This window comes from Pinus tabuliformis, chromosome J, assembly GCF_031772625.1.
Source record: "Pinus tabuliformis cultivar Carrire ecotype Pingquan chromosome J, CPIR1, whole genome shotgun sequence".
NCBI lineage: Eukaryota > Viridiplantae > Streptophyta > Pinopsida > Pinales > Pinaceae > Pinus > Pinus tabuliformis.
Window position 1 is genome coordinate 1,398,092,167 of NC_142295.1, and position 72,089 is coordinate 1,398,164,255.

The 72,089-nt window shown below is 38.0% G+C and overlaps 1 pseudogene across 1 annotated transcript; it reads left to right on the forward strand.

Moving 5' to 3' along the window:
* The first annotated feature begins 27,676 nt into the window (after positions 1–27,676).
* Positions 27,677–51,806, forward strand: LOC149232593 (flavonoid 3'-monooxygenase CYP75B137-like; annotated as a pseudogene). Its single transcript, XR_016248172.1, has 2 exons — positions 27,677–28,623; positions 50,888–51,806. The product of XR_016248172.1 is annotated as a flavonoid 3'-monooxygenase CYP75B137-like (transcript).
* The last annotated feature ends 20,283 nt before the right edge of the window (positions 51,807–72,089 follow it).

Genomic DNA, 72,089 nt, shown 5'->3' on the forward strand with positions numbered 1-72,089 from the left:
AGTTGATAGATTGTTGGAGGAAGTGAGAGAGAATGTGGGAGCACCATCTTCTGAGCACAGATAGAGGAGGTCACCTGAGAGGTACACTGGATACATGGTCCTTGCTGGGGAATGTGTTGAGACTGAGCCATCTTCCTTTGAGGAAGCAGTGCAACAATCGATTTGGGTTGATGCTATGGTGGAGGAGTATGACTCCATAGTTCGTAACAATGTTTGGGACGTGGTTCCAAGACCGGAGAACAAGTCAGTTGTGAGTTCTCATTGGCTTTACAAGGTAAAGCAAGCTGCTGATGGTAGTGTGGAGAAGTATAAGGCAAGATTTGTTGCCCGTGGCTTTTGACACGTTGAGAGGATCATGTTGTTGGAGTATATTTTGACAAAGGAGCAAGATGCTGACATTTTGACAAAGGCATTGTCAAAGTGTAAATTCGAGTTCCATAGAGACACGATCGGGGTGGCAGATAATCTCTTTCTTGTTGAGAGGGAGTGTTGAAATATGGCAACAAGAATATTCCAATTTAATTTTTCCTTGAATTAAATTGTGAATTAAAATCAAATTTAGTCTTAACAACTACTTGGAAATAATTAATTAATTTATTTTAAATTAATTAGTTGGAGAAATTCAAGTTAGAAGTCTTTCTGAAGTCATGCAAGAGTTATCTCTTAAATTAGGGAGATAAGATTGAGTTATATTTGAGTTGTGATTAGTTAACTCAGTTTACTGAGTTAATTCTAGTTAATAGTTCCAAACGGTTTGAGGAACTAATAGTGAGTTAACAGTCGGTTGATGCATTAATATACTCAACTAGTGCTACTCCAATTAACTGAATATTCCCTCATCATAAACTCATGCATGTCTATTCTGAGAAAGACCCAGTTGAGATTATTGTTCAAGGACAATGTACTATCAGTTGCATGTGTTTTCTCATGGAGAAAACGCATGCATGTAGTCAAGGATTCATCCTTGAGGATTGCGTAGTTTTGATGGTTTGGTTTTCCACTTGGTAATAGGTAAATCATCCACAAGGAATAACGCAAGGAAATAGGAGCTTGGAGGGCAAAGAGGAAGGCTAGAGAGAAGCCAAGATTGCCTGTGAGCATCTGTGAGGATTGTACTGAGAGCTAAGGCTTTGTATAATTCCTGTGTATTTCCACCATGTACGATAGTACAATAGTGTGGGGTTTTTAGTTGAGGCTTTCCCCAAAGTATTTTCATGTGTATTGTTCCATTGATTCTTCTTCATCTGGTTATATTGTTCAGCTTGATCTTTAAGCTTCCGCAAATTGATAGTAGAAGCAGGTTATAGTATTCTGCTTTGATTTATATTGCATTATTGGGTTAACCTATGACAAATTTTCTACAGTCCTATATGTCCAGGTATACTTAAAACTTAAGAGAAGAGATTTGGAGGGATATTTTGTAAAGCTATAGTTTGAATGAACATAGTCAACTTCTGTCTTAATATGAAAAATTCGTCTGTGAAAATTTGATTTGTTACCTGAGCATATTTCTATTTGATTGTTAATACTTTATAGGACAGTTTTCCTTTGGTTATTTCTTCTTCTACTTTCTTTTCATGTTGGGAGGATGTTAAATCTCATTTTCTTTCTGTTTTCTTAAATTATTATATTCAGGAAAACCTGGAAGCAGAAGTTGAGGTCTTGCTTGACCCTAACAATCTGAGTGAAGATGGAACAATAGCATTAAGAATTTCTAAATCAGATTCCTCCTAGAAGTCTCTGCTCCCCTGCTCTTTACTCTCGCCTTTCTCTCAACAAATCCAATCTTGAAACTGAACAGATCACACCTTAAGAAACCCTGGTTACTTAAGGAGGAAAAAGTCTCTGTTTTTCTGTTGCAGAACTTCAGAAGAAATCTCTATTTTTTAAAGAGTCTAAACCTTCCAAATCGCACTTGAAGAGATCTTTAAAGAGTCTAAACCTTCCAAATCGCACTTGAAGAAATCTCTATTTTAGAAAAGGGGAAAAGTCTATGTTTTGCTATTATAGCCCTTCAGAAGCTCAGTAGTCTCAAAGTTGCAGCAAACATCCAGACTTGAGAAGCTCCTTTTGACTTTAAATCTGAAAATGTATCTTATTTTATTTCAATGAAAGAAATTTCTTTTTTTCTCCCTGAAAAAAAGCAATTTAATTTGATCTTGGAATTTGATAAACTATTAAATCAAAATAGATTCCAAAATATTTCCAGAATTTATGATCCAAAGAATTACCAGTGCATAGACGATTTGAGGATTAGTTGTCGAACCCCTTCGAGCATTGGGCTTTGGTTTAACATTATGTGCTGGGGCAGTTTTTCTCAATGCACTCCCATCTAAATTTGGCTCACTGCTGCCAACATATAAAGGCTGCTCAGTTGGAGAATTGTTGACAGCCATTTCTCCAGCAATGATGCCTCCTGATCTTTCCCCTGTGGACAATATTTTTCTAAGACAATGGAACTCCTGATTTATATCTTGATCAACCGTCTTTCTCTTCTGCCAATTTCTTTCGATCCCCTACATTGTTCCCCTTTCTGACAACTGCTTCTCATAGCTCAAGTAGTGCTCAGAAATCACATCACAATTCTCATTCATTACCATGTTTTTAGTAGGGAAGCTTTGACTTGCAACAAGCTTAAGCAAGCTAGTACTATTTGATGTACTCATAGGAAGACTTTCCGATCTAAGATTTCTGCTCAAAGGCAATGGCATTAAACTGCTTGTAGAATGACATTCTTTGATGAATGAATGTGCAGCAGATATTTGTAAATCATCGTCAGATGAGTAGGATTCTGAGGAATAGTTAATGTGATTGCTAAAGGGGCCGAAAATGCCAATGTCAGGGGCTCCAATACAGTAGTCAGAGTAAGTGGCATCTTGTGAGTTTGAATTAGGCAAATCTACAACCAGCCAGCCATCGCATTCATCTCCTCCAAATTCAACTGAATTTCTTAGTGCCATCTCATTTTCTTCCTGCAATCCTTCGTGAGATATTCCTATTTCCACCACAATCTGAGTGAAGATGGAAAAGTAGCATTAAGAATTTCTAAAGTGAGTGAAAATTCAGAATTCTTAGTTGTTTCCTTAAGTACCAATGGTAGCGACTAGGTGACATCAAGGTTATGAGGGTGGCAGATAAAAGTACAGAACCTGATTCTCTTTCATGGGTAAGTTTTTTGACCTTTTGTTAAACATCATATCGTTCCTTCCACGAGTAGGCATTGGTAAAGACTCAACCAGCAAAGTATTTTTTGAATAAGACATCCAAGTTGGTACCGATGAAAGTTCTAGTAGACAGATAACATCTGATAAGTTACAATACGAGTCTCAAATAATGTTAGGTGGCAAGCCACAAAATTTATTTTTAAAACCAAGTTTTTATTATTGGTGGCAAAAATTTCTCAACTTCAATATTGTAATTAACAACCGACACAGAAAATGATTTGTCATTTATCTTCTAGTAGAGAGAAATGGGATAATAGGACTATTTTTTGATTATATTTTCTTTAACCCAGCTTCTGTATATCATGTGGCTATAAGTGTTTTGAACCATTAATTATTGATTATATAGAATTGTTTTCAAGTTTTGCAATTGGAAAACATGTGAAATTTTCATCCATTACTTGGACTCATGATAACAAAGGTTTATTTTAAAGTCGTTATTCAATGCCCGAGTCTATAATATTCTTCGGAATATAGTCTTGGTTATGTACTTTATAGCAGTTTCTTATTTACTTTCTTCGATTGACTTATTTACTTTATCACAACTGTTGGTTATAAATTTTTTGAACCATTAATTATTGATTATATAGAACTATTTTCAAATTTGGTTATAAGTTTTTTGAACCTTAATTATTGATTATATAGAACTGTTTTCAAATTTGGTTATAAGTTTTTTAAACCATTAATTATTGATTATACAAAACTGTTTTCAAATTTTGCAATTGGCAAAATGGTGAAATTTTCAGTCATCACTTGGACTCATGACAACAACGGTTTCTTTTACAATCATTATTCAGCACACAAGTCTGTACTATTCTATGGAATATATTGTTGGTTATGTACTTTATAGTAATTTCTTATTTACTTTTTCAATTGAATTATTTACTTTTTCACCACTGATTAGTTACTTATGTTTTTACCTGACAAAGAAGGAGAAAGGCTAGATGTAGAAACATAAACAAATATCAATATTGATCATCAAGTGTTTTACCATTTCTTGGGCACTAATAAATTTGAAGATATTCTCTGTTGGAAAGATTCAGAACATCCCAAGTGGCTATTTCTCTCTCAAATAACTGAAGATGGAAAGGTTGGTAGAATATCTTGTGTTGTGTTTCAGATAAAATATGGCATCTTAGGTACTCTTTTAGATGGCTATTTCAATTTTCAAAACATCCCAAGTGGCTATTCCTCTCTCAAATAACTGAAGATGGAAAGGTTGGTAGAATATATTGTGTTGTGTGTCAGATAAAATATGGCATCTTAGGTACTCTTTCAGATGGATATTTCAATTTTATGGTTGTACAATATCATGTCTTTTTTTCCTTACACTCGTGCATTCTTGTGCATATTTTTTTATAATTTGTGTTCTTGCATGCTTTTGTCTTTTTTGGCTATTGCCTTAAGTACCAGTGGCAGTGACTAGGTGAACATCAAGGTTATCAGGGTGGCAGATAAAAGTACAGAACCGATTCTCTTTCATGGGTAAGATTTTTGACCTCTTGTCAAATATAGTGTTGGTTATGTACTTTATAGTAGTTTCTTATTTACCTTCTTCGATTGACTTATTTACTTTATCACAACTCCTTAGTTACTTATGTTTTTCCATGACATAGAAGGAGAAAGGCTAGATGGAGGGACAGAAACAAATATCAATATTGATCATCAAGTATTTTACCATTTCTTGGGCACTAATCAATCTGAAGATATTCTCTGTTGGAAAGATTCAGAACATCCCAAGTGGATATTTCTCTTGTCTCTCTCAAATAACTGAAGATGGAAAGGTTGGTAGAATATCTTGTGTTGTGTTTCAGATAAAATATGGCATTTTAGGTACTCTTTTAGATGGCTATTTCAATTTTATGGTTGTACAATATCGTGTCTTTTTTTTCTTGCACTTGTGCATTTTTGTGCATATCTTTTATAATTTGTATTCTTGCATGCTTTTGTCTTTTTTGGCTGTTGCCTTAAGTACCAGTGGTAGTGACTAGGTGAACATCAAGGTTATCAGGGTGGCAGATAAAAGTACAAAACCTGATTCTCTTTCATGGGTAGGTTTTTTGACCTCTTGTTAAACATCATGTCGTTCATTCCACGAGTAGGCATTAGTAAAGACTCAACCAACAAAGTATTTTTAGAATAAGACATCCAAGGTGTTACCGATGAAATTTCTATTAGACAGATAACATCTAATAACTTACAATACAAATCTCAGATAAGGTTAGGCTGCAAGCCAAAGAATTTATTTTTTTAAACCAAGTTTTTATTATTGGTGGAAAAATATTCTCAACTTATACGAGTCTTAGATAATGTTAGGCTGCAAGCCACAAAATTTATTTTTTAAAACCAAGTTTTTATTATTGGTGGAAAAAATTTCTCAACTTCAATATTGTAATTAACAATCGACACAGAAAATGATTTGTCATTTATCTTCTATTAGAGAGAAATGGGATATAAGGACTATTTTTTATTATATATTTCTTTAACCCAGCTTCTATATATCATGTGGTTATAAGTTTTTTGAACCATTAATTATTGATTATATAGAACTGTTTTCAAATTTCGCAATTGGAAAATAGGTGAAATTTTCAGCCATTACTTGAACTCATGACAACAAAGGTTTCTTTTACAGTGGTTATTCAGTGCCCAAGTCTATACTATTCTTCACAATATAGTGTTGGTTATGTACTTTATAATAGTTTCTTATTTACTTTCTTCGATTGACTTATTTATCATAGCTGCTTAGTTACTTATGGTATTCCGTGAAAGAGAAGGAGAAAGGCTAGATGCAGGGACAGAAGCAAATATCAGTATTGATCATCAAGTGTTTTACCATTTCTTGGGCACTAATCAATCTGAAGATATTCTCTTCTGGAAAGGTTCAGAACATCGCAAGTGCCTATTTCTCTCTCAAATAGCTGAAGATGGAAAGGTTGGTAGAATATCTTGTGTTGTGTTCCAGACAAAATATGGCATCTTAGGTACTCTTTTAGATGGCTATTTCAATTTTATGGTTGTAAAATATCGTGTCTTTTTTTCTTGGACTCGTGCATTCTTGTGCATATTTTTTAGAATTTGTATTATTGCATGCTTTTGTCTTTTTTTTCTTGCACGAATTCTTATGCATATTTTTTATAATTTGTATTCTTGCAAGCTTTTGTGGGTCGGTCACAACATATAATAATATTTCCCTCAGATCCAACTAGTTACTAAAAAGGCTTGTTCATAGGTAAGATCTGGGTCATGTTTCTTGGTAAGATTTTATTTGGCTTTGATGTTTTTCAAATATTAAAAAAAATGTGTAGCTTGTCAAAAAAAATTTAATCTCCAAAATGATCCTATTCTTCTACCATCAATGATCATATGTTTCTGAAATTTCACCTAATGCAAATTTCTTACAATCCCTCAATCTACGTTGTCTTTTTGTTGTTGTTGGTCCATCCACATTTTCGCCCTTCTGTATTTGATATCTTTCCTTAAGATTGCAAACTTTTAGCATTCTATTTGCTTGAATTTTTTGCACAATCTCTTTATTTTTCTTTTTTTCTCCAACACCCATATATTCTTTTTTCCTTTTTCCATGTAATTTGTTGTTGTTGGTACATCCACATTTTCGCCCTTCTGTATTTGATATCTTTCCTTAGGATTGCAAATTTTTAGCATTCTATTTGCTTGAACTTTTTGCACAATCTCTTTATTTTTCTTTTGTTCTCCAACACCCATATATTATTTTTTCTTTTTTCCATGTAAAAAATTTCATTTTTATTGCTGATCTTGAAACAAAAATGCATTCTTCATATGCAACCACCAGAGAAAAAATATTTTTCCTTTTTTCAGCCATATGTACCTGAATCCTCATACTAATTGTCAACTTATCATACTTGCAAAAATATTGTGACTATTCCAACCCATATCAGGAAAATTGACTCAAATAACAGAAAATTTGATTGATCATATCGATACATCTGCTCTACAAACTAAGTGACGTATACATAGGAGAAGATACTAACAAAGAAATCATATGGATAACCAAGTTTCAGTTGAAGTGTCCTCATCTGTCTCCAAGGAATGCAACTTGCTAGACACTAAGAGGAGACCCTCCTTAGAGAGTTTGTTGCCCAATGCGGGACTTTTATTAAAACCATGTTACAACAAGAAGTTCAAATTTAATTTAGTTGTATCAAGTTCAATTCATTTGCCTCTAACACCAATATGATGCATGTTCACTTAGGAGGATACTCAAAGACTTTGTTTGTACAAATTAGTCCCCATGAAAATGACAGGGGAGAAACTCTATGCTCACTGAACTTTTCCAGTAGAGTTCGAGGATTAGAGCTTGGTCCTACTCGGAGGCAGCAAGATGTAAGATTTCACTGTAGCATGGTCCTTGCCTTTTCTTGATATTTTTCTGCCTTTCAAAAATTGTCAAAGAAGCATTAATTAATGTTATATGCTATTGCCTTATGACGTTTCCATTGCAACATTTGGTGCAATTGCTAGTTAAGCACCAATTAGGATGGCTTAGGAAATATAGTAAAGCAAGGAGGAGGAAACCACACTTACATTTTTTTCTCTTTGGCTCTAAGAACAAGACACTAAGTACATTGATTGGACCATCATACCTCCTAAGATACATGTTTCAATTTCCAAGCTAATAGCAATAGTTAGCAACTATATGTTTAACCATTTGTTTGTTAAATATTATATATAGCTTAATTTTTTCCATGACCTTCATGGTTTATATATTGTACTCTATAACCACTTTATAAGAACTTTGAAGTTGTTTCACATAATTCTTGTGAGATTGAGTGCCTTATGTTCAATAAACATGAAAATAGCATATCACTTAACATGTTTCTAGCTTGCTACAACAAAATAATGTCCTTTTCAAAACTATCACAAGTTGGTACTTGGGTTAGTTATATGAACCATTTTTTAATGTTTTTTAATTTGAATTTTAGTGGTTGTAACATTTTACTTTGTTATAGTAAAATATATTGCATGTTTTTATTTGTCTATGTTATTATGTATTCTTAATTTTTAAATTGTTTTTAAGGAGACGATTAAGATCCTGTTTCACACAACCATATATTACAATCAACCACCTATTATTGATAGTCTATTACAAACAATCACCTATTATTAGTCTAGCTTCGTTGATAGTCTATTACTAGAAACCACTTGTTAGTGGGACATAATAGGTCACAACTCACTATTAAAAAAAGACACTCTACTTTCCTTATACAACATATACACCTTGTATTCCTTTTGGCATTTCCTTCCTCCACTTCGGGTTTTCAAAATTGGAACAAGGGTCTCTCAAACCATTGATGGTTTTGTTATTGGGCCCACATGTCCTTTAGCACCGTTTTCATTTCCAAGACTGCATATCCTTCTGCATGTATTTCAACTATATATATATATATATATATATATATATATTTATATATGTATGTATATGTATATGTATATGTATATGATATGTATATATGTATATGTATATGTATATGTATATGTATATATATATATATATTCAAAGGATCAAAAAACCCTAAAACACTATCAACATGCCCTTGCACCTTTTGGTGAAAATGCTAGTAACTTAATATTTGTTTAATGTTCTTTTTTCTCCCAATTCTAAAGATCCACTTACACAGTTACTATAAATGTAGTTTTCAGGATTTCCATAACTCTTCACGTAATTCTTTAAAGTGTGCTATCTCAATGCAACAGTGCCTGTCTTATAAGCAAGAGGTTGGTGGTTCGATTCCACTGTGCGCTAACATGAACTAATAAATGATTTTGTAGTTTATTTTTAATTAAATGTTTTTTATATCGATTTATTTCAATAGTGAGATATTTCTGGATTCATTGTTTTATATTGTCTCTAGAGAGACAAAAGTGATCTTTAAATAAAATATTTATTGTATCTAGAGAGACAATAGCTAGTATTAAAGACATATTGTCTCTAAATAGCTAGTAGTAAAGACATATTGTCTCTAATCAGTGTGTTTTCTCTAGAGAGACAAAAATGAAATTGTCTCCTAAGAGACAATAATGCTTATGTTATATATTGTCTTTATAGAGACAATTTCTTAAGACAATAATCTTTAAGACAATAAGTTTTGAGATACCCGCTTAAAGACAATATTTAAGACAATACACAAGTTTTTTTTTGTCCAAGTTAAGACAATTTACCCAAAAATTGTCTCCAATATTGTCTTAAAACCCCCCTTTATGTAGTATTGTGTGCCTCCCTTTTAGTAAAAATATACACATATGATCTTGACCATTATTTGTAAAGCTATGAACTTTACATAGAAAGTAAGTATTAGATATTATAAAATTGATTAAATATTATACAATTGACATCTCTACACAATAAGAAGCACCAAAAGAACAATGTATATTTTCGTATTAGTAAATAAAATATCTACTCATGCATAGGTTGTTTACAAAATACACACAAATTCCAATGACATGTGATTCTAGGTTACTATGCTACAAATTCATTTTGCTTTTTAAAACTGTGATTCGAGCTTTCAAAAATGAGTTTCTTATGAGTTGAGAAGGATCAAAATGTATATTTTTTTGGTTGGAAAAAATATAATTAGAATTATATTAGAATTAATATAAAAATTAATTTAATATATAATAAAAAAAAGATACATAAATATCTTGATATTTAAGAAATCAAATTCACATTGATCTTTGTATGTTTATATATAGAATAATGATCTAATTGGTACATTTTTTCTTTAATGTATTATATATATATATTATATATATATATATTTATATATGTATATATGTTTAGCTAATATTTTAATTTTTTTATAACAATAATAGTAATTTATAATAAAGTTACAATTTAGTTGATTTTTATAAATTTTTCTAATCTTAAGAATATGAGATGTATGATGAGGTAAGTGTTTTGATGCCTATTGGATTATGCTAGTCATATAAGTTAAATGATTAATAAATATTGATAGGCTCAAGAAGATAGTGATGATAGCAAGATTTGCAAGAATCCAAATTTTGAGGTTTTGAAGCCAATTAAGTGACTAAAAAAATCTTTTAATTATGTGGATAGATGTGTCTATTTTGAAATATGGTTTCCAAAATTTTAATTTAATTATCAATTATTATTAGGTGGATTGTAAGGATTTAAGCTCAATGGAATATTAGTTATACCCTTCTTACCCTTTTAATTTAATTGATTAATTAAAAAAATGTTATATGAACAAGTGACATATAAAGTGAGTTATGGTTTTTTGGGCATGTGGTATTGCTAAGCTATGGTATTGGCCCATAGTATTATAACAATTCGTATTTACATATTAAGAATCTTCACCATAGTGAAGTGAGATAAATCTTCATGGTTAATAATCATGTTTCATGTTTTTTTAAATATATATATGTTGAAATTATATTAATTTTTTTATAATTAATAATAATTTAAAGTAATGTTAAAATTTAGTTGTATTGGCCCATAATATTATAACAATGTGTATTTACATATTAAGAATCTCCACCATAGTGAAGTGAGATAAATCTCCATGGTTAAGAATCATGTTTCATGTTTTTTTAAATGTATATATGTTTAAATTATATTAATTTCTTTTATAATTAATAATAATTTAAAGTAATGTTAAAATTGAGTTTGTTTTTATGTTTTTTCTAATTTTATTAAGGTGAAATGTCTTATAAAATAACCATTTAATTTATATGATTGCACTAATACTACAAATAATTATAAATTATTATTTATAAAATACATATAACTTAATAAAATTAATCACAATTTAGAAAAGAAAAAAAAATATATTTTATTACATCTTTATTGCATCTTACTACATTTAAAATATATACAATATTTATAATCCTAAAATCTATCATCTTTTTAGAGACTTATCCACATTAATATTGATATATTTAATTATTTTAAAATATGATTTTTACATTAAATTTTATCCATTTATAAAATATCCATCACTACTCAAAACTTGGTTAATATGAAAACAAGTGGGAAAATTCCATAGCTGTGATGTCATTTACAACTTTACACTAAATCAAACTTTCAATGATTTAATGTTCTGTGATTGTACATCCATTTCGCGCAGTGATTATAATAGGATCTAATTGGCGGTAGAGAAATTGTTGTATAACGTAGTTACTTTTAATCATGGTAGAGAAATTTTTGTATAACTCAGTTACTTTCAATCATATTGATTGAAAAAATAATCTAAATATCATATTGATTGTTTATGTTTTGCAGGTTCAAAATTAAAAATATTTATGTCAAATCATTGATGGTTAATCATGTTGCACGTTTTACACAGAAATTTCCAATAACATGTCCAAATTTGAAACCAATGATATTAAACATAAATACCAAACAAATTTGAAAAAAAAAAATTAAATTATGTTTTGTAAATTTGTAAAATATTTTATATGTTTGACTAAACTAATACAGACAGCTCAATACCTATTCCATAATACCTGCTGGGGTAGGCATAAGAATTATTGTACCAAATGAAACTTCAAGTTTCACAATTTAATAAAAAAATCAAACAAAATTAAATTCATAAAACTATTTCTTCCCTTCCTTTCCATCCTCTATTTAGTTGTGCCGATAGGCACTCCAGAACCTATTGTAGAGGTAGATGCGTAAGCGAAAATGTTTAACATTTAACATTTATATATCGGGTCAATTAGAAAATTAATAATGGTTGATAATAAATTGCTATGTGAAGTGGATAAGTATTTTTTTTTATTTTGTTTAATCTGAGATGAACCCAGTAGCCAGCCACATATATAACTATTAGTAAATCTCTAGGGTCTATGGCCTGTCATCCTCTCCGTAAACTGGGTCACAACCGGTGGATGTCATCCTCTTCGTAAACTAGTTCATAATCAGTGGATTTAAACCTTGGATCTCCTACTTCCATCACCAATGAGTTGCCCCATGGGACAAATAAGTAAAGTGCTTGATCAAGCCGAAGGATTTGCATAAATTTTTGTGGGTAGTAACCACTAGTACGTCTACATATTTACAATTTCACTCCTACATAATTGTTGAAGAAAACATAAATAATGGTGGGAAGTCACTCATATAAGTAGATTTTTTACATCTTATTCCTATCTTATTTACATGAGTATAAGTTATTTTCAAGTATTTTATTTTTGGATCGTTTTCCTACAAAGATTAAAAATAAAAAATCACTACAAAAATATCTAAAAATAATGTATGAATATTGCAACCATATCCATATATTATGGCAATCATACAAATCAATATTGAAAGGAATAATAATGATTCCATAACCATTTTACAAAAAAAAGAAAAATACTTACAATAAACTTACAGTATAACAAGTTTCTTAACCATGGATATCCGTCCCCATTTTATTGTGGATATTATTAACTTGTCAATAGGTTTTGTTACAATACCACGGGCCAATAACATGGTTTGTCAATGCCACCTTTCGAAAACCCATAACTAATTTAAAACTTAAAATGTAAAATATTTTAGACATTATATATAACATTGATTACATAGAGTGAAAATTCTCCATCATATGGAGAGAGAGAGGGAGGGAGGGAGATAGAGACACAACTAGAGAACAAATAGAGAGAGAGATTTATGGGGAGGAGAAAGAGAGAGAGAGAGGAGGGGAGGGAGAGAGATGGAGTTGGTGGAGAGAGAGCCGGAGGGAAGAATACAAACATAAGTGATAGAGGTAGAGAGAGATGACGTGACAAGGGAGTGATGGAGAGAGAGGAAGAGTGGAGAGGAGTGAATACAAAGAGAACAAGATGAGAGAGAGAGGGAGAGAAAGGAAAGAGAGAGAGAGAGAGAAACATAGAGATGGGTGGGAGATAGGAGGAGAGAAAGGAGAGAGGAAGGAGATAGTGATAGCGTTGGACGGTAGAGAGAGTGATATGTGGGGGAGAGAGAGAGGGAGATGGGAGAGAGAGAGGGAGGGGAAGGAAGACAGAGATGACACAAGAGAGACAGGGAGGGAGAGAGTAGAGCTGTAGAGAAGAGAGAGAGAGAGAGAGAGGACAGAGAGGGAGAGATGGATCTAGCCTATATATCGTATGTGTGTATATAAAAATCAGCCTAAATCCATATTAAACTTGGATCAATCAAGCGTCGAGAGGGATCAAATATCTTTTCACTTTAAAAGAGGTTTCTGTCTCAAGAGATTTGATCTCTTTCAAACTTGATAGATCCAGCGACAATGACAAAGCTAGAGGAAAAGAGAGAGTGATGGAAAGGGAAGAGAAGGGGGGGGGTGGTAGGAGAAGAGAGGGAGAGAGGGAGTTGGAGGGAAGGGAGAGGGAGGGAAGAACAATGAAATAGAGAGATAGAGGTAGAGAGACAGAGAGAGTGACAAGGGAGAGGTGGAGAGAGAGGGAATGAGGAGAGGATGGAAGACAAAGAGAAGGAGAGGAGAGAGAGGCAGTGAGAGAGGGAGACATGGAGATGAAGGGGGTGAGATGATCCGAATTGGATCCACAAAGAACTGGCAAAGGAACCATGACTGTATTAGGTCAGGATGAACATCAAAGAAATCATAACAGCGATCAAAAACACCCTTGGACCAGTGGTAATGGCAGCCAGCGTGGAACAACGAGGACCTCGGTCAAAGCACGCTAATTGAGGCCCATGGAGACCGTGCGGGAGGCTGAATTAACCCCTGGGAGGGCCGGATCGAGAAACGGAGGTGGATTTTGATGCGCGAAAAAAGGCTCGAAATGGGGAAGCCCCGAGCCTCAGTTGCGTGGGGAGCCGGAGAACCGTAGGTCAAAAGGCAGAAAGGCTAAAGGACAAGGCGGGACTCGCGCTCCCAGAACCGACGGTATTGATCGGGGCACCCTCAAATGGTAAGCAGTTTTGGAGAAATTGAAGCGATCCCATTTAGCGATTGACTTGTGGCAAACGGAGGAGAGAGAAAACCGCTGCTCATCACGCGCTAATAGTCGAGCAAGTCAACCGCGCGAAATGAGCGAACGGCGTTGGATCTGGGGGATCTAGATCAAACAGTCAACATCGCACTCGATGGGGAAGCGAAATCAACGAGGGATTAAGCCACAGTTTGTAAAGAATTTGAGGTCCGTTTGACCGCCACGGTGGAGGAAGACTCATGCCACGACGTAACCGAAGAATTGAACCGACGAAGTAGGCTGGCGTGTTAGAGGAGGACATGTGGCCACTCCTTGTGAGCTTGGTGATGACACTGAATAGGGAACTCCAAGCGCAGCTACAAAAGGCGATCCGACGGGAAGTGGAAGAGGCATCAAATAGTCATGAGCTCGAATGGCTTTAAAGCCATGAACAGAAGATAGAGACACAAAGAACCCCGAGAGGAAGACGAAACACAAAGAGACAGACAACAGAGAAGCCAAGAAGACAGTGAAGCAAAAGCAGGAAAAAGACAGAGGGCTGAGTTGACCAAAGGCAGCATCAAGCACCAGAGATCAAGCACCAGAGAGCTTGAGAGATTCAAGCCATCCTAGAGAGGATCTGTCTGGACTGAGCACCACATTGGGCTCTCTCCATTATAGACCAAAAGGTCAAAAGTTGGTAGGCAATAGAGTCTGTGCACTCCAGTGGCTTGGGGAATCCAAGAACCACCCTACCAAGAAAATCTGCTCCAGGAGACTTATATTTAGCTCCTGCATTGTAATTCTCTGCTTAAGACATAATAAAATAAGGCCACCACTGAGAGCTGGACCGGAGATGTAGCCCTGGAGGATAGGGTGAACTCCTTATTAATTTCTTGTGTTCTTGTATTTGCTTACTGTATTTCTCTGTTGTCTTTCCATTTTAAGTGTCTGTGTATTTGCAATCTGATCGATCTGTTGCTTAAATAACATAGACACACACACCAGCACATGAGTCTATAATACCTTTATTCAATAAATCTTTAACTGAGGTCACTCATAGGGTGATTATCAGATCAAGTGGTATCAGAGATTTAGGCTGTAAGGTTAGACAAGCTTGTGTTGGTTTAGTTGTTGAATGCTCACTAGATCAAAGCTCAAATTAGGAGAAGGAGAGTTGGTGGAAACTAATCCTGAAATTGGGAGAGTCTATCCTCGGAAGACAATGTCAGAGGAAGGTTCTGTGGGGCCAGACCCTTAGTTCATAGAAAGTTTCCTAGCTATAAAGTCTAGGGTAGAAGAAATGTATAGGGACTTTAGAGAGCATAAGGTTGAAGACTCCTCAGGTTCTAAACAAGATAAAGAAAAAGATGAGTCTCACTTCCATGACCACTCCAAAGGAGAGGGGAAAGAGGAAAGCTTTCTCACACCTCCTAATAGCCCTATGTATAACAAGAAAGCATCTTTGATCAAGCTAGATGTTAAGTTTGATTTGCCTATATATGACGGAGAGCTAAATACTAAACAGTTGGACAATTGGATTAGACAAATTGATGTGTATTGTAGGGTACAAAACATAGACTTAGACAAGAGTAAGATTCAACTGGCAAGCCTACGCCTAGGCGGCACTGCCTTGGTTTGGTGGGAAGGCAGAACCCAAGATGATATGAAAAGACATGGTAAGACCATCTCTGTTTGGAGTGAATTTGTTTCTGCAATAAAAAATCAGTTCTATCCATTGGCCTACATGCAACAAGCCATGATGAGTTGGCAAACTCTTCGACAGTTGAAAGGGCAAAGTGTGTAAGGGTACACTCAAGAATTTAGAAAGAGAGCATTGATGTTGGGTATCTCATTAGACTCACCAGAGACTCTTTTGAAGTATATTGGTGGTTTACACAACTACGTGAGGCATACCATCCTCATGTTTAATCCCACTGGTATAGATGGGGTATCCGTACAAGCTACTCAACTAGAAGCTAGAGGAAAGAATGGAAATCCAAAAGTTGGGGGACCATCCCAACCCACTATAAGCAAGAGCAAGGAGAAAAGAAAGCAGAAGTGGAAAGCAAGGAAGGCTAACACTGCATAGAAAAGCAAAGCTTCATGCACTCACTGTAAAAAGGATGGGCATGATGATGAGCATTGTTGGATTCTGCATCCAGAGCTGAGGCCTAAGAAGTCCGAGGGCAAGAAGAAGAAGACTGTTGCAGCTATTCAGAAAGATTTGGGGTCAGACTCAAGAGATGAAACAACTATTGCAGCCACAGGTATAAAAGGTAAGAATTCTGAAGCATCTACTAGTAATTCTGCTCAATCTGTTATTGATGAAGAAAATGAGAGAAAAAGACATGAGCTTTTCCATATTCGAGTTATTTCCAAAAATCAAAAGATTGATACTTTGTTTGATAGTGGCTCACAAGTAAATCTATTTTCTGAAGCAATTGTAAGGAAATTGGGATTAGCAACTACACCTCACAAGAAACCATACCCATGAGGATGGTTGAATGATAAAGCACAACTACAAGTGACTAGACATTGCAAACTCAAGTTTTCTTTGGGTCAGCATTTGTAGATGAGGTTGAGTTAGACATAATTCCTTTGGATATATGTGAAATTGTTTTAGGAAGCCCTTACTTGTATGATAGAAAGGCTATCTTCTATAGAGCTAAGAACAAGTATCTACTTGTTAAAGATGGAATCGAATACTTTGTAAGAGCTCATAAGCTCATGAATAATTATACTCACATAAACTCAGGGCAGATGAAAAGAATTTTAAATTCATGCAAACAATTCCTACTGATGGTTGTAAAGGAAAAGAGACCTGATAAAACCAATGTATTTGAGGGCTGTAACGCTGAACAACAAGCTGATATAGAAAAGGTTGTTTCAGAGTATGATGTCTTATTTCAAGAACCTAAAGGTGTGCCACCCAAAAAAGGAATAGTACATGATATTATCTTGCAGCAAGATGTTCCATTGCCTAACATTGGGATGTATAGGTTGTCTACTTTAGAGAATGTTGAAATCAAGAAGCAGGTGCAAGAGTTGCTCGAGAAAGGGTTCATCAAGCCTAGCACATCACCATGTGGGTCACCAATCGTTTTGGTGAGAAAGAAAGATGGCTCGTGGAGAATGTGCATTGACTACCGAGGACTGAATAAGATAACAATCAAAAATCATTATCCCCTTCCCCGCATAGATGATCTTCTAGATCAATTGAAGGAAGCTATTTATTTCACCAAGCTGGATTTGCACAATGGATACCATCAGGTCAGGGTTGCAGAGCAAGATGCATGGAAGACTGCTTTCAAAAAAAAGAAGAGATTGTATGAATGGCTAGTTATGCCTTTTGGCTTGACCAATGCTCCTACTACTTTCATGAGATTAATGAATGATGTACTCAGACCTTCTCTTGATGATTTTGTTATTGTGTATCTGGATGACATTCGTATTTTTAGTAAAACGTGGGAAGAACATTTAAAGCATGTTAAGCAGACACTAGATGTTTTGAAAAGAGAAAAACTTTATGTTAAACTCTCAAAATGTGAATTTGGAAAAACATCTCTAAACTACTTGGGTTATATAGTAGGGGGAGGTGAATTGAAAATAGATCCCTCTAAAGTGGCAGTCATTGTAAACTGGCCTAAACCCAAGTCTGCTACAAAAGTGAGAAGCTTCTTAGGAGCACACAATATTGGAGGAAGTTCATTTCTAACTTTTCCTCAATTGCAGCTCCCTTACATGCTTTAACAGGATTGAATAAGGTGTTTTATTGGGGAGGCAAACATCAGAAAGCGTTCGACACCTTGAAAGAAAAGATTAGTACAACACCTGTACTAGCACTGTTAGATCTACAAAGACCATTTTATATCCAAACTGATGCCAGTGACTATGCCTTGGGAGCAGTGTTGACACAGCATGGTAAACCCATATGTTATCATTCTGAGACTTTTAATCCTGCAGTAGTCAACTATCGTACATATGATAAAGAATTGTATGCATTAGTTCAGAGTGTGAACAAGTGGAAACATTACTTAATGGGCAAAGAGACAGTAATACATATTGATCATCAACCACTTCAATATCTACACTCCCAAACTAAGTTGCAGTAATCAAGACATTACAAATGGATGGGTTTTCTACAACAGTTTCATTTAGTCATTAGAGATAAAAAGGGCATACATAACAAAGTTGCAGACATGTTATCTAGACCCATTATAAATGCATCTACCATACTTAAGCATAATTTTGTACTACATGAAAGCTACATTGAACAATATGCTCAGGATATGGACTTTAAAGATGTATATGCAACTTTAAGTCAAGGCAAAAGAATAGAAGAATTGGACTATCATGTAAAGGACCGAATCTTATACCATTGTGGGAAACTTTGCATTCCACAAACTGAGAGAGTAAAGATAATTATGAAGCACACACTTCTCTGATATCAGGTCACTATGGGGTGAGTAAAATAGTTGCACAGCTGGAAAGGTTTTGTTATTGCCCATAAATGAATGAGACAGTTTCTAGATATGTAAGAGGGTGTGCTATGTGTGCTAAAAGGAAGCCCAATAACAGAAAACTAGGCTTGTACACTCCATTGCCAGTTCCTTCTCACCCTTGGGAAAGTGTTTCCATGGATTTTGTTGGAGGAATCCTAAATCTAGGAAAGGTCATGATTATTTATATGTTGTTGTGGATAGGTTTAGAAAAATGTGTACTTTGATACCCCGTAAAAAATAGATTACAGCTGAGCAAACTGCAAAATTATTCTTTGAACATGTGTGGGTTCATTTTGGATTACCCACTTCTATTGTATCTGATCGAGACACCTGATTTGTGGGGAAGTTTTGGCCGAGTCTGTGGGAACTGATGGACACCAAACTGAAGAAAAGCACAGCTTTTCATCCACAGACAGATGGCCAGACAGAAGTAGTTAACAGGACATTGATCTAGTTACTAAGAGGATATTGTAGAAAACATCCTAAGCTTTGGGATGAACACTTGTGTTATGTGCAGCATGCTTACAATAGAGCAAAGCATTCTTCTACACAGAGATCTCCTTTTGAGACCTGTTTTGGTTTCATACCAAGGTCTCCTTTGGATTTTGTCTTTGGTAAAGATACGATGGTTGATGGACACAGTGATGTGGACAGGGCAATTAGGTGCATTGAACATATCCAGGAGATCCACCAGGCTGTACAAGAACAACTGGAAAAGAGCAGAGCCAAGTACAAGGCTAGGCATGACAAGCATCGGATGGAGTATAGTTTTCAAGTTGGTGACCAGGTCTGGTTGTATATCAGCAAGAACAGGATGCAAGGTGAAGGTAAAAAGCTAAAGCCTATCAGGTATGGACCCTTTAGGATACTTGAGAAGATTGATGAAAATGATTTTTGCCTTGATCTATCAGCTTACATGCACATCTACTCAGTCGTAAATTCAGATTTCTTGAGATTGTTTGAACCTTCAATGATTGAGGACCCTGAAGAGAAAAGTCAATTGCCTTCTATTGATGACTTGCTACCTGAGTATATTAATGAGTTGTAGGAAGACACAGTGCTAGATAGGAAGGTCGCAGGGGAGATGTGGAGTACCTCAGGATTGGGCTCAAAGGTTCAAAGCCAAGAAGTGCAAAGTGGATAGAGATTGGACAAGTGAGAAAGCTATACCCTCACTTAGTCGATGCTTGAAAACCAACTTTTGGTGGTCCAAAAGCTTTTCAGTGGGAAGGTCGTGATCCGAATTGGATCCATAAAGAACTGGCAAAGGAACCATGACTATATCAGGTCAGGACAAACATTAAAGAAATCAAAACAGTGATCAAAAATACCCTTGAACCAATGACAATGGCAACCAATGTGGAACGACGAGGACCTCGGTCAAAGCGCACTGACCGAGACCCATGGAGACTGCGCAGGAGGCCGAATTAGCCCCTGGGAGGCCCGGATTGGGAAATGGAGGTGGATTTTGAAGCGCGCGCTAATTGCGCATCGCTGGGCGAAAAGGCTTGAAATGGGGAAGCCCCGAGCACTCGGTCGCATGGGGAGCTGGAGAACCATAGGGAAAAAGGCAGAAAGGCTAAAGGACAAGGTAGGACCCGCACTCCACAAAACCAGTGGTATTGATCAGGGTGCCCTCAAATAGTAAGCAGTTTTGGAGAAATTGGAGTGATCCCATTCAGCGATTGACGCGTGGCAAGAAGAGGAGAGAGAAAACTGCCGCTCATCGCGCGTTAACGGTCTAGCAAGTCAACCGTGCAAAATGAGCGAATGGCATTGGATCTGGGGGATCCAGATCGGACGGTCGACATCGTGCCAGATGGGGAAGCAGAATCGACGAGGGATTAAGCTGCAATTTGTAAAGAATTTGAGGTTCATTTGACCGCCACGATGGAGGAAGACTCGTTCCACGATGTAACCGAAGAATTGAACTGATGAAGCAGGATGGCGCGTTACAGGAGGACATGTGGCCACTCCTGTGAAGGCGATCCAACAGGAAGTGTAAGAGGCATCGAACAGTCATGAGCTCGAATGGCTTTAAAGCCATGAACAAAAGACAAAGACACAGAGGACCCCGAGAGGAGGACGAAACATAGAGAGACAGAGAACAGAGAAGCCAAGAAGACAGTGAAGCAAAAGCAGGAAGAAGACAGAGGGCCGAGATGACCAAAGGCAGCATTGAACATAAGAGAGCTTGAGAGATTTGAGCCATCCCAGAGAGGATCTGTCTGGACTGAGCACCACATTGGCTCTCTCCATTGTAGACCAGAAGGTCAAAAAGCTGGTAGGCAACAGAGTCTGTGCACTCCAGTGGCTTGGGGAATCCAATAACCACCCTGCCAAGCAAATCTGCTCCAGGAGACTTATATTTAGCTCCTGCATTGTAATTCTCTGCTTAAGACACAATAAAATAAGGCCACCATTGAGAGCTGGAGCGGAGATGTAGCCCTGGAGGATAAGGTGAACTCCTTACTAATTTATTGTGTTCTTGTATTTTCTTACTATATTTCTCTGTTGTCTTTCCATTTTAAGTGCCTGTGTATTTGCAATTTGATCGATCTGTTGCTTAAATAACATAGACACACACACCAACACATGAGTCTGTAATACCTTTATTCAATAAATCTTTAACTGAGGTCACTCATAGGGTGATTATCAGATCATGCGAGGAGGAGAGAGAGAGGGAGATAATGAAAGAGTTGGGGGGTAGAGAGAGAGAGATGACGTGGAGAGAGAGGGAGGTGGAAGAGATAGGAAGGAGGAAGAGAGAGAGGGCATGAGAGGGAGAAGGAGATAGGGAGGCAGCGAATAGAGTAGGAGTAGAGAGAGAGAAGAGAGAGGTAGAGATGGATCCAGCATAGATATGGTATGTGTGACATATATGTAAAAACCAACCTAGATTAAACAGATCAAATATCTTTTCACTTTAAAAAGAGTTTCTATCTCAAAAAAATGATCCTCTTAATACTTGATAGATCCAAAATTACAATAAATCTAAACTGATATATGTATTATACATCTAATTGCTACATTAAATTAAAAATAATGTACTTTATGTACCCAATATCATTCTCATATCCCTTTTAAAAACCTCATTAAAAACTATTATATTACTATTATATTATATTTGTTTGTTTAAATTAAATAGAAGATCAAATGAAGATTACTTTAAAAACCAACCAACCAAGTATATACATGGTACATGATTCATTATCCTGTAAAAGATATTTCTCTTAAAAATACTAAAAATTAAATTACAAAATATTTCTTAATATATAAAAGGAAATAATTGATCAAGTTGACACGCCTTGGACATGTTGCATTTTAAACAATGTTGGAGCTACACAAGGTGGGGCCACTTGCATAGAGACTCTTCCCAATCTGAATTTGACTCTTGCTCACTTTCAAGAGATTGGCCTCTAGTGTCCCAAAGAATCTACGAGGTTCATGGCTCATGGTGACTTGTATTATATTTTCTCAATTTGTTTTTGATGAAATTTTTGTTTGTGGGAGATGTGGATGTGGCGTTTCTCTTTATATTAATTAAGTTTTTTTTTATCTATTCAGGTGTTTTCAGGTTTGGGAAACAACAGAAGTGTGTAAATGCTACCCTTATGGGGAGCCTTGCAGGTGGCTCAATGGCTAAATGTTGATTGCATTTTGGTTGTTGGAGACTCCCTTTCTATGATCAGATGGATTCAGGATCACAACGCCTTACAGATCCCCTCACTTTTCAATTGGATGTTGTGGATTTCGGGCCTAAAGCACCTCTTCTTGGAGATCTCCTTCCAACATGTCTTTTCGGAGAAAATTTCTTTCCAGAGAAATTTTTTGAAGCTGATGCACTTTCCAAGCGTGCTTTGTCCCTTCTTCCAGGGCAGATTCATTATGAACTATTTTCTAAGGGATCTCTCTTTACTTGGGTTCTTTTGATTTTTGTTAATCTTTTTGCAGGTCCTAGATGCTTCACTAAGTGCCTTGTCTCGGTAATTTTCCTTTTTTTTGATCTTCTCCAATATGTCTCATTAATTAGACTCAGCTCTTTCAGATCCATGTATATGCTTTGTTTCCATATCCGACTACAAAATAGCATTTCTTGGCAATTCTATACAGAACTCTGCTTTGCATTTAAGATATTGTCATCAAAGATATATACCTTGTAATGTAAACAAAATCTTCAGCAATATATAACATTTCCTTTTAATGAAAATGTTACAATTTTTTCTCATCGAAAAAAAAGGATGCATTGAACACGCTCAACGATGTGGCAATGTGTCTCTACAATTATGTTTCTTGTGTTGATAATTTCTCAGTGGCGAGCACAATAACAATAGTGAGATCGATACGTTGATCATGGCAGGTAAATGATTGCAATGAATCAACTAGCAACAGTAATTGATGGGGACGAGATTCTGGGGTGAACCAAAATCCCATTTCCCCAATAAAATCGTCTTCAGGCCTACGGGTTATGGGCCCACGAAGCCTTTCAGAATCGCTTCTCCAATGAATCTTTAATCTTTCCAACAACCTGAGAAAACAATTTAGCGCGACAACAACCTTCCGGCATCCATACTTCTCCAGCACATCGAACGTCATCCTCGCCTCCTCAATCTTACCGGCCTGCGCATAATTCCCAAACATAGAGGAAATGGTTTCCATGGACACGATGCCCTCTGTTCTCATTATCTTAATGCAATCCCACATCGCGTCAAACAACCTTTCTTTGCCCAGCAAATCCACAAGCAAATTCCACGCCAAGGGTTGTGCTTCCTGCAAAGCATCAACCCAGCCCAATGGAAAAACTTCAACACAAAACTCCAACTACTTGTGCCCCTTTCAGCTGATTTCTCCAGTTCGCGATTGCAACCTCCTCTTTCACTTTTCTCTCTTGCTTTTTGTCGGACTTTGCCCTTTTGGACCGGTGATAATAACCATGACCATACTTGTCTCTCCTACGTTTGGAACTTCTTTTACTTCGATCTTTTTCATCCAATGTATCTCCAACCTTGCCATTATCTTAGTATGCAATGATTGCTTCTGGATTTTCCACGGTCTTCTCCAAATAATCGTACTCATCAAAAATCCATCGTAACTCAGTGGCTGCCAAACCAAAAAAAAAGCTACTTGTGCTTGCTTCAACCGAAACACACAAAAACATTCTCTCTCTTTTTGTCATGAAAAAATGAATATAAAAAGATTTGAGTCTCTGCAAAAGTTAATGCAAAACGCTGGCAAACAATACACAGACACTAGTTCACATAAAACGCATTTTTATTATGTACAAACTCAAATTACAATTTTAAAGCATCTCAGCCTTAATCAAGAACTCTCCAGCAACTACATTTTTCCCTCTCACATACGTACAGTTTTTCTTTTTTTCTCTTTCTTGATTCCCTAATGAATTCTCAATATCTTATTATACATACATTCAATTTTAACTGAATGTTTTAACCAGAATTAGTTCATTAACCGAATCTTGTTCAAGGTTGGCCTGGTTGTCCACGTGTCTTCTTTCTCTAATTTTTTTCCACGGAGGTGTCTAGATGCTCTGCATCAGACTCCCGAGGTACAAAAAATTATGGCCTTCTAGTCATATGCTCCCAAGGAACAGAAACGAATTATGACCTCCTGGTCATATGCGTTTCCTTAGCAATTCTACCCACTGTTTCACTTCTTTAGTGGAACTGCCTTCATGTGAGCTGCAACCAAACCTCTATGATAGCAAGTCCCCCTGCTGTCAGATGCCTCACCAACCTTCTCTCCTGAGCTTAGTCTTTCGGTATCTCTCTGGTTCTCTCCTCTCGAACCAATTGAGCACTCCTATTCCAGGTGTGCTGCAATCTTCTCACCTTCACAAAATAAATTAAAAATCTACAAGCTTACAAATCTCCAACAAAACTGTACCTCTTTTTTCTTCGCATGCAAAAACTCCTTTCTGTAGGAAATCTTTTCCCGCTCTGATACCACTTGATGTGGACGAGATTCTGGGGTGAACCAAAATCCTATTTCCCCAATAAAATTGTCTTGAGGCCTGTGGGTTATGGGCCCACGGAACCTTTCAGAATTGCTTCTCCAACGAATCTTTAATCTTTCCAACAATCTGAGAAAACAATTTAGCACGACAAAACCTTTCGGCATCCATACTGCTCCAGCACATCGAACGTTATCCTCACCTCCTCAATCTTACCGGCCTGCGCATAATTCCGAAACATAGAGGAAATGGTTTCCATGGACATGATACCCTCGGTTCTCATTATCTTAATGCAATCCCACATCGCGTCAAACAACTTTTCTTTGCCCAACGAATCCACGAGCAAATTCCATGCGAGGGGTTGTGCTTCCTGCCAAGCTTCAACCGAGCCCAACGGAAAAACTTCAACACAAAACTCCAACTGCTCGTGCCCCTTTCAGCCGATTTCTCTAGTTCGTGACTACAACCTCCTCTTTCACTTCTCTCTCTCGCTTTTTCGTCGGACTTTGCCCTTGGACCGATGATAATAACCATGACCATACTCGTCGCTCCTGCGTTTGTAACTGCTTTTACTTCGATCATTTTCATCCAACGTATCTCCAGCCTTGCCATTATCTTAGTATGCAGTGACTGCTTCTGGATTTTCCATGGTCTTCTCCAAATAATCGTACTCATCAAAAATCCATCGTAACTCAGTGATTGCCAAACCAAAAGCTACTTGTGCTTGCCTCAACCGAAACACACAGAAACCTTCTCTCTTTTTTTGTCGTGAAAAAATGAATATAAAAAGATTTTGAGTCTCTGCAAAAATTAATGCAAAACGCTGGTACGCAGACACAAGTTCACATAAAATGCATTTTTATTATGTACAAACTCAAATTACAATTTTAAAGCATCTCAGCCTTAATCAAGAACTCTCCAGCAACTACATTTTTCCCTCTCTCACACGCACAGTTTTCTTTTTTTCTCTTTCTTGATTCCCTAATGAATTTTCAATCTCTTATTATACATACATTCAGTTTTAACTGAATTTTTTAACTGGAATTAGTTCATTAACCGAATCTTGTTCAAGGTTGGCCTGGTTGTCCATGTGGTTGTCCACGTGTCTTCTTTCTCCTGCATTAGTGATCCATTATACAATTTCTCAATACATCTTCGTAGTTTGCTTGTTTTACTGCACTTCTAATCAGGGGATGCAGCGCTAACATATGAAGAATCTTGAAAACTTGAAAATGAATTCAACACTTCAATAAAATGAATGCTGAGCATCAATTCTAAGTAATACCGATGGTGCAGGGAGAAAATATCTAAAATCTTCACAATATTTTTTTTAACATTCTCTCATCTTCCAACACTTAGATTATTGTGCCAGAGGGGAAAATGCCGTTTGTGTTAGACGATACATCTATAGCACCAAGGGTTGTGTTTATGCACTTATCAATCCATCGTTCAGCTGCGTTGAAACCCATCTCTGGGTCGCCTCCATTCCATACCTTGAGATTATTGTAAGCTGGAAATATATCTTATTTGTTGTTTTCCGTATCTCTTAGTTGCATTCAAAAGTCTAAATTCCTCCATTTTTACTAAAACGCAATTTAATGAACATAAAAATTTCCACTATCACCGGGGCTTTTCATGAAATTACCCTCAACAAGTCTAACAAGTGTTCATGTCAAACTAATCTGCAAGCTGAGTGTCCAAGATGGAGCTAGATTTTTAGTTTATCAGAAATACCTTTATTTTCATATTTGAGTTATAATGGCGAAGAAGTCTGTAATTTTGTCACAAAACTTTATTTTCATATTTGAGTTATAATGGCGAAGAAGTCTGTAATTTTGTCACAAAACATAAGCAGATGACAGATTTCCACCATTTTCATTGAAATTTAGTTTAATAAATATAAAAATTCTGTTTTCATATTTGAGTTATAATGGGGAAGAAGTCTCGAATTTTGTCACAAAACATAAGCAGATGACCAATTTCCACAATTTTCATTTAAATTTAGTTTAACGAATATAAAAATCCTGCCACTTACCGTTGCAGGGAGACGGTCAAAGCATTTCCGGTACACGCGCCGATTTGCAGAATGCTGTTGACGGAATACACAGGCCGATTAGGAACAGGCTATGGACATAAAATAGCGCCTTTCCCGGTACACGCGCCGATTTGCAGAATACAATGTACACATGCCGATTAGAATAGGGTATGGACATGAAAATAGCGCCTTTTGTCAAGCGAGTGTGGGTATTCTGGTGGGGATTGTTAGGTGGAAAGGAGGGATTGTTACTTATCTTCCTTGTGGTGTGGTCGGATTGTTATGGACATAAAAATAGTGCCTATTGTCAAGCTAGTGTAGGTGGAAAGAAGGGATTGTTACTGGTCTTCCTTGTGGTGGGGATTGTTAGGTGGAAAGGAGGGATTGTTGTGTTTCTTTCCACTGATTGGAGTTTTATGAATAGTAAGTAGATGTTGTTTGTGATGATTTTCAAAAAAAATTATAGATATAACAAAGGGCATAATACTTTAACAGTTAGTTAGTTAGTTAATTTTTTCTTTTTTTCATAAATGTTGTTTGTGAAGATTTTCAAAAAATTGTAGATATAACAAATCTCCCTAGCATGGTTTAACTGTAACGTGGTTTATTTTTTTGAGATTTCGGATAGAATTGACTCAAAATATATTTTAAATGTATATTATGTAAAATGTATCCGTAATGCATAAATAAATTTAACAATTTAAGAAATTACCACTGGTAGTGTGAAGAATTCAAAAACATATAATTTAAATCACATACACACAAATTTAAATCATATTCAACAAGAAAATACATCCAGAAAAGTTCAAAAAACATAAAGGAAGTAGACTACTGCCATAAAAGTATAATTTGTCAGATCTCCCGGACGTTATGATATATTTGATTTTCTTTTAATAAAAAACACTATTCAGAAGATGCGATTAACACCAGAGCGTTGCCCAATAGCCTAGCAATCTTCGGGGATAAGGATAAGGCAAGCAATTATTTGATATGGATATATGATGATAGCCTGCATGTATTGAACTTTGAGGGTCACAACCCACATTTTACATTGGGGTTTGAAGACATGGAGTCATCGCTTGATTTGCTGCAGAGTTTTGTTGCAAGCTTGAGACTGAGCCTCGGCCAATCTCTGAGTCTCATCCTCCTTGCGATCGGTTTGATCTGCGTGTTGAAACAGAATCTGAGAAAAAGGTTCCCCCGGGCCCGTCTGGATGGCCTGTGATCGGCAGCCTTCCACTTCTGGGCAACATGCCCCATCACTCGCTCTATCAGCTGTCGAAGCAATACGGTCCGATCATGTATATGAAGCTCGGGACAACCGACACCGTGGTCGTCTCGTCGCCAAAGATAGCGGAGGCGTTCCTGAAGACGAACGACCTCAACTTCTCCAGCCGGCCGGGCAACTCAAGCGCCAAATACACTGGCTACGGCTCTAAAAGCCTCCCCTCGGCTCCCTATGGTCCGCGCTGGAGAATGTTGCGCAAGATCTGTAGCATCCATCTTTTCGGCGGCAAGGCGCTGGATGATCTCCAGCCCGTGCGGGAAGCAGAGGTCGGGATGATGGTGAGGTCGATTCTCGAACATGGGCGACAGTGCGAGGACGTGCCCGTGAACCTCGGGGAGCTGCTCAACGTCTGCACTGCCAACATTCTCGGGCAGATTATGTTCAGCAAGCGCGTGTTCGATTCCCAGGGATCGAAGGCAAGCGAGTTCAGGGAAATGGTGGTGGAGTGTTTTGATTTGGCCGGGGAGTTCATAATTGGCGACTTTGTGCCGTCCTTGGCTTGGATGGATCTGCGGGGAGTACGGACGAAGATGAAGAAGGTGCACAACAGGTTCGATGAGTTCTTATGTAAGGTGATACAGGAGCGCCAAACTCCGTCGTGTAAAGGAGGAGGGAAGGCCGATTTTCTGAGTATGCTTTGGGATCTCAGAAGTGATGCGGATGGGGAAGCAGGGAAGCTCACAAATGATGATATTAAGGGCCTTTTGCAAGTAAGTCTTACTAAATTGATTGCCTGGAAAATACCCTTTACCGTCTATTCTGATCTCGTACCTTGGAATATTTACTTATCGATGCATTTCTGCTGAGCACTGTTCTGATTTATGAGATGTCGATGTTTTCTTTGGCACTTCTGTTAGGTTTTGGCTCTTCCTGCGAAATTTTAAGAGTTTCTGTGACTTCTAGTCCAGTCTGTTTTTCTTATTTCAATTTGGAATAATTTATAGGTTTACTCTGAAGCGAAATTTTAAGAGTTTCTGTGATTTCTTGTCCAGTCTGTTTTTCTTATTTCAATTTGGAATAATTTATAGGTTTACTCTGATTCCAGAAAATCTTGTCCAGTCTGTTTTTCTTATTTCAATTTGGAATAATTTATAGGTTTACTCTGATTCCAGAAAAAGTAATATTTTGATAAAATTTTGATAAAATTTGGAATGGATTTTTTTAAATTTAGGTTTTTAGGGATGGACATTCAGTTAGGTCCGTATTGGAAGGGGTTACGTTAGGTCCCGTATTGGATGAGCATCGGCATCGGCTGAATGATACGGGAAATCATACGCAAACTGCTTGGAATTATCCGAATAGTGGTTTTTATAAGTGGTCTATTATATATGGTTGAATTTCAAAATTTTAAGTGTTTTAAAATGTTTTGATGTAACTGAATTTATTTCTACTATTAAAAATGCATGATTCAAACATTTTTATAAAAAAATTTGGGAATTTTATTTGCCCTCTAACCACTTTAACTTTTAACTATTCAAACATTTTTATAAAAAAAATTTGGAATTTTATTTGCCCTCTAACCACTTTAACTTTTAACTATACGAACCATTGGTAAATACAATTCCTTCATTTCAATAGAACAGGCCTTGTATATATATATAAATATAATTTCCATAATGGAGGTTGTACATTTCCGTGATGGATAATTTTTTAATACAAAAAATTGTATCTAAAAGTTTAGAGATGAAAGCCATATTTAATGACGATTGAAATTTTGTGTTTAAAAATGTTATAAAATAAAAATGGATTACTTTAGTTAGATTAATGAGTGAAGTTATATATAATAATATTATGAAGATGGTATTTTTTAGTGCTCATGAATAAATAATTAAGGATGGATATTAATATTTTTATTATATTTAACTCATTATTATATGGCTAGTCGTTGATGGTGCTGGATTCGCCAACATTTAGGGGATCTCCTTAGTATGAAGTCTCAACTAGACTTCACACTGTTTGTTGTAGGAGTCTCATCCGGTATGATGGGCCACTTGACATTATCTTAAATGTTTGCCTTAGCTCTTGCTTGTCAATGCATGAGAGTGGTCTTCTTTGTCTTCGAACAATGAGGTTCACGTGCCTGGTGAGTGCTAGTGTTACTTGTCTCAAGGTTCTTTCACTGCAGAGGGAGAGGGTGGAAGTGAATCTCCAGTCGAGTTAGAGACACAACACAATAAGACATGCGCAGTTTCTGGCAGAGCGGTCCACATGGATGCGGAAGTCACGCACAGGAAGGAATAGCACATACAACACTCAACGGAGTAGTCTACATGAGTGTGACTGTTGTTATAACAAGTTTATGGAAAAGGTTATGTCTGATGTCTAGTGACGCAACCCACACAAGCAAGACAACGTTAACAACTTATACAACATATTTTCATAAGCATATGTATTAGAACAACCAAAAAAGTTCAATTGTTTTAACACAGGTTAAAGAAACATGCATTACAAGTGTTCCAAGATTAGTCTTACAAACAATTACAATACATGTGTGAAAACATGTTGGCATGTTATCAAGCTTCTGAATTAAGTTAAAGTTCCAAGACACACTGGTAAATAATACATCACTAACCACATAAAAGGGGTGTTGGAGCCACTGCTCGCAACTCAAAGAAAAGACTACAAACTCTCAAGGCTATGTGGGAGGAGCCAAGGTGAAATGTCTTTTGCATGTATAAATGAGGGGCATTTATAACCAAGGATAAAATTGGCCCTTGTGACTCTTTGAATTCCCTCATGATTGTTTGACTTATTTAACTCTTCAACTTTACATGACTCTTTATATTACATGTGGGTCTCTTGGACTTCCTCATTACATTACATTGATTTACAATAGTATGGTCCACAGTAGTGATGTGGCCAACATGACTCATGATAGGACTCGACACGACAGTGGTAGTATGTTCATGCTACAGATGGTGTCCAAGTCGAGCTACAATGCTGCTAAGTGATGGATGTGCTCTCGGTGTATCAGAGCTTCACCTCTGCATGGCAAGGTGTCCAGAGTCTTCGATAGTCTTGGTGTTCGCTTGATGTTGCATGTGCACGTTGCTCCTTCGTTCTTACTTTGGCATGCTTCACATGTTTGTCTGTTTACAAAAACATCTCCTTGCATGCATCGTCCTTCGCTAAAAAATATCCTCGCATCTACTCTCCTTGTCCATTCTGTCTGTCACTGCATCATGTCTCATCCATGTGCCTGTATCTACAATCACTCATGACGAGACAGCATCAAATCCATAAACGTCCTAGTCTACCATGATTCATTGTCGTTCACTTTCAGATGCAGGTGACCAAGACAGAGGACAAGGCTATGAAACTTTGCAAGGCAGGTTTCATGCTGGGATGCAGGCTCTAAGAACGACTGGTGAAAATTATGCAGAAGTCACTCGAAGACTAAGATGGACAATCTGGATCAGCATTGACTGTTTACGGGATCTGGCTTGGGTGGAGGGAAGATCTATGTAATTTTTTGAGGGAAACAATGCATGTAGCAAAGGGGGGTTAGCAGAAAAAAGTGTGTAATTCCTTTAGGCAGTTGGCAACGAGCTCCAAGAGGCTTATCGCGAAAGAATGCGTTTTTTTTCCAGGGAGCTGGCAGCTGGTTGCAGAAGTGCCGGTGACAAAAACTACGTAATTGTTGGGAGGTTGGCTTGCTGAACACCTTTGTGTATTTTTTGAGTTGAGCGGGACGTTGGGCATCTAGGTGACTGCTCATGAAAACTACGCAGTTTTCCGAGCGAGCAATGCGTCGGCTCACTGGATGACTGACTCAAAAAACTACACAATTTTTAGAGGGAGACACTGACAGACACTGGGTGTCTATCTGGTATGTCTACACAACTTCTTCAATAAGTGGAGTGGGCATGCTTCATAGATTTTGTACAATTTTTTAGGGGAGAGAGTCCCAGCGTCATTGCATGGCCAAACTCTTTGGTTGACTAGTTGGAGGCTTAGTTGAGGTGCTTGCGGGCAATGTAGATTGAAATGGCTTGTTGGGACCCTTTTGCGCAGTTCTGGGTGACAGTCGGTTGAGCCAATTCTAGGGTGGAGGTTTGGCTGTTGGAGGGTGAGACGATCGTCAAAACATCAGCAAAAGGACTAAGTGTGTGAGCAGTTGAACTTGTGCATACGCGACCTTGCGAACACACACTCAACATGACTGAATGATGACATGCCTCAAACCGTCAAGACAACATATACTCAGTGTGACTGATCGACGGTGCAAGAAACAAAAGCGACACTTGTGATAGATCGTTGAATGACCGTGACGACGCTTGCGTGATAGTGCATACAACTTTGTGTGTGAGTGCAACGGATGTTTACATAGTGAATACAACTTGTGCACACAAAGCGGGACCTTGTGTGTGACCAAAACATGACTACACGCATGACATTGTGACCAACATGTAAAAGAGATGTTCATTGAACGGTCAAGCGAGGAGGGTGCAAATACTCACAATGAGATCACGGGTGAGGTCGAGTGCTTGCAAACATTAAGGAAAAACCCAAGGAAGACTCTGAAATTGGATGCACGAAAAAAAATTGGAGGGTGTTGCAGCTGGTACAACACTAGTGCATGTTCACATCTCTTAGATTCACTACTATATTAGTTTAGCCATGTAAAGTATATTGCATTGAATTGTGTTTTATCATAATTTTCTTTTTTTGCATGAATAGAATTCATTAACTTTTTCTCTCTGGATTTTCTTTTTCCTTTCCCACTTGCATGTTTTTTTCATAACTCTCTAGTTAGATCCATTCTGTGCAATTTTAACTACAATTTCACATGGTATTAGAGCCCACAAGGACTAGGATGAAGGAGCATAAACAATATGTTTTCAGGTACATAAGTCAGGAGCCATTAGAAAGAATGCAGTTTCCACCATCCACAACTCTCACACCATATAACTACTTCGAATAGAAGCCAGAGATTTTACTTTAATTCAAAAGTAGAAACTTGTATTGGATAGCCATGGCAATAGAGATTGAACCAAATTCCACAGTTGAAAAATATAAATATGAATAATTATTTCATGTCAAAGCATTCACCACTCCAAATCAAGTTTGGATCACATTGAAGGCACTCTTTGAGAAGTAGGATGAAATGCAAGGTTGCATCCTTGAACATGAGCTCAACTTATCACATTTGAGAAGTGTCGAGAACATTCAAAATTGCTTCACAAGGTTATTAGTCTTCTTACTCCAGTTGAAAGAACGCGGAATCAACATATCCAAGGAAGAAAGTCAATTAATTTTTTCCATATTGTCGAAATTGGCTCCATATTACGTTATATTTGTCAACCATTTTCACATAGCTAGCATTGCAATAGGAGCAACCTAGAAGATTCCCACACTCGATAGATTTGTTAAGTCCCCGATATCTGAGCAGGAGAAGCTCATAACGATAGGCACATTGAAAATTTCCAAGCTCCATGCAGTTGTTGTGCATGAAAGGGGAAAGACCAAATCAAAATTCAATGAGCAACCCAAAAGAAAAGCAAAGGTTAAAGAACAAGATCCAAGAAAAGGGGGAAATCCAAATCTCCAAATGAATCTAACCACAAAAGATTCTCTCTCATCTTTAAAACCATGTGATGATCCTCCTATTCTCATGGGAGATGATTCTCTAGTAGAGGAAATTGGACAAGGGAGGGTAGGTCTTGAAGATGAAATTTTCATGAATGTCCTTCATATTCCAAATATTTCATTAAGTCTTATTTCTATGTATTAAATGACACATGTTGCCACTAGAAGGAGAGTGAAATTCACCCCACATTCAATGACCATATATGACATGCGAAACAACTCCAAAATTGTAGTTAGTAAGGTAAATCATCAATGTCATGTTTACAACTTCTATGAATCTTTAGCTTAATGAGATTCCCCTATACTATTATGCATGCAAATGACAAAAGTAGAATTTGGCATAAAAGGTTTGGAAACTTAAATTTTAGATACATGAAACAATTTAGCAAACAAGTGATGGTGAAAGGCCTTCCTCTGATAGAATTTTGTAATGGAGTTTGTGAAGGATGTGCTCTTAGAAATAATCCACAAGAAGAGTTTGGGAAGGGACATGCATGAAGGGATCCTCTCCCTTGGAGCTTTTTCATAACGATCTTTTGGGGCCATTTCCAAATCCTTCCACAAGAAAATCCAAATATGTGCTCACAATTATAGATGATTGCATGAGATACACATGGGTGTACCTTCTCAAATTCAAATATGAAGTTTTTGAGCATCTAAAGATATTCACAGCCATCTAGAGAAGTTGTTTGGCCCAATGAACAAGATACTATGTACAGATAATGGGGGGATTATGTCAACAAATGTATCCAAATCTTTTGTGATAAGCAGGAACACAATTGCAACACATAGTTCCTTAAAATCCATAGAAAAGAGGGGTAGCTAAGAGGAAGAACATATCCTTGAAACAAATGCCTAGTTTCATGTTGGATGCAAGGTGCCTTCCTTCCAAATTGTGAGCTAAGAAATCAACTGCGCTTCCTATATACAAACAGATCTCCTCACAAATATGTTACATGAAAAATATCCTTTGAGGCATGGAGTGGCATGCAACCAAAAGTCACATGTTTCCACATTTTCGAATCTCGTTCATAGACCCACATTCTTACATAAAAGTCAAAGAATTTGAATGCTCAAAGCAAAGAGTGAATCATTTTGGATATCGAGATGGTGTAAAGGGATACAAAATTCTAGACCTTTTAACATAAAAGTTATTCATTGAGACGAGTGTCTACTTTGAAGAAAGTTGCTTGCATGCATCCAAGGAACATGTAGAAACTTTTGTGCTTCCTCTTGTAGAAAATATAAAATATCATGCATTATGTCATTTAGTTCATATTTTAAATCTGAGTTCCAAAGTTGGTTCAGATGATCGTTGACATGCATCTGAAGATTTTAATTCTCGACCACTTTCAACATAGAAGTGGTTCGTCATGAGTGATCTCTCAGTTGAGCCTACCATGAGATATCAATTTCAATGAGCACATCATGCGCTCAAATCTACATAAATAGTTATACATGTTCATTGCTACAGGGTTCGAGCATCAGACTTATTAACACTAGTGTTTTTTGGTAAAATAAATGGGTTTCTAAAATGATTAATTTAATATTTTTTTGGTAAAACTAATAAGTTTTCTTCGTCAAACCCATCCTCTACAATTTCAAACGCCATATCTCATTCTAGGAGATCACACCAAGAATTAAGCAGAGTGCCCAACCTCTAATATCTCATGCAACGACCTCCATAGTTTCAAATGTCATATCTCATGTGAGGAGACCCAGAAGGATTTCACTCAATGAACCTATGACACACAAGTGGTTTCATCGCATATTAAAAACTACCCTTAATTTCACTTATTGGAAAATACCTCTAAAAATCACTTTATTTAACCCTTTACTAACACAAACCCAATATACCTTTCCAATTTAAAAAACCCATACTTTTACTAGATATTGTAGGTATCTTTTTTTCCATTAGCCTTTTTTATACCCTTTTATAGTTTCCATTAACATAGAGCTCCGTTTTTTATACACAACGTATAAAAACCCTTACTCCCTATTATATGCTCAATATATTATGTCATTTTTTCCTCAATATATATCCCCCAATATGAACATCCCTGGTATGATATTGCTCCCCTAGTGAAGCCCCATCCAAAGACCACGCTAAGAATTAAAAAAAGCTCACAATTCCTCAATATATATCCCCCAATATGAACGTCCCTGGTATGATATTGCTCCCCTAGTGAAGCCCCATCCAGAGACCACACTAAGAATTAAAAAAAGCTCACAACTCCATATCTCAGGGCAAGAGAGTGGACCAAGAATTAAAAAAAACTCCAATCCGCTATAGTTTTAAATGTCATATCTCAAGCGGAGCAAGCAACCTCTAAAGTGTTAAATGTCATCATACGAGGAGGCCACACCAAGAATTATGAAGAGGGACCAACCTCTACAGTTTCAAATTTCATATGTCATGAAGCAGGAGACCACAACAAGAATTAACCTTTGTAGTCTTAAATGTCATATCTCATGCCACGAGACCACACCAAGAATTAACCTCTACAGTCCTAAACGTCATATCTCATACCAAGAATTAACCTCTACAGTCTTAAATGTCATATCTCATGCCACCAGACCACACCATGAATTAACCTCTAGAGTATTAAACGTCATATAAATGACATTATGCTAACGATGTGCTATTCTTCTAGAGGAATGGAGGGAGTATCCCTAGAAATTTTGGGGCTTGTACAAATTGTTCCGAAGATAAGTTTTTTTTTCCTTTCAGTGGCATCACATTTTGATGAAATGAAAAATGCTCCAGCCGTGCTTCAACGAACTTTTTGTCCCTTCAGTTAAGCATTGTCAGAAAAATAGAATTATCTGCAGTTTCTAAATGAGATATGTTCTCTGGGATTTCTTACAACAGGCAGTTGTTTTCTGCAGTTGATAAATGAGGTCCGTGCTCTGGGATTTCTTGCAACAGGCAGTTGATTTTTGTTAGCTATGTAACAAAATGTTAATCTTTTGTAATTGGTATTCGGTCTTCTGGGACCAAGACCGTTTAGCTTAAATTGGATAAAGACTTGTAGGATCTAGTTTTTCAGATAATAGATTAAATTGGGAACTACAATGCATCATGTTTAGGTTAAATTGGCATCGAAAAGGGAGCAATGCATCAGGTCTTGCAGACCATTGTTTTCTGCAGTTTTTAAATGAGGTCTATGGTCCCGGATTTCTTGTAACAAGTCACCGGTTTCTGTCAGTTTTATAACAAAATGTTAATGTATCTTTTGTAATTGGTGTTCGGTCTTGACAAGATTTGTAGGATTCTAGTTTTTCAGGTAATAGGTTAAATTGGGAACTGGTTTAGTCTTCTTAGACCATTTGGGTTAAGTTGGAGAAAGCCATGTATTGGCATGTTAAATGGGGAACTAGTTCGGTTTTCTCGGACCATTTAGGTTAAATTGGACAAAGACCTGTATTGGCACCGAAGGGGTAGTAACGCATCAGGTATGTATCTTAGCTTTAAATTGGGAACTGTTTAGGTTAAGTTGGACAAAGACATGTAGGATTCTAATTTTCCAGATAATGGGTTAAATGGTTAAATTTGACAAAGACCTGTATTGGCACGTTAAAATGGGACCTGGTTCAGCCTTCTTGGACCTTAGATCATTTAGGTTAAATTGGACAAAGACATGTATTGGCACCGAAGGGGTAAAAATGTATCAGGTCATGTATCTTAGTTTTAAATTGGGAACTGGTTGGAAATTGCTGGGTAGCAATGCATCAAGTCATATATTAGTTTAGGGACGGGTGGGATTTGTTTAGGTTAACTTTGTTCTGAATCTTAGTTTTAAATGGAGTGGTCTTAAAGTGCAATATTTATGAATTTTTACTAGATAAATTTCTGGATAAATCATGAGTTGTTTAAACTAGTTTTTTGACTGTCTTCAAAAATCCCTGAAACACTTGAATTATGAACAGTTCACCTATGAAATTTGTGATTTCAATGAATCTCTATCAACTTCTATACAGATCAAATTGGAAAATAAACTATGAAACTTGTGATTTCAATGAATCTCTATCAACTTCTATACAAATCAAATTGGAAAATAAACTAAAAATCAACTTCTATACCAATCAAATTGGAAAATAAACTAAAAAGCTTTGTGGCACAAAAAAGAGAGCAATACATCAGGCCATGTATTAGGAATAGGAATTGTAAGTTGATACCCATGCATTAGGAATTGCGAATTGCAAGTTGATACCCATGTTTAGGTCAAATTGGCAGCGAAAGGAGAACCCGTCAACCTAGTATAGAAAAGTGCGCCATCATTGGGAAAACTTAAGAATATAAAAAAGTGTACTTTTTATTACTGCATAAATGTGGGATAAAGGTCAAGAGTTGGCCCTAGAAAAACGTGATTACAGGACTTGTACTTGGGGCAACGCTTCCTTACTATACCTAGATCTTGACAATCCACTGCTGGAAATTGCTGTGAAAGCTTTCCATTGGCGAAAATATATATGCCGTTGCTGTGAATTGGATTCTCAAAGATGGGGCAGGAAGCATTGGAAATATGCACTTTGCATGACACGGTAAGAAGTTTGATTATATATGTCGTTTCTGTGAAATGGGTTCTCAAGGATGAGGCAGGATGCGTTGGAAAGATGCTCTTCGCATAGCAGGGTAAGAAGTTTGATTGAAACAACTTCAGTTAATTGGTGACCTCTTGCTACTATCCCACAATTTCCAGGTTATTGGAGACACAATGCTGTTTTATTTTACCGCAAATAATCTTGGCCATGGAATTTGAAGCAGGGGCAAGCTATACTTTGAGTTGCCCTATTCCACAGATTATAGCCAACAAGGAACGACATGGTGGAATACTCAAATTCAGGGTAAATGCTTGGAATCAATGCAACCACGGGCCGACACCAATTTACGCTGAATATCCTAAGTGTGTTGAAAAGGCTAAATATTGTGCGAAATTCCTCAGAGCCTTTCATCGAAATGGCTACAGGTTCTCATTCTGATAAAAAAAAATTCCTTAACGAGAACATCAGACTAGGTAGCATGGAATTTTGGTGGTCGAAAAGGCCATGGGCTTCTAAGTCAAAAGGGTCATACTCATTGTCATAAAGAGTGTTTTGAGATCAAGTGATTCTGGTAAAGGGGCATTCACAACTCATTTGAGGATTGATAAAACTCGATGGTGTAAACTATCTTCTATTCTTTATTAATTAAATATTGGATTACATATATATATATATGAATATTGTCTCAAGATAGTAAAACTATTTTGAGCATACAATCTGTTGGTTGAGAGAATATCTCAACCACAGACAAATCTAGGAAGATTGTTAGGAACAGACTCCTCTAGTTAGAAAGACACAACTGAGATAAGTAGGGATTACATATTCCAACACACCTCCTTAATGAGCACTTGTCTCGATGAGTACTTTTTTCAATATCAATTTACAAAATCTACATTTGGTATAGTCTTGTAATTACACCTTGTACCTTGTTCATGCAATTGTCAATGTCCATATAAAGAAACAACCATTTACCGGAATGCATTGGTACCCAACCGCTACAACCGCTAGTCTACTAAAAAGTCCTTTACATACATGGTTCATCCAACCTCTTGATGAACTCTCCCTAGCTATAAAATTTCACCTCATGGAGTCTTAAACCAATGTGGCCCACCCAAGTGTATCCATCAAGCATGACACATTCTTCCACCGTGTTAAAACTCTCTTATAGAGGGAACACATAACAAAGGGTATGCATGCCTCTCTCAGTCTTACAGAAGGTACATAAAACATTTCAAGACCACAACTAACCATTACAAAAGAGTATATGCCATGTAGATTTGTTCTACTTACAATATGTGACTCATACTACACCATGAGTTTGTTCCACAAATTCACACTAATTCACACAAACTAGATTGTCTATCATCCTCGAATTTCTAATGCAGCGCCTCTAATGCCATCTTCACTATCATGTCTTCATTATATCTCATGGTTAATCATTCTTATAGTTAAATTTGTCTGTTGCTGGAATGGCCAATTACAACAAAAACAAAAACTCGTGACAATAGTTGGCCACTCTAAACGTCACAACAATACAACATCAATTCTTTTAACCAGATTTACATGAATGACATTTTTCCCTAAAGGTCGGAGTCAAAGCATCATGTGATGAATATACAATCCACTCAAATCATTTGTAGATCATAAATCTCAGCAGCTCGAGCACTTGCAACAGCCCCTATGTCTCAAAGATTTTTAGTGGCTATAAACTAGGTAGCCCCCGCTGTATCATCAACTTCTTCACTTATAACTCCCAAAGCACTCAATGTGTGCTCACATTGAGAGAGAGCCTCAGAATGGCTTATGACACGCTTGAGCTCTTCCTTCTTCAAACCAGGAAGTCCCAAAAGGCAGTGATTAACTGCAAGGTGCACTTCACTTACTATATGCAAGTGGTGATGAAGAAGTAGATCATAATTATGGTGAATGCTACCACCAAATGAATTTTCAATAGGAAAAACAACTTTGTCAACAACCCATTGTTCAGCTGCCTCGAATGCCACTTCAAACTCTTTACAAGGAACAACCTCACAACGTGGATAAGCTTTCAATGTTGCAGCCTCACTGTATAGTCCAGAAACTCCCTAATAGGCCACTAGAACCTAAGATTCATGACTCGACATTGAAATTAGATCTGTCATAGACAAAGGCCTGGCCAGCGAGGCCCAGGGCTTGGGAATCGTCGTCTTCGAGTGATCATTCTCCTGCACGTTGTTGTCGGACTCCAAATGTCACGCCCCTACACCTGCAGTAGTCTTTCAACCACTTATAGCGAGGTGCGGCACTACAAACCGTTTTCTTTTTACCAATACTTACGATTGTAGACTATGCTTAACATTCCATACTTAGTTTTATTTTTATTACCAAGCATTATTAATGTGCCTTTATACCAATGAACACCCATACACATTCATTATCAACAACATTATACAAGAGAAATGCACAATAGCATAAAGGGAGGGGTAACTCCCTGCAATATGAGTCTGCCCAAATATCAATATATGTATAATTTTCCACTTTTACAAAGTATAGGCTAAGTCCTTGGGAAACTCCAAATTTATACTTAGCCAAATTTCCAACTTCGGCAAACTTGGTTGCCCAGCTCGTTGGCACCTCCGCATGGTCACTGCATGACTCACCAACCGGTTGTTCACCTCGTCACACGTCTTCGCTGGTTCGCTCTTTGTTTGGTTGCAAACGCCCAAACCGTGTACACCTACCCACACGCAGTCCCGCTTGACAACTCTTGGAAAATGCCCAAATCGTGTGAACAACACATAGTACCGCCTGCCCAACTCTACGACATCCGGTTCTAACCTTTGTTCACCTTCGTGCACACTTGCACGATGGGCGGGCGCTCACCCGAGCCACCAAGACACCCACGCCAAGACTTTGCACAAACGGGCACCACATGTTCACCGTGCACGCCTCACCCGATCACTGGGCGCAGCTTCGCCCGCACCTTCGCCCAACACCAAGTGCGACTTCTTCTACCGTGTGACTAGCCCAAGGATGGGCGCATGAGAACTGCGCCTTCTCCTTCCCCTATTTCACACTAGAACCTACGCACTACTCTCTTGTGCGAAGTTGCTACGATGGAATGTGATGTTTGAATGCTCCAAACACGTTTACAATATATAGCCAAGCTTGGGGCCAAGTCTGGCACGAGGCCAACTTGCCCAACGCTTGGTGCATACCCCTTTGAATGCCCAATATACATGTCGGCCACCAACATTATTGCCCAATGCTCCAAGGTGTATAAACTCCCAACACTCTCCTCATATGTGCGCATATGTTCCGAGAGAACGTTGCATCTTTTGTCGCAATTCTATCGCACAAGTGTCGCACCACCGTCGTGTGACCCAACCCGCCTCCAACCGCGTGTGCGCTCAGCTCGCCCGTCGCCCAAACGCGTCGCATGACTGGGTAGAACCTCAGGACGTTACATCCTCCTCCACCTAAAATCGTTGTCGTCCTCGACAACATATCATCCTAGTAGCCATCCACCAAGATCATCAATATCCATGATGTCAACTCCTCCACATACTGCAACCATCCCTGCAACATATGTAGAGCTCCATCTCCACCATGTCTCGCCTCAACAACCATCTGTCACCAAGCTCATCATACCAAGGTATACACCCCATCGATATGTCATACATCAGATATCATCTCAATCCATGATCATCGATCACCCTGTCACAATCTCCACATGCTACTCTCCAACATGGAAGACTGTCCCCTCCATCACAAACTACATGCTTCCTGCGACCTCTCGTGTCGACCTCATCATGTGCCATACTCATGTGATCTACTGCCATGATACTCCAACAAACGCTAACACATCTCTGCACACTGAGCTCCCCCATGCCTGAACTAGTTGGATAGCTAATCCAACTGTCATGCTCAAACCATGAGAATGAACATCCTCATGCCACCATCAGTCGTTTCTCATAACATCATGTCACATCCTCAACTCGATCAAGAATCCATCTCCGTACAAGTGTAAGCCATGCTCAGGTCCATGAAGTAGTCCTCATCTCAACTGCAACATGCTATCCATGATGTTTGGTGTCAATGTGCTACATGAAATCAGCCACATCTATCCCAACATCATCTATGTGTGTATCTCCTCCATATGAAGAGATCATCTCATCAATCTCCAACTCTCGGTGTGCCACATCCAGGTCTATGAAGCAACCTCCATCATATCTGCAATGTGTCATCCCTCAAGTCTGTCATAGAAACAAGTATGCATCTGTCTCATCTATCCATGTGCTGCCCATGATCATAGATCAATCAGCTCTCATGTCAAAAGGTAGTTGAGTCTCGGCTCAACCCATTCCCAAGTGTAGTCACCAAGGCATCACCATTGTTGTAACTCCATCACTCCAAAGTGTCTCATATCGATCCTCCACATCAAGTCACTCTCCCAAGCCACACCCATGCATGTACTCGGAAGTATGCACCTGCATCAAAGTCTCTGACCTCAGCTCCTCAATCCATCAGATCCTCCAAGTCCACCATATATGAAGTCTCCCTAGAAGTCACAACAATCTCATGTCATCATGAGCTCCATAAACCATCCCCAACCAACATCTCAGCAAGCATACAAGTCTTGGCCCAAAGGTCTCTGCAAGATGCCTCAGCTCTCCATGTAGTAGGAATGCTCCATAGTCTGCTCACAACTCCATCTAAGTCCATGGCCTTGTTGTACAAGAGTCCACAACCTCTCAATCGACTCATAAGTAATAAGTCTCCATGTCACACTAGCAAATCCATCTGCACAACATCCCTACCTTGGCACTCCTCATTGGATGCCCATAAGTAACACCTCTACAAGTGCTCCCGTATAATGTCCTTGCATAAGACTACCATGCTCCATGTCTCCAACCTGATGTCCATGACTAAGCTGCCCATGTAGTCCAACCAAGTAGACTCATCACAACAATCGGTCATCTTCATCCAAGTCTGCAATCTTCGGTCTAGTGAACTCGGTCACCCAACCATATCATCATCATCACATCACGAGTCCCTTCCATCATGGCTCCTCCACTGAAGGTTCCACCAAGACTATCTCTTGGTCTCGGCCATGAGAAGTCCACCCAAGCAACTCAAGTGTGTGCCCTTCAACCTGTTCATGTGTCATACCGGGCACTTAGCCAATGTGACTAAAGCATGACCCATTCATCTGCAACGATCATCATGTTCCTCCCTTGTCATGGGCCTTTGTACCTTCTACCACAAGGTCACAAACAACCCCAACAAGTCCTGCAATAGTCAACAATCCTTGCTTCTCCATACAAGGTCTTATCATAGTCATCCATGGTAAGATGCTCCCTTGCATTGGCAAACTGACTTTTCCCTTCCCTGCATACGGTCCATCTACCAAATGCTCAAGTGAAACACAAGTATCAATAGTACTTACATCATCATCATCATGAGGTTCCTCCATATGAGTATCCTCATCCATCCATGTCTGCCAACTGCATGATCCTGGTCCAACTTGATCAATCTCATGTTCATCCTCCATCGTTGTCACATATGCAACATCCTCAATCATCACGACTTCCTCTTCCTTGTCAGCACAATCCACATCTTCATCCTGCTCCATTGTCCAACCAAGTTGAAGAAGTTCGTCCTCAACATTCTTTTCCATGACTTCAAGCTTCTCTCGAATCCGGGGATTCTCTTCTTTCATCCGCTTCAACCTGTATAAGGTAAGCAAGAGCTTCCCTTCGCATTCTTCCAAACTTTCCATGCCTTGTCGTTCAGCTTGGTCCAAGCACTAAGCTTCACCTCTACTAAACATGTTTCATCATTCACCAGCTTCACCAAGTTCCCTACAACCAAGAACTAGCGCTTGTTCCACTTGTATGTGAAACCATCTTCCTTCATCTGCAAGTACCTGCTTCCACTGTCACTTCGTCATGAGCAACCCTGCTCTGATACCAACTGTCACGCCCCTACACCTGCGGTAGTCTTTCAACTGCTTATAGCGAGGTGCGGCACTACCAACCGTTTTCTTTTTACCAATACTTACGATTGTAGACTATGCCTTAACATTCCATACTTAGTTTTATTTTTGTTACCAAGTATTATTAATGTGCCTTTATACCAATGAACACCCATACACATTCATTATCAACAACATTATACAAGAGAAATGCACAACAGTATAAAGGGAGAGGCAACTCCCTGCAATATGAGTCTGCCCAAATATCAATATATGTATAATTTTCTACTTTTACAAAGTATAGGCTAAGTCCTTGGGAAACCCCAAATTTATACTTATCCAAATTTCCAACTTCGGCAAACTTGGTTGCCCAGCTCGTCGGCGCCTCCACATGGTCGCCGCAGGACTCACCAACCCATTGTTCACCTCGTCACACGTCTTCGCCTGTTCGCTCTTTGTTTGGTCGTAAACGCCCAAACCGTGTACACCTGCCCACACGCAGTCCTGCTTGCCAACTCTTGGCAAACGCCCAAATCGTGTGAACAACACGTAGTACTACCTGACCAACTCTACGACATCCGGTTCCAACCTTCGTTCACCTCCGTGCATACTTGCACGATGGGCGGGCACTCACCCGAGCCACCAAGACACCCACGCCAAGACTTTGCACAAACGGGCACCACACGTTCACCGTGCACGCCTCACCCGATCACCGGGCGCACCTTCGCCCGCACCTTCACCCAACACCAAGTGTGACTTCTTCTACCATGCGACTAGCCAAAGGATGGGCGCATGAGAACTACGCCTTCTCCTTCCCCTATTGCGCACTAGAACTTGCGCACTACTCTCTTGTGTGAAGTTTCTATGATCGAATGTGATGTTTGAATGCTCCAAACGCGTTTACAATATATAGCCAAGCTTGGGGCCAAGTCTGGCACGAGGCTGACTTGCCCAACGCTTGGTGCACACCCCTTTAAACGCCCAAAATACATGTCGGCCACCAACATTATTGCCCAACGCTCCAAGGTGTATAAACTCCCAACGCTCTCCTCATATGTGCGCATATGTTCCAAGAGAACGTCGCACCTTTCGTCGCAAGTCTGTCGCACAAGTGTCGCACCACCGTCGTGTGACCCAACTCGCCTCCAACTGCGCGTGCGCCCAGCTCGCCCGTTGCCCAAACGCGTCACACGTCCGGGTAGAACCTCAAGACGTTACACCAACGATGAGGAAGATGACGAAATCTCAGGTGCCATCATCAGTCTGTATGGAACGCTCACACACAGGACCACAGTGACGAATTTTTAATCAATTCCATGTTTCTAGGACGTGGATGGGTTCTCTCCTCCCAAAACCTGACCATACGGGCACATCAAAGCCATCGTTAAGTGAGACCTCCTATTGCAACCTTCTGTCGCAGCTTCCCCTCGCAGTCACCGATGGTGCAACTCACGGATCCTTAACTTAAAAAAACCCACTCATTACGAGCTTCAATTTCCCACCAACAAATCGTAATGAAGATCGGATCTATAAGATCAGATCTATTATTTTCTTCTATCAGATCTATAAGATTGGATCGGATCTATCCATTCAGGGTGCAACTCGCGACTCCCAGTTCATTAAATATGCAGGTCGTTCGTGCCCAGATCATCCACAGACCAAGAAGCAGCAAAAATGGTGGCCTCCTGCATGGAAGCACAGAAAAAAATGCGGCCTCCACCTCGGCAGTCCGGGTGGGCTTCGGCCTCAAATCGTCTTAGATGCCAGCACCACTCGATTTTGTGTTGATCCCTGAGGTGGATCTGCTTCAATGGTGCCTTTGCATCCACACACTTCGACCTGCAGCCACGAGTGCCAACTCCCTCTGCGCCATCTTTGCTGCCACAACCTTACAGATTGAACGAAGAACAAAAATGTTAGATTCTTTCCTCAACAGTAGATGTCCCTGCCTCTGCATCTATTGTTTTCACAGCGTTGCCCTTAACCTTCACGACTTCCGTTGCAGGAACTTCGGTGGGCACAAAAACATGAGTGACCTCTATAGTGGTAGCCACCGATCTCTGTTAAATAAAACACACAGTGGAAACACTCCATACTTCACCAATATCGTCTTGAAGAAATGGACAAACCAAAAAATAAAAACCAAAACAAAAAATTGAATTCTTTATTTCCCTCGGCGGACCAAGCCCACGAGGGGCCAGGCCCTCAAGGCTCTGATACCATGATAAAACTCGATAGTGTAAACCATCTTCTCTACTTTATTAATCAAATATCAAATTACATATATACATGAGTATTGTTTCAAGATAGTAAAACTATCTTGGACATACAATCTGTTGGTTGAGAGAATATCTCAACCACACACAAATCTAGAAGATTGTTAGGAACAGACTCCTCTAGTTAGAAAGACACAACTGAGACAAGTAGGAATTACATATTCTAACAAGGATTGTGGAATTCAGTTACCTGCAAGTTGTTTTTGCACTTGCAATGTATACTAAATATCTTTGTACAGAGGCCACCAACCACTGACATGTTGAAACCGCGGTGATGGCTTCATTCAAAGGAGGAAGAAATAGATCACGGGGCTCCATTGAATGAACCTCTGACATATCACGTGTGTTCGTGGCATACTAAACAATACCCCTAGTTTGACTACATATTGGAAAATACCTCTAAAAACCACATTGTTTAACCCCCTACCAATACAAACCCAATACAACTTCCCAATTTAAAAAGCCCCTACTTTCACTAGATATTATAGGTATCCATTTTTCATTAACATTTTTTACATCCCTTTATATTTTTTCATTAACTTCGAGCTCCATTTTTTATACGTCACAATATAAAAACCCTTTACCCCTTATATATCCCCTAATATATTATGTCATTTTTTCCTCAATATATCCCCCAATATGAACTCACGTGGTATAAAGTGATAAAAATTATGATAAAGAAGAAAATAGAGGTAGTCCAACACAGAGTGACTCAAAGGATTTTGAAGGTGCGGATTCAAACAAGAAGCCCCTTGAGTGCGTTGAGAAATTTTTTTAGGACCACCTAATTATGCGACAAGATCTTACTTTGCGTATACTACTTCCATAGGTAAATGAATACCAAGTTATTAAGTGGCAGAGTATTCAACTCGTGGAAAAGGGAAGGATTTCAACAAGTAACAAAATTCATCCAATACATGCTTATGGAGATCAGTTGCTAGCAAACTCGTACTTTTAGGGGTAACCAACAACATATAACCGATGTATCTAATTTTTTAGCCATCCTCATCTTTTTATTTTTTAAATAAATCATTCAATCAATTCCTATATTTCAAGGTAGCAGTTGAGTATCGGTTTCCATATCCAACTGGAGCCTCTCCACCATCAACATATATACAACAACTTAAATTTGAATAGTGTTTTGGGCAATGAGAGTGAAGATTTTTGGTAGCAAGGAGGCTATGCCTTTGTTGTAAGTTTAATGGGTATTACACATGGTAAATTTTTGACTTAAAATGATTGCTATTGGATTCATCTATTAAATGTATTAAAGATACTTTTTCCTCTATTTTTATGTGTTAAGTTTTTTTCATTTTTCCACATTTGTTTTAGCTCAGCCTTGTGTGATTTTGTAGACTAATTTTCAACTACTTAGAGGTTGATAAACCATAACACTGGGGTTCAAATATGTCTTTGTTATTTTTGTTTATGTATGAAGTATTTACACATTTTCAGGGTACAATGAGAATTTCTTTAAAATACTATTTTGAGTAGTTGCAGAGTATATGTTAAAATTGTTCTTAGAATTATACATTTACATGTTATTATCTTGGATCAATTTTCTAAATCAAATTTCAGGACATCATTTTATTGTTAGATTCGTTTAGTAATTCACATTGGAACCATCCTATCCTATCACAACACATCAATGACTTATGTTCTCACCGCTTGTGTTTATGAATTAATTGTTTTCCTTTATTTCTCCCATCTTTCTCTTATCATATTTTGCGCTCTATTCTTTGAGACTACATTCCCAATGCATTAGGCATTTGATCATAGAATTTTGATGTTCTTATTCTAATCCTTCTTCTTTTTATACTTAACCTTGGCCATCCTATCATATTTTATCATTTTAGATATGGCCATTGTTCTTTAGTTAAATGAACATTTTTTGTGGTGACATTGGGTAGATGATTCATTGAGGGAGCCCCCTCTTACCTAAGGGCCAACTTGCAATCTAAAGATTGGTTTGAGCTTCCTTGGAATATTTCCCTATATAGGAACCATTCAAAGAATACAACAAAACCCTCAAACTTATGCCAAAGCTACAAGGAAACCTTCAAGAGCCAAACTTGGGACTTGGTTCTACTTCCTTCAAATTAGAAGCTTGTGAAATGCAAGTGGGTCTACAATACAAAGAAAGCAACAAATGGACTTGTGAGCATATACAAGTGCAGTTGGTGGCCAAATGACTTTGAAGAGTTCATGGCATTGATTATTATGAAATTTTTGCTCTAATGACAAAAATAAACTCTATTCCATTAGCTATTTCCGTTGCAATAAAAAGAAACTAGGAGGTTCATCAAATGGATGTGAAGAATGCATTGCTTCATGGTGGTCTCAAAGAGTAAATTTACATGGAGTGGACACAAGGGTATGTAAAGAATTCATCTTTAGTTTGTTGTCTCAAGAAGTCTCTCTATGGCCTCAAATAGGCACCTAGAGAATTGTATTCTAAAATGGATTCCTATTTACTCTTTCAACATTTGTTTGATATCAATATAATCCAGATTTTATAATGTTAACAATATGTGACTCTCTATTGATCATAGTGATCTATGTAGATGATTTATCAATAGTAGGTAGTTTAGCCTCAATAATTGTTGCATTAAAAAATAATTTGCATCACAGGTTTTCGATGAAATATATCAGTTTGTTACCCTTCTTCTTTGGGCTAGAAATAAACCAAATTTAGTTAAGGATCAAAATTCCTCACTCCACATATGTGAGAGATCTCTTTGTTCGCTTTCACATGATCAACTCAAAGCCAACAGCTACACCTTTCTTATAGGGGGTACACCCTGAGGATGGAAATGATACACCATTTTTTGATTGGAACATGTACTAAAATCTTGTGAGAAGCCTCCTCTATCTCGCTCAATCTCATTCAGATCTCTCAAAAGTAGTAGGTGCAATTTATAGATATATGCGAAAGCCACATGAGATGGATTGGAAAGATGTCAATCTCATACTCATATATGTCCATGGGACCCTTAGTTGTGGGAATCATTATGTAGCAGGATGTACCTCAGATCTTATTAGCCACATTAATTCTAATTAGGTTAGTAATAACATTGATTGCAAGTCCACTTTTAGCTATGTTCTCATTCTAGGAACTAGCTCCATTTATTGGTCCAATGAAAAGTTGTCTGTCATTCATTTTTCATTGAAATAGACCAAATATAGATTTGCAACCAACATTTCCATTCAGGCCATTTGGTTGCATTCTTCCTCACTAAGCTTGGTATCCTATTTCATCACATCATTGTCATCTAGTGTGACAATAATATGACATTAAAGTTTTGTAGAAATCTAGTGCAGGAGGAACAAAAAAACATATTGAGATCCAAATGCATTACATCCATAATTATCGAGAGCCACATGAGATGCATTGGAAAGCTACCAAGCACATACTCAGATATGTCTAGGGGACCATCAGCTATGGGAATCATTATGTAGCAAGATGTACTTTGGATCTCATTGGCCACATTGAATCTGATTGGGCTAGCAATAACATTGATCGCAAGTCTACCTTCGAATATGTTCTCACTTTGGGTACTGTCCCCATCTCTTGGTCCAATGAAAAAGCTATTTGTGATTTATTTGTCATCAACACATGATGAATATAGAATCCACAATCAACATTTCCATTCAAGCCATTTGGTTTCAAACTTCCACACTCATCTTGTTATCCTATTTCATTGCGTGATTGTCATTTGGTGCAACAATTAAAGTACACTAAGGTTTTTTAGAGATCGAGTGCCATGGGAACAAACAAAACATATCAATACCCACACACATTACATCCGGGAATTGGTAGATGATGGCTTCATCAACTTGGAGTGTTGTCCCACTTCTCAACAGATTGTCGAAATATCCACAAAGAATTTCACTAGTATTGTCCCACTTCTCAACAGATTGCCAAAATATTGGCAAAGAATTTCACTGACTAAAAGTTTCACTTTCTGTGAGACCGCCTTTGGGTGAAGGACACAACTGCATAGCAATTGTATTTCTTTTTTAGTATTGTATTTTGGGGGATTTTTTTTTTGTATTCCTATGTGGTTTTCCCTCTTTCCTCTTCTTGTAGTTGTTCTATGTTATTTAAATGCATTGTAAAATGAGTTCCTTACATGACTTCTTAGTGGGACCCATTGATTGTGTTGTGAGTAATAGTGCTTCATCTTTAATGGATATTGGAGATAACTTGCACTTAATTCTACTTTAGTTAGACTAGTGAGTGGAGTCATGCTCAAAATATTATTATTATTACCAAGAGAACACTCCACAAGTGTATGCATAAGTTTTATTAATCGCATGACATAGTTAATTGATGACTGCATAGTCACTCATGTTCAAATCTATCAAAATTCACTACTATATTACCTTAACAAGCTTTGGAGAGGCTCAATTCGTTTTGACTCCTTATTAAGTTAAAGTTCCTTAGATTTATGTTTTCCAAAGTTTGGTTCTCCCTTTGGTGCTTGCAGTAGTTTATATTTATGTGTGTATGCACACAGTGGACAGAGTTGCGTTGAATTGAAATGTTCTCTTCTTCGGAATGTCTATATTTTTTATTGCAACTTATGCATAATTTATGTTTTACAGACCATGTTCCTAGCGGGAACAGACACATCTTCGATCACAGTGGAATGGGCAATGGCAGAGCTAATACGCCATCCAAAGATGATGAGGAAATGCCAGGAAGAATTAGACTCCGGGGTGAAAGGGGAGCAAAGAAAGATAAAGGAATCAGACCTGCAAAACCTCCCCTACTTGCTGGCCGTTGTAAAAGAGACGTTACGGCTGCACCCCTCTGCTCCTCTGCTGGTGCCTAGAATGGCAACGGAGGCGTGCGAGATAGAGGGATATTACATCCCCAAAAACTGTCGTCTCCTCGTGAACGCCTGGGGTATGCAGCGCGACCCGGAGGTGTGGGAGAGACCACTGGAGTTCGACCCTGACAGGTTTGTGGGCAGCACCGTCGACGTTAGGGGCAATGATTTCCAGCTGATCCCATTCGGCGCAGGCAGACGGATTTGTCCGGGGTTGAGCATGGCGCTCCGCACGGTTCAGCTCATGCTGGCCACCCTAATTCATTGCTTTGAGTTCTCGCTCCCCAACGGCCAGTCCCCTGAGAAGCTCGATATGGCAGAAGCCCTCGGTCTCACAATGCGTAAGCAAGTGCCGTTGCTTGTGGTTCCTACGGCGCGCCTTCCTTTCTATAATTAATGAACTCGGCTAGCACGACAGTTTGGTTTAGAGTTTTAGCTGAGTACTTCATTTGGTTGCATTGGTACAAGGGGTGCATTCAAACTATGGTGGGTTTGATTGCGTTGGTACCAGGGGCGTATTTAAACTATGGTGGGTTTTGTAGAAGGGACAAGGTTGATTTGTGTTTTGTCCAACACCACAGGCAAAAATTCTTGCTGTAAGATTTGATGTATAATGGTTTTTACTATTTTGTAAATTAGAAAAAATTAGTTTATATCATTTAAAAGGTGTTTTTAGGGATTTAGAGCTTGTGTTTGATGAAGGAATGCGATGGTTCCAAGGCTAATGAGAAGAATTATAGAGGGGTGGCAATGTTCCTCTGTTTTCGAGTTAAATGATCAATTACAAGCATAAGATCTATTGTGTCGGGGAACAAATATAATGGCTATAATACCATATTAAAATTCCGTAGTGAAAGATAAGTCATATAGAAACAAATATAATGTTTATAACACCATATTGGAATTTCGTAGTGAAAGATAAGTAATATAGAAACAACTATAATGGTTATAACAAAGACAGTGGTTGCCACGAATATAATTTGAATGAGATGAGTTGTAATTAAAGAATTGTATATTTTTGAAGTTAATTTTTATGTTGATAAATGTATTTTTTGAAATAAAGTTTTTAAAATTTTAATTTAATTATTAATTATTAATAGGTATGAATAATGGAGATTTAATTTTATGAAATATGTTTTTTTTGATAATTTTAGATAAATAATTGAAATTTATTTTTAAAATAATTATTTTTTTGTTTTTCATTTTCATTTTAATTTTATTTTTAAATTTATCAAAAAATTAAAGATATCAAATTTCTTTTGAATCTATACAATATTTACATCTAAAAAAATTTAATCCAAAATTAAAAAACCTAACCACATAAAACATATTAGATTACATTATATTATAATATAATAATAGTATGACAATACATCATACTATATAATATTATAATAATAACATTATATAATATATAAACTTTGGAAAAAAAATATTTATCTATAATAATATTATATTATTATTACTATAATAATAACATTAGATATAATATCAAATCAAACCTCACATATGTACAGGTTGAAACCAAAAAAAATATGCTTATCTATTTGTCATTCTTACTATGTGCTCACTTTCATTCTAATCTGATAAGACATGGAAGTCATAATGAAAATGAGTAAATAGCTATATAGATAACGAAATGTTAAAAATATTTATACTTTTGCTATTATAGCAGTCGAATTAAACATTTTATATTTTTGCTAAATATATTTATAGCCATGTAATAATAAAACATTTTAAAAACCTATATCCAAATATTTTGTGTAAAAAAATGCTAAACCTTTGATTCATTAATTGTAGTTGTATCAAACTATTTCAAAAGAAACTTGATAAGGGTCTATACGTAATTGGTTGAGATAATGTAAGTACTAATTTTTTTGGAAAGGAAATTAATGTTAAAATAGAAAAGAAAACATAAATATTATTGATTTAAGAAAATATGATATTTTACCCTATGAAAGCATGGAGATTTTGTTGTAAAACTTACAAACTTTAATGTATGGAATCATGAACATTTTAATCTAAGAAAGCATAAACATTTAATCTATGGAAATCATGAGTTTTTAATTTATGATAAATATAAAAAATTAATCTATGTAAAATAAACAATTCATGAGAATATGAAATAAATGGAAATAATGTATACCATTCTCACAGATCCCCAGGAGGGCCTCCAAAGGATTGCAAGGTGTTGAAAATGCAGATCAAGGGAAGAGATTTAAATAACCAATTTCATTTAGAGCTACGGCATATTAAAAAACATAGAGTTCTTCTCCTTTAATAAGCAACAACAATTACAAATTAATATCATCCATGACATCCCTAATCCCTCCTCTCATCAAAGAGATTGAAATTTATAGAAGTTTGAGACAATTAACAAACTCAAAATTTTCTTGCTTGAGTTTTGGTCATGAGATCAAATCAAATAAAATTTCATGGATTTTTGGATCAAAGATCAGCTGAGATCTGATCAAACATATTCCTTTTCCACGAATTTTCTAAAGAATAGATCGTTCAAGCCTTTCTGTTGGCTGTGCAGTAAAAGAAAATTTGAAAAAACATATATCCGCATAATATGCAAAATAAGATTCCAAATAACTTCAGAAAGCTCTCAAATGGTAAGGAATTTGAGAAAACTTCTTAACAACAACCTAGTTGGGCCTGTTTTTAATAGAACCCATGTTTTGTTTTTCCGAAATTCACTTTCATTTGCCCAAAAATCGCATTTGAAGTTGATTGTTCAAAACTACTGCATTTTCCCCTTAATTTGATGCTGGAAGTTGACACATGCAAGATGGGTGGAATTTGATCAATAGAAATCCATATTGGAACCTTTAGAAACAATGTCCATTTGTCAAATTTTCTTCTAGAGAGGTTCTACTACCTCAATCATGGAGGTAGCTATGGAAACTTGACAAAACTGGAGCAACGCGGACTTCCTAAACTGTCATTAGTAAATGCATGCGAAATTCTTCTTAATTCATTAAAAATAATGGAAATAATAATAAAAAACCATGTAGACATGTATGTAGGATTTGGTACGTTTACGAAGAAATATGGTTAAAAATGATGGCAATGGGTGAATGGAATGGTGCGAACATGGATGGTTTCATTAACAAAATTATGACAAATTGGAGGCCCAACAATTTTCTTATCTTCCTCTCAGAAGATTGATACATACACAATGATTCAGCCTAAATACTATTCTCGAGTGGCTCTTCTTCAAAAAATTATCTAGAAATTTGAAGTTGTTTCTCGTGTTTTAATATTGACACCTTTCTTTTTCAGCCATGGGCTCTGCATTTTTCTTTTTACTGGATGTCTAGAATTAACCCTATGAAAACTAGTCTTCTTAGTTCCATTTGTGGGGGGGTTCAATAGGGTTGGGGGAAGGTGGGGTGGGGATGATTTCTTTGGGAAATGTTTGCAAAATTTCCATAGTCGTGGAAACCAATACACTTCAATGGAAATTTCTCATTGGCAAGTTGTTTCACATGGATCTGGTTATCTATTTGGACTTGTATATCCTTGAGAAGGCCTTCCATTTTTCACACAAATATAATCACAAGAGAACATGCTTGATCTTGGTTTAGCATTCTCAAAATAAATCCCTATCTTATTTTTTATTTTCAAGTGCTTAATTTCCCTAGAGTCCAGAGAAAGATTTGGCAATATGACCCACACTAGAACAACAATAGTTTCCTCTTCGAGATCAAAATTGAATGATCAATTATTTGCCTCAGTGTGGCCTCACATTTATTTCTAAACTCCTTTTCTAGTGGGTTTACATATCCCTTTAAGGCCTACGAGGAGCTTCCATTCTAAGTCACAGGTCATACACCACCAAACATGTAAATAAGCTAACTTTATGCAACCCCAAAGTTAATCCCCTAATGGTTACCACCTCAGTATACTACTCATCAAGTTCAACAAAGTAGGTAAGTCCCCATTACAAGATTCTTCCCTTTGGCCTTGGATATTTGGAGAGTGGGACTCACTCATTCTCGTGCACTTCCTTAAATCATACAACTGGGTGTTGTTAGTCTAGGTCACTTTCGGGAGGATATCTTTTGTGAGTGCATCAATGCTTTTATAGTAATTGAGGACTCTGATGATGGGCCCACCTCTGGACCTCCTTAGTGATCGTTCGTCCTCGCAGAAGAAAGCCATGAAATCGTCCCTCTCTTTTGCTTGGTATCGATATTTTTAGATCCTTTCAATTTATAGAACTTCTATTTTATCACCGCCTTATCTTATATTCTCTCTATTAGTTGTTGTTAGCTTTCTTTAGCTAGATATTTAGGAAGATTTTCTTTAGATTTCTTTTTTAGATATAAGTAATTGAAAGTATTTTAAAACAAGATATTGAAGTTCTAGAAGACTTGGAGCTGGGAGAACATATTGAGGAAGGGGATCATCCAAAAAACCCCAAAAATTTTCTCATCTAGCCTTGATATCTCTCCTATTTTTTTGTTATTGCTGCTATTATTTCAATAGGTTCTCTATATGACGTTTTTCTTTCAATCTTCCTAAAATTGTGGAATATAGACTTTATGTTGGTTATGATCCTCATTGTTTTGGTTCCCTTAAAACATTTAGGGCCCTATAATAGGGAGAAACAATTTTTTGTGTGTAAGAGACGATAAAATATTTCACATAGAAGTTAGCGTAGGAGTTATTTTTTGCTTGAATGTATATGTGGATAGCAGCACTCACAACATGTGAATACTTTTATTTTTACAAAGTTACTATCTTTTTCTTAGAACAAAAAATATACCATTTGATTTGAGATCTAACAGATATGACATTATATATCTAAGGAGATATTGAATTTAATGCAATGGAATTGGATGCCAAAAGATTGCAAAAGGTATGGGTTGTTGTTGGGCGCAGGAGTTGTTGTTTAGCTATCTCCTTCAACACTTAATTGTCAACCCAGGGATACATAAGCTTAGAGGCGTAGCATAGGAAATGCCAAGATTAATGGTATAAAATTTCACCAAATATGTTCCTAACTTCCCTAATTGCATTTGTAGAATCAAATAATTAAAAAGAAAATAATGCCAAAAGAATTTTGGTGCCGGAATAAAAATGAAAGTACATTGCAAAAACTCAATGAGAGCAACTTCAAATCATAAACAATCCTGATCAGTGAAGTAAACAAAAATAGATATTTGAGAATAAATGTCAGTGCAGTCATAAGACAGAGAAATAATTAAGTTTTGAAGTGAATTTGTCTTTGATACAATTTTTACTTCCTATTCTGAATCAATGTTCCCGCACTTCAACAATATTCCTGTACTAGAACATAGTTCCTTCATTGGAATGATATTCCTGTACTAAAATGATGTTCTTGTACCGAAAGTATGCTTGTTCTTGCACTAAGTATTTTGTCTTTTATACAAGAATTCTGGGTTCATGTACCAGAGTACTCTATTCCTATACCAGGGTATCGATTCTTGTACTGAAACAGAGATTCCTATACCAAAACAAATATTATTGTACTAAGAAATCATTATTCCTGTACTCAACTTCCGAACCATATACATGAAATGTAGAAGTGTGCTAACTAGAAATTAACTTGCAAGGCAAACCAAATAAGAGAAATAAATGCATGTAATCAAAAGGCTCCTTATCTAATCATTCATCCGAAAGTGAAAAGTACTTCAAACGCCAAAGGAAATCTCAACTACAACAAAAACTACTTCATGTGAGAATGATCATCCAATCTAAATATAGAGCACTCCTCTGTCCTAGATGATTGTCATGAAATTAACCAGATCTTCACTTTTACTCAATAAAGATTTCAGTTCAAAGGTCCCTTCACCAAATTCCAGTCTTGAACTAAACTATTCCCACAAAAAATTAAGTATAAACACAGATCCTCATAATATTGACAACATTTCATAAATTCCCAGGGGAGATACAAATAAATTAACCCTAGGTTAAAGAAATTGAACTTGTATAGAATGCACTTGCATAATAAGGAATGCAATGCACTTGCATAGGGAAAATAAATCCTCTTGCAGAAATAAATACATTGGCAGAAGAAACCCTCACTTGCATAAATAAAACACACTAGTGCAAGAAAACTGAAACATGCTTTTTGCAGAAAGGAAAATACTCATCAAAGGAAAGAGATAATATTCAATATTCAGTAAATGAAGACACCCACACCTTCACATCTCGGATCCAAGTCACACAATTCATGAAGAAAGCGAAGATTTGTTAGCTACATAAAAGAAATGAAATACTTCTTGCTCAAACCTTACATACAAAAATATATCTAACACACTTAATGAAAGAGGGAGAACAAACTGGGTTGGTTGGGCCCTAGCCAACCAGTTTGTTTCTCTGTTACGAGATCTAGAAAATCAACTGCTCAAATAATGCATCACATAAAATACTGGAACAGGAAATGAATAACTGGGATAGTTCCTTGTATTAAACTTTGTAATTGCAAATGTACATCATGGATATCTCGATCCAGCCCAGAAGTATGGTGATACAAAAAGTTATAGTATAAGCCAAAATTTCACTAGTGTATTGCTACCTAGTTCTACTAGAAACCCTTATTAAATACATATCATTCAGCTCATGGCCATAATAGAAATAAAAACAAAAGTATAATCTTGGCTTTTAGTTTTTTGACAAAAATACTAAATCAGGGGTATTCAGTCAAAACCTTGGCCTCCATATCCCATATTTTTCTCATGCTCTGAGCCCAACAAAATATTTTTGATCGTTTAGCGAGGAATGTGCACGTATTGCCAAACTGGAGTAGCCATTGGCTGTGAACCATGTTGATGCTACCAGCTGCTGTGAGTACAAGAACGTGGATGGTATAAGAATATTCCTGCACCAACCCCATCTCACACATAATTTAATACTTTCTCTCTATAAAAGTACTTTAGGAAAGAAAATATGTAACTTGCAAAGGAAAAATAAGCTATTTAATCTTTTTAATTAGTAATTAAACTCATATAACCCTTAATAACGAAAATCATGAAGGTAGTGAAGGAATAAAATAAGTGCAAGTGTTAGAAGAAGTGAAAGAACAAATAGGTTCTAAGGGTAAAATAGAGGGCTTAGGTAGTGTGTTTGGGTAAAATGGAGGTTAAAACTAAGGCAATTCTCATGAACAACGTCCTCCCATCCCCATTCTGTTGTGTGTACTCCCAAAGCCTTACCTTTTTCCAAAAACCAGCATGGAGGGCTCACTTTAATCTTGAATTTTAATATCAATCCCCGTCTTCACGGTCCTTTAATTTTCACTGCGATCGTTCTTAAGTAGTTTCATCACTTTCTTAAGGTGAATGCAGCACTTCGATGCTTGAAATTTCCATACCTTTTCTTGTCACTTTCTCTCTCACACCTCTTCCATCAATTCAACATTCTTGCTCTACACCATTGTGTTTTGATCTTTCATAGCCTCGTTTAACACTTCAAGTCTATAAATCCGTTGCTTCAATTCTTCAACCTAGCTGTGCATATAGAAAGTAGGGTCTTCCTTATTGGGTTCTTCCTGTATCGGAATCCCTTCAACAACTGACTCATGACAAGTACCAGTGTCATCGAGGGCAATCTCACATTGTGTTTCGAGACTCTGAGGAATAGTACCCTCAGTCTAATCCACTGCTAGCTCCTTTCCTACAATTGCAATATGTATATGAGACATTTTCATTTGATTTAATTTCTTAATTAAGGTTTCCAGAGGAGTTTTATCTTCCTCTTCCACATGACCTATACTAAACACAGAATGGACTGCAACATCTACTAGAAGAGAGATACTATTTTTAATTGGTGAATTAGATTGGGGGTTATTTGCATATTCCTTTGAATCATCAATGTTTATTGGAGAAGTTGATACAGTGTGGACTCATTTTGAGGATGCACCTCTTTTCTTCATAGAGCTCTTCATTAGACTCCTCGAAGGGCCAGGGGTTTGAGTTAGAGGTTGCTACTCTTTCTCAAGCACCAACTTCTTGGACTGGGTTTTCTTTACCTTAGCCTTTTAGGCCTTACTAGTCTGTTGGGTTAATGACTTCCTTTTTCAGTCAGGCTTCCCCTTAGTATCTTTCTCATTATTTCCCGACTTCTTCACTATACCCTCTCCTTGAAATTCTTTTAGAAACTCCTCCCAAGTTGTCTCCTTCCGTCTAACTCTTGCTTACTTAGAATTGCAATTAAACTGTATGACACAGTTTAAACCTGACTTGACTTTCTCGACTATTCTAAATGCTTTTTGACATCATCTCTAAACTTTTAAAGAAGAAATAGGGGAAGTTTATCAGCTTAATCGATTCGAAATGAAGTAGCAACCGAATATGGTATAGGAAGGTTAATGAATACCTCCCTTCGCAAGTGAGGAGTTTTTGTAAGATGTACAATAGATGCTTCCACTTTTCTACCATTGCAATACTTTTCAATCTATCCTTATAGTCCACCTTTTGATTTTTTTCAATTACAAACTAACGTGAGGCTCCTTCCTCGAGGTTTTCCTTTTTGAAAATTTGCTCTCTTCTAGTTGCTAACCCTGTAGCTAGTGAGATGGACTATTCGATCACCTCGAATTCCAAGGACCCTACTTTGGTTGTGCTCACATTGAAAGTGTGAGAAAATTCGAGTGTGACAATTGAGTAATAACCATCCAATTTGATTTAGGGGAGAAATCCTGATTCTTGTAATAAAGGTAAATTGTCCCTGTACTTGACTGTTTATTCTAGCTCCTTTATGGACCAAGGTTCTATCCAAACAAGTTCCATGACTACTCAAAATTACACTGGTTCCTTCACAACTCTGAAGAGTATCAAACAAGAAATTTCAAAATCTAATGGAGTTCGCGATCAACTTCATGGCCCTATATCGACATTCTTCAATGGTCATGCCTTAATTATGAGAAATTCAATCTTGAAAAGGCTGCAAATGCAGGCGTGATCTTGACATACATAGGGTAATGATGATTGGTGGAGGAAATAGTCATGGGAAGGATTTTGTTATCAAAGAAACACAAGGAATTATATGGTATCAAGTTGATCATTAATTATTGAAAGGCTCAGGGGTGAACGTTAGATCATGAAAAGATTAAATACGTATCCCCAATCACATCATCATTTCGCATAAGGTGTATACAACACTTAGGTTAAGGTAATATTTAATATCTAAAATGCCTTTGTACCTTAAGAATGTCTTTCTTATTAAGTAATGATAAAAAAAAAATTCTAATCGTATGTAAAAATATGATTTAATGTTATGATTCAAACCAATGCACCCATTTATGTCTGCAACAAGGTTCCTATACCGAATAGAACCCTTGTTCCTGGATCATCTTTTAGTTCTGAGCATGCACTCGTGTACTGGGAATGCATTCGTTGAATACAACATGTGTTCTTGTACCAAGGAGTCTTGTAATTCCTACACTAAATACTCATTCCTACACTGAAATACCTATTCTGATGTGTACATGGTGGTGCATATCTCTTCATCAAGAATTCTGAGGTCCCTGCACTAAGATATGCATTCCTGCACTAGGGAACATTTTTTTTTCCTACACTCAAAAGTGTTGCGGCATATCTAAAAAAAAGTCTAATAAAAATATAATATACACGACGAATCTAAAATGTTTACAAAGTTTCAAAGGAGTTTTATTCACCAACTCTTGGTATTATCACACTCTTTATGATCTAATCCATGCATTCTTTAATAGATCCTGCAATCTCATTCATGGGGGGGGAAAGAAGCGGTACAAGGGTAAATTTTCAGAATGGGAAAGAAATCATCATGGATTTCAAGAGTGAGACAAATCCAAGAGGGACATAAGTGGAAGGGATAGGGAAAATTTTTTAGTGAAAAGAGGGAAAAGTGAAATCGGATAGGGAAAATTTGATTTTGAAGAAAGGGATGGTCAATCTCAATAGGAGAAAAAAAGAAGACTTGTAGAGGGAAATTTGCAAAAAAGGAATGAGAAGAAAGGAAAAGTTTCACCTCAAATTCTGCCAAATAATTTTGAACCAAAATAACTGCAATGATAATTGAGTGTTGCTTGCATAAGACTTTCCATGTGAGTTGTCCCAAAATTGGATAAGGGCTTGGTTTCTAATCATTCTTCTCCACAAAGAAACTTAAAAATCCTTTTCTTCTCAGTGACAGTAAACATATATGAAGATCGAGAAACATTCCCATTTTATTAAAAATCGATCCTCCTGCCAGCATGTTGGTTTTCAAGCCGATCCTTTTTTGATCATGTCAGTGAATTGATTTTCACAACCATAGGCAACACTGGCTTGTAGTGGCCTGACCTAGGTTCAGAGGTGATTTAGCCAAACAAATCTCAGTACTACTGTCCCTTTTGGCAATAGTTTGTGGAGCGTGGACTGAGGTCTCACTCGATGTAGTATGGAAGGGTGCTAGAACTAGGTTTCTGCACCCTAGAGATGTCTGATGATTTTCGGTGGTCCGCGGTTTGACCCTGCGTGCACATCACTACGCGCACCTATTGGTACCTTGCAGCTGATGATGTTGTCTTCGCGCAGCCCTACTCGGGGCTCGATCCACGTTAGAGCCCAATCCCTTATTATTAACTTGATATTAGTTGATCACTTAGCTTATCTACATGTGTTTAGTTATACTTAACAATGTCCACCATTCATACTAGTGTGTGTGATAAATGAAATAGTATAATTGCAAAAGATATCAACCATATAATAACTCAAAACAGATACAGAAGATTTGGAATCAAACTTCTCTTTATTATTCTTCTTCCTTGCTTACAGACTCGACCCCACCCTGTGGACTTAGCTGCAGGGTTCCACGCACTCATTTGCAGACTCTAATAGGCCTCTGTGTAGTCAGCTGCAGAGCCTCTTCCTACTACTATGACCCAAAGCACTTAGACCTTTTCTCTATGCTCGCTATCTTGTAGACCCCATTCGTCCTCTATCTATTTCTAATTCTCTTTACAACTTAGAGCCTCACTCTATTTATACAATCCCATGGTCTGTGGATCGTGGATAGCTCGACACTACATTCAAAACTTAGGGCGGACAACCCTATGACTCTAACATACAATTTGTGCTCCGTGCTCGCAATTCGGTGGAGTCTTTTCAAAAATACTACTCAAAACTTGGGCTTTGAGCCCCAAAACATGCTGTGGGGGGATTCCATGCCCAACATGCCCCCAACACAAACATCGTGACTTGCCCTTGAGTCGCTTTGTCGGCGGGATGATCTTGGTTCAGAGTCCCTCCAGTTGGTCTCAAATGGCGTGAGTGTCGGCAGCGCACAGAGCTGCTGCCTGCTAAACCTGCTGCATTTTGTCTTCTGAGCCCTCTGTTTCCAATGTGCTATGCTGCATCTGTACATGCATCCCTTGAATCTACACGAGCTTTCCTTCAATAACTGCTATGATTGTGAAGGCTTCATCAATCCATGGCTGGACGTGTGCTTTGAGAATGGCTTCCTTATTGCACATCGTGTCCACCTACTCCTTTAATTCCTTGGCTTGTTGCATCCTTGCAAGTAGCTCAGTAAGGACTATTGTCTGTGCAATCCCTTTGATGTTTTCATATTGTAGCTAGAATTCGTGTGCCTCTGTCTCTAGCCACTGGATGTTGGGGTCCTCCTGCAACATGGTGAGGATCTCAAGCACCTGCTCCAACATGTTGGTACAATTACCCATTGCACCTCCAATATCTTCCATCCTTGCTGTAATAGCGCTAGTGCGTTTCTCTCTGACCTCTGGGAGAGTGGAACGCTATTCCTTCAAACACAGCTCAGCAATCTGGAGATTCAGCTCCAGTTGCACCTTTGTTGTCTCTTCTCTGGCATCGCGGAATCCACTTGCTAAACTGTGAATTTGCACTTCTACCGGTAGATCTATAGCGAGAGCCAGCTCTGGGACATGTCAGCAAGCGTCATCTATCGTCTGCACCAACTGTTGGTTCTGCGACACCAACTCTTTGCGCTGCAAGCTAAGTTGTTCTATATTTATCTTCTGCGCGCTCAGAACCTGGATCACGTGGCTCTCCTTGGCATGTAGCTCTGCTGCTATTCCATCATGTCGCTCATTGAGCATTTCCCAGGGAAGGGTAGCTAGATTAAGGCCAAGGCCTTTCATCATGCTAACCGTCATTCGGTACATCACATCTGTTGATATTAACGCTCCTTCTGGCAACACTATTGTGTTCGCCATCCTCGTGTGCAACATCTTTTCTGCTGTTGAAGTGCCCACTGCGATGTGGGTAGACATGATACCTTCCTTAGGGGGGCACAACATTAACTCCTATAGCTGCGTCCTGAGGGCCCCCGAAACACTCTACTGCTCCATCATAAAGTCTTGGAGTGCTTCACTAGTGACATCACGAACCATCTCTGCGATGTCATGGAGATCACATTCAGTTAAGGTGATCGAGTCGATGGCTAGCTTCAAGGCCTTGACCTTTTTTCTTGGACCTGATCTTTTTGTGACGTGCGACCGTTTGAGTTGGGTCGAGGTGGTTCCTGGGTCCATGCTCTCTTCTACTAGGTCTGTGTCCTCTGCCTTGTGTCCAGCAGACACTGCTTGGCCCTCCTCGGTGTGCACTGTTTCGGCCTTTATTGTCTGTGCTAATGTTGTTGCTTCGGCAGCCTTCTTCTACTCCGTGGCTGCCAGTGCCACTTTGCAGGCTGCCTTGACCTCCCCTGCCACTTTTTTGTTGTGCCTTTACTCGGCCAGTTGGGTGATGCGTAGCTTGGCATCATCCTTCCTTTTCTACGCTGTTGTCTTTTCCAACTCTGCCAAATCCAGGGCGTGCCACTCAGGAGGCCATGTCTCTAACATTGTAAAGATTGTGTCGTCAGTGGTTGTGAATGGGAACTTTGTCCACTGCTGCACCAGATCTTTTCGCACTCTGATGTAGATATTGTGCATGTCCCCCTTGAAGTCTACAAAACTCTGCAGATTATTATGCACTGTGGGGGATAAGCGTGGCCTCCTATTAATCCACATTCGGATGTTCACCTCCATGAGCACCCAGAAAATCTTGGTATTGCAAATTTGTTTCGCATCCTTGGTGGCCCAGAGCGAAGCATACTTCACGGCCTTTGGTAAGTCTCGGCCGATGCTTGGGAGCTAGTTGTCCTCTGGCAGTTCTCTTGCTCCCAGTAAGATGGATAAGAGCAACCATGTGTAGTGGAAGGTCTTACCCTATTCCTGGGCAACTTGGTAGCTGAGCAAAAGCTCTTCACAGAGGAATTCATCCCAGTTGAACTGGACCCCTTCCGCACATTGTTTGGCTAGCGCAACTACTAGCACTGGTACTTCATCACCACGACATTTTCTCATTACCTTACTGGCCAGGAGTTGGGTGGCTACATGCACCCTTTTATCCTTAATACTGGTGGTAGCGTAACCCCTCTTTTTCTTCTCGAGCTTATATTTCATCTTCATGGCCTTTGCGAGATCCAAGTCGCTGCTTTTCCCTACTATCATCGTGGGGTCCTTGCCCTTACAGGGAACCTGAGAAATTAGGTGGATGATATTTTCCATGATGGGAATAGGCTCCTCCAGCCATAAGTACCCATCATGCACTAGGAAAAGCAGCTGCCTGATGATGAAAATGGTGATCAGCGCGTGGTGGAAATGTGGTATCCATAGCAGATGAATCAACCTGACCTTTTCCACACCGCGCAACCATTTTTTCATCTCTAATGTTATCACCATCCCCTTCTATTCTATTTCATTAGGGTTGCCATTTCTAAGTGCGGGAACTTATCAATGTCCATGAGGCCCTAGTCTTCAAATTTCAGGGTGGAACGTGTCCTAGAAGTAGACCCTCAAAGGTAATTCCATCGGGGAGGAGCGGGGTCGGGAGTGCACTCTTCATTGCATCCAGATCCTTTGGTACTTTGGCTTTCCCTTTCAGCGGAGGGACATACACGGGCAATTTTGTTGTAGAGCGCAATGGTTGGATGTCTTCCTCCACGTCTTCTTCTTCCTTTGTGGTAGCAATCAAGGCCTGCAAGTCTTCTTCCTCTTCATTTGTTTCAATGGTAACTTCCTTTCCTTTTTCTTCCATTGATAACTTACTGTGCCATGGATTCCTTGGGGACATATGTACTAGTCCAATTACCTATTTATATTTCTTCGACCTCAGTGTCTGGGGTGATTTAGGTATGTCTGTCATGACCCCAGTGCCTTCGGGAACATCCTGTACCATGGGGGTCTGCGCGGCCTCGCCGGCGGTTCCTTCCTCAATTCCCAACCCATCCTTTGTGGCTGTCATCATTTCTACACAATATTTTGTCTCTCATGAACTCAGAGGCTCTATTATCACTTGGATCTCAACACTCTATGCTTTGCTCAACTGCTCAATGCTCAAATGACCAAGAGTTGTCTGTTGGCTAGTGCTTTGAGTTTTATAGTGCCTTTTGTATTCAAATTTGACCGTTCCCCCCAATTCCGGGCCATCAATGCTTTCTTGGCGGCAGATTTTCTGAAATCTTGCCCATAACTCTTGTCTTAAATGCCCACCACCCACTCCATTAGCCTCAAATCGGACATCCCATCATGAACAATGACACCAATGGTCACTTCTCAACCCACCTACGCGGCAGCGCATCCCTCGATGCGCGGGAGCGAACCTTATGACAGGTTGTTCCTACGTGCACCTGTTAGAGTGCGCAGCTTCCTTGTAGAATAGTTTATAGTCTCGTGCTCCCTTTCAGCTTCCTGGAGTGCTAAGACTATTCTTCCTATGGCTGGTTAGGTGGTTGCACCACCTATGCAAGGCTCCATCTCGCCCTCTAGTATAGTCCACGGAAAATCCTCATGTGTCATTGTGGTGATCGGCACCGTGTGCTCTAATGTTTGTAGTGTGCTCCCCTGGTTACTGCGTTTGCTGATATACAGTCCTAGCAACGATAGCAAATTAATTAATTCTCAGCGATAGTCTTCTATTTCATTAGTATGATCACCTGCACCTTGCCTTACCATCCTTCGTTTATCGCCGAGACATACTCCCTTGATTTTGTTTTCCAGCCTCTTGACCTCTGCGCCCATCAAAATGCTTTTCTTCCTTAGCCGTACCTGGTCCTTTTCAAGTTCGCGAAGTCTAAGGCTCCCTTACCAAATGGCTTCCTAAAGTCTTATGTGTTCGGCTTCACGTAGCTGTATGATTTCCTCATCCGAGGCTTCATGCACTGTCACACCTGTGGGTGCCATTTCGTGTGGATTCATCTTCACCTGCTCCTCAGAGATCATGGTCCTTACTTTAGTCCACCTCCTTGGAATTGTTTTCATGGTCAAAGTTTTGTATATGGTCCCATAGACCCATTAAACCATTGGTATGTTCAGGTCCCAGTCAGTGCGTCTCACCTAGTGAACCCTGTTCAGCACTTCACACACCTTGTCAAGCACTTCTCTATGGATAATCCTTGGCATGCTTCACATTTCCTGCTACTACATTTTGTTCTGATTCTCTATTCTGGGAGTGGTGTGCACTTGTGCGAGCTGTATGTCATATGTCTGTACCCATCAAGAGAGGGGGGCATGCATGTTGTTTTTCCCCTCATAACCGGATCTCATCCTTAGCTAGGGTTTTCCAAATCGTAGGCACATCATCGTCTTGCATCCGTGCCAGTCCTCAAAACTTCCCTAATGTGTACTCCACCACCTTGCAGGTGTCGTGTACAGTGCCCATTCAGAGCATCAAACTATTGTTGTTTTAGTATTGCGCTTTCAAATTTGTTTGGGAATTCATCCACCGCTGTCAACCCATCATACCTAGGCAAATCCCTTACCTCTATTGTCACATAGCATAGTGATCTAACCATCATGTTGCAATTAAGCGTGGTTATGTCATGTAGTCAGTTCTGCGATCGTTTTGTTTGCTCGTCTGAATCAAAAGTGCAAGAGCTTTCGTGCTCCCATGAAATCCTACCATTTGTTGTTTCATTCACCCAATCTTGTTCTCATGTGGTTATCTTGTATATACAATCAAGATCGTCATCACTATTATCGTCGCGCACTGGTTCAGTGTATCGCGCTCCTTCGACCGGATCTAGCAGTACTATTACACGTAATGATTTTTTCTCAAAAATAATTTTGCGCTTCTTCAGATTTCTGACTCTGTTCATATCGATGGCCCAGTCTATTCCTAGTGTCGACCGGATAAATCATTCTTGCAGATAAGACCGATCTCCCTAGTATCTACAGATATCTAGCGACAAGCAAATTATACCTTTCTCTAAATATTGTGATTTATAAATAAAAGCCAAGAGGTGTTTTAGACCCTACCTTAAGTCCAACGCTAGTTTGTGGCAACCACGCTTTGACCATCCAAATGAGTTTCCTTCTGAGAACCTACAAACACAAACAAGAACACATCAAATAACACCTACATAGCCAATATAATAAATCATATTCATCATGATGATCAGGGAATTCATGAAATAAACCATGGAAGATAGCTTATTGAGAAAAATAAACTTGATTGTATTAACTTTAAACAAATAAGAACTTTACAACCTTGGTTCCTTGATGTTGTACAAGCTCCTCCCAGGGTCTAAGCAAGAATCTCCTCTACTTTGACAACCTTCACACTTTTCCCAATGAGATCAAAAGGTATGTAATCTCCCCTCTCAAGCTCAATTAGGAAGTCTAAATTCCAACAACATTTACCCTAAAAAATATTCAGCTTTCAACCTCCCAAGTAACCAGCTCAATGCCTCATTTTATAGTGCAGAGGAAGGAAGTTACCAGGTCCACCTTCAAAGGGATAGAGTCCTCCTTCAAAGGGATAAGCTCCTCACATCAAGGGGTTAGCTACTTTAGTTATGGGATGCATGAACCACCAAGGAGCGAACTAACCACCTCAATATTCCCTCTGGAAGCTTCTAGAAATAACCCAAAGTGAGTTTTTAAGAATGTACTTGCGCCTTTTTGAATTTTACAGGGCTCCGCACCCTTTACACAGAAACAGAACGGGCAGGTCCACAGGGAATATGACCAAGGGGTGCGGGACCGCAGGTAATGCTAAGAGAAGGTACAAAACTAGAGTTTTAGAGATTTTCAAGGACTTTATCTCATTTTTCAAGGCTTTACATGAAGAGCTGAGGTTTAAGACTTGCATAGGAGGAAAGTTTGAGTGGTGATAGACTCACACTGATTACAGAATGTCATGGTGACAATATTTTGTGCAATAGATTGCCCCCTAAAGTGCGAAGTCTGTAATAGATAGTATTTGTCATCTAAGAAGAGAGAAGTACTTTATCATTTCGAGGATCATCTTGTGGAGAGCCTGGTTGGAACCTGTAAAAAAATTCAATACAATATATATATATGTGATCATATCATCGCTGAGGTAGGCATTCCCATACTTAGATCAAAACTGACTAGAAAACTAACTAAACTGCTCTGATGTAGGAATGATCTTGTAATACATCACAAGTGTAGACATATGTAGACACAGTATGGACGCAACCATCCGTTTATGAATAGTCCACTGTATAATGAATAACAAAATTCCTTGCATCTTGGATGGTGAAAACTAGATCCAGGGTCTTGATTTCTACTTCCCGAAATAGCATGATTCTGTCCATGTGAATGAATGTTTCGAAGTCAAACATGGTAGAAACCACTTGATTACTAGTCAATGATGTAAACTATTAACAAGTGTGAGAGAAACCACTAGTAATGTCAATGGCCCTCAAAGTACTCAATACAATCCATGAAATGTGAATAGATGAGTTGATGTCGAACATGTCACGGAATCCTTTGATAGAAGGTCAATGATGCAGCCTGTCGTTGAAGGCGAGAAACCTGTCATTGAGGCATGCAGATTCCAAGGTACCGACGCTTTCTAGATCATCTTTCTAGATAATGAGCTGAAATCGATGGAAAGCGATTCGTCGTAAGCAAGCCCACAACACGAAATCATAGATCAAGTTTTAAGAAATATAGTTGCAAGGACTAACTCAGGGATGGTCAAGATGGATGATAGATATTTTGCAGATGAATGGTTTATTTGCACTGACCTCTTGAACACATAACGACACTGCAGATGGTTTGGTGACAATTAACCCAAATCTAATACCCAGAAACCAGCTGAAGACTTTCAATATGGTTTGATTCACTGTTAAGCAAAGGATTTCCCAACCCAGGTGAAAAAAAAGTGTCGCGTTCAAGAGTGGTTGAATGCTTTTCTGAGACACAAAGTATAACAAACAGGTTCATTTTTCTCTCTTTTCCCCACCATTTCTGGCTAGTACCTCTTTATTTTTTAACAAGATTGAGGAGGATAACATTTGCTTGGTTATAAGCTCATCCTTCGGATGAGTCCAACTTAGTTTAAATTTGGACCTTAAGAAGGAGTGGTCTGTTACTGTTTGTAATTGAACAGGTCCTTTACTGTTAAATTTTAACGAGTCTAGTATAGGAGAAACTCGGCATTTTTCAATTTTAGGGAGTCATAAGAAAAACTTAAAAAAACTCCATGGTTGTCCTTTTTCGTAAATTTGTGTCTCCCAAGCCCGAAAAAGTATAAAATAATACTTGAGAGAACCGCTTGACCATTACGATCAAGGAGTACTTTTCATAATTAGTGTCTGCGATCCAAAAAAGTAAAAAAGCAATCAATGACACGTCGTTGTATAACGAATATTGAATTTGAAACGACAAAAATCCGGCAATCTTTTCATGTTTATACGGTCAGAAAAGGGCTGTAAGTGGACCATCTTTTTAATTCTGTTTTAGCGAGCTTAAAAAGAAAAACTCGGCAATCTTTTCATATTTTAGGAGTCAGAAAAGAGCTTAAATATGACTCTAATATTTTTTGTTGAAAATGATCAATTTTTCCTGAAAGATCCGATATTCTGCACAAAAACTCAGACATTACTCATACCTGTTCAAAATAAATAAAAATAAATAAATTAAAGTGAAAAATAAACAAATTAAAAATTCATTTATTCAAAAAAGCTTATAAAAAGGGCTTTTGTAAATTCATTTTTATCGTTTGACTTTAGAGTGAGAAAAGAGAGCTTTTGGGTAAGAAACTTCCTGTGAAGATTGCGGAAAATCCGTCTGTTGGAATCGAAAACCGTCACCTCTAGGTAATCCACATCACTTTAATCTCGCATTTCAACCATTTGATTTTTTTTTTAGGTTTCTATTTTGATTTCTAGGAAAAATTTAGTTTAAAGACCGCTTGTGGGGGTCCGCAGGCGCAACATGCGAAACCTGCGGACCTCGACTTTTTCTTGTATTTTTCTTTTAGTAAATTATTGACCTCCCATGCTTTATCCATTGTGGCCGTTGTGTATGCTCCAGCATACTGAGAAAGTTTTGTGAGATATTTAGAAATATTGACTTCTTCTCTCCATACCACATTCATCATCTCAGTTTGTGAAGTCAAAAGAGGAGAGTGATTAATTTTCCTATTTTTTCTTTGTCTTTTGATTACAACCCTATGCTTAGGGCCATAGAAGACATCTAATGGTGGTATCTCTATGTGTAAAAAAATTTTATCGGAGGGATTTTCAGGGATTATTTCTACATCCTTATGGATCATGGGTGGGCCGCTTGTTCCTTCAGTTAGAACTATGTTGATTACTAACTTCTGAGTAGTGGTCACCTCAGATGCACTGAATCCTTGAATGTTCTCAGTATTAGTAATGATGGAAATCAAATTGTTGCCATTCCTTGATTAGTTTAGGATCAACATAAATGCTTGTATCAAGGAGTCCGCTACTTGTTTCTTGTCTTTGTTCCTACTCTGGCAACTTTTCCTTTTCGAGAACCTTCTCCACTACAGGAGTATTATTGGCAGCTTGTTGTTTACTTTGACTCTGTGGCTGAACTGTTGGGGTTGTAGCTAATAGATCCAAAGGCAGAGTTTGCAACCTCTGGGCTCTGAGCCTATTGAATTTTTCTAGTCCCTCTTCCCCATATTTGATACTAGCCAATCCTTTAACCCGATAAAATATTTTAGCTGAAGCAAACAAATCATCAAAGTCATCTTTTTCATGATCAAATCTAGTAAGTTTAGCTTGAGAAGTAACATTATAGGCAACCTTCCTTGGGTCATATTGCCTATTCGGAATGGTTGCAAGATTTAGCATCTGAATCTTCTCTGCCTTTTTCTCTGCATGTTTATAATCATGTAAGGTAAAAATGCCACACCATAGGGGGAATGTAGGCCACATATGTTTCTTGGAATCACTTAGGGTTTTTGATGTTCCTTTGACTATTATCTGATATGCCAACTCTCGGGCTTACCGTTTATCGGGAATATATAGAGGAAGAACATGGGGGTTGGTAAGACTGCTAAAAAGCCTTACATAAGTGAATTTATCCTCTCCGAACCAGATACCCACTGCTGTTAGGTCAATTTCTACTTCTTAAGATATCCTAGGGGCATGCTTATTAAAGATAGAATAATATACAGGTAGGACAAAACCATTACAAATTCTGTACAAGGGATTCTTATAGTGGGCCTTACACAACTGTTTGTTATAGATATGAATAGGATTAGGATCTTGGGAAGTCTACTTCCATCTGAGTATAAAGTATTCAAAATTAAAACAAATGATATCAAGAATATATGCACTATAGTAAAAAGGAGGAATGGTTCGGGAAGTTGTATATGCTTTCCTTCTATATTCTAGTATCTCAATGGCTATTCTATCAGATAGAATATTTGCCCAATCCATAACATAACCATGAATCGTAGCTTCCATTAACGGGACCATATCTATAATAAATCTTGCAGAATCATGTTGTCCCCATAGTCTACACATCATAGTGTCAGCATAGCAATAAGGAGAAGTTAATGAGTCAACAAAATACTTACCCGATGACTTGTGCTTGTGTTTCTCCAGGAAATGCCTCCAGTGTCTGATTGGGTCCGATTCCAAGTCATTTTATTTTGCAAATGCTTCTAGGAATGCCTTGTTATAGCGCTTTTCGCGCGGAGGTAGATGGTATATTTGCCTGAGATCTT